Source organism: Malurus melanocephalus, unplaced genomic scaffold (genome assembly GCF_030028575.1).
Source record: "Malurus melanocephalus ecotype Western Australia unplaced genomic scaffold, MMel_1.1 scaffold_817, whole genome shotgun sequence".
NCBI lineage: Eukaryota > Metazoa > Chordata > Aves > Passeriformes > Maluridae > Malurus > Malurus melanocephalus.
Window position 1 is genome coordinate 43,323 of NW_026624049.1, and position 72,089 is coordinate 115,411.

Below are 72,089 nucleotides of genomic sequence, written 5' to 3' on the forward strand. Positions count from 1 at the left end.
AAAAAAATCAGTTTGACTCCTACCACCAGCAGCCTGACTAAAATATAGATACCAAGCATTTGAAACTTTGMAGAATATGCCTATGAGGAAAGAGTGGATGTAAGAGTTTTTTTTAACCTAAAACCCAAACTTAGCTGCTCGTTAAGAATGCCATGGGTGGATAACAGCACATGTCCACCTTAGTGCAGCTGCTTGTGGCCATGTCCAGCTGTATTCCAAGGAGGTCCTGAATCTGCTGGAGCTGGGCAAGCAGGTCCCTGCTGAGGGTGACGGTCAAGGGCTGCCTTGGCAGGGCAGCTGCAGTCATGGAAACTGGGGGAACTCTGCTGTAACACCAGAGGAGTTGCTCTGGGACATGGTTGACTCTGTCTGCCTGACAGGGCGTGGTGTGAGAAGAGATCTAACATCAGCATCTCGTGTAACTACCTATTATACTGTGTAATTAAAAGTAATTGCCTATTGTTTAAAAATGCTCTATGCATGAAGTATTAAAACATTTCTATAATAGCATAGCCCCGTTCGTGCCAGTGTTTCTAGTGTAGGAAGCATTTTCTTTATGTACTAACATGCTGATTTGGACATTAAACTTGTTCTGACATAAACTTTTGGTTGTCATTTCCATCTCTTGGAACAGACAAATCACATAAAYTGAATGCTGAAAACATGAAATATTATACTAAAAATTAAAATTTGGAATAAATATATTTTTACACCACTTAGTCTACAATATGCTCAAATCTCTCTTCATATAGCTCTGACAGGAAAGTTTCAAGAAAAATACCCATGGTCAGGCATGAAAATCAATACCTAGTGCATGCTGGATAAAGTGGAAGTGTTCTCAGTCTGATTCTCAAATTATATAGTATCATAATGTAGCAGATTCTAAATAAGTGATATATCATAAATGATAAAGCAAACCTTAAAACAAATCCAGACATAAAAAAGGGGAAACTTTCTTTTTGTAAATACACCCAAAGACCACCAGATGTCTCTGTAACAAAAGAAATGTATATTAACATACATGGAAAAATATGTAATGTTCAAAACAAACACAGTTAAAAAAAATTCAATCTTCAACACACACAAGCCAAAGCAAAAAACACCAACAACTGCCAAAACCAAACACTCCCCCAAGAAAAACCCCAACAAACAAACAAACAAAAAAAACCTCTCCTGTCCAGTTCAAGCTGTTTCAAAAACTAAGGTGATGCAGAAAGGTGAAGTGTTAATGCAAGACTAGCCAAACCCTACTGTCAGTGTCAGCAGTATTAATGCCATCAAAATTATGCTTTTAATTCAGATTGTGCTTTATATTGAGCCTTGCAAAAACTGAAACTTTTGTAAAGCACATAAAAAAAATACTCAAAGTGTACAAGATCATGGACAATTATCTGTTCTTCTGATCAGACATTAATTTGTCTCCCTACACGTTTATCACTATTTTGAATTTCATTATGATTTATGACAAATGTGTTACTTKTTAGTTCATTTTATGGCACAGACTGAGGTACTGACAGAGTTAAAGTACAAACCTACTATCACAGATAAAATCACTATGGGAAGATGTTACATATAATAGAGCTTATTCTTGTAGTGAAAAAAAATAAAAAGCACTGATATAAACACTTATAGCAGCATAATTTTTCATATTCCTATCAAAATATTCAATACTGGATGATGCATTTACTGATAATTTTGTGACAGTACTGGTATTTCACTGGTATTTCACTTCTGTAGCAGATGCAGTTATACAAGTACATAAAAATATAAAAACACAATAAATATTTGTTCCTAAAAGTGCACTTACCACTTTCAAATTTAAGCACCTATCTTCCTTTTACCTTTGTTGCTGCATCTGATACATGTGAAAAGCTATATGAGTAATATTTATTTAGATTATTGTCCTGCTTAACTTGTATTTGACAGTTCTTAATTGTGAGCATTGTAATCTTAACTGTTTGATACAAGGTAAATACMAAGGAGGTTATTATTCTCAAAGTTCAGAACACCTCTGCCTAATTAAAGAGAAGAAATATATTTTTCTATACTTTCAAAATATCTTTWAATTTAGAAATTACTAAATTAATTCTACTAAAATAGAAATACATATTTTCTATACTTTCTCAGATTTCACATAGCACTAAAAACCTGTGAATAGCTGGAAAACATTTTATATAAAATCTGTGTAAATGTTCAGAAATAGCATTTTGTAAACTTCAATTTCACATGTTTACATCTTTCAGATAATAGTTAATATATTAAGTAAATAAACAATGAAGTAAAAATATACAGTAAAATGTATATAAAACAAATATTAAAATATACCCAAAAATAGTAGAATCATTGAGGGATACTACTGGAGGCAATATTTGAAGATTCCTGGGTTTTTCTTCTTCATTAGACAGCATCTCAGCATCACAGCTTCCTGGCTTTTCATGACTTCTCTTCATCCCTCTCTATCATAAGTTCTCGATGTGCTGTGTTACCAACCAACCACCAAATCTAGCTCCAAAACTTTGTCCTAATCAGAACACTCTCACATTTTCCTCTATGCCTCTTTTTCTTGCCCTAGCTCTCATTTTGCTTTCTTTCCTCTTTTTCCCTTATCTTGGCCCTTCTGACCTTGGACTGGGGTTCCAGAGGCAGGTGTGGAACATTGTCTCCTGTGTGACAGGGATTGGTGGCCACTGCCAAATGCAGGGACCTGGAGTGTGAGGAGCAGGGCATCACCTCGCCAGAGCAATACCTGACCCCCCCCTTTTGAGCAAAGAACCTCCTCCAGTCTCTCACAGTTCATGCCCAGCTGTATTAACATGCATTTATGCAYGTAGGAGTCCTTATTCAATATATCACCAACTGTTCTTGTTTAATTACAGGAAAGGAGTTACTTCTATGCATGAGATCCTGATTTTTGATAATTACCCTTTTTGACACAAGCATAATTTCCTCTCTCACTCTGTTGCTTGCAAAAGTGGCATTTCAGTACCCTTTTTCTTGCACCTTCTATCACCCAGACTTAGTCTGATCCATATGCAATCATTTTGTGTGTGTGTGTGTGTGCGTGTGTGTGTAAAGAAACATTCCTACTGGGTCATAAGAAATCTGGAGAACCTTCTCTCCTTATGGAATACAATCCTGATGGTATTGAAGCATGGACTTGGCAGCAGCTCTACAGATATTTTAGGAAGTCAGATCATTTCAGTCTGRGCAGTGCAGGCAGTCCACTCAGTCTCTTGTGCCACGTGCTGGCAAGAGCCACAAATTACAAGAACAGGGATACTGTTAGCTTGTAGTTGAAATGTGGAACTCAGGTGCTCCAGGTGGTGGAAAAATCCTGACAGCAGAGGCACGGGAGGATGTGCTGACACACTGATGAGCTGTGCTGGGCATCTCACATCCACAGAGCTCACATCTGACACAGATGAAGCATTCCAGTCTCTGCACTGCACTCTGCAGCAGGCTGGCAGGTCATAGTTGCTCATACAAAATACCACAAAATCGTATTTTTCTGTTGGTTTTTGCATACTTTGGCTGATCCCTTGCAAGCCCACAACCACGTCTGCGTGGTGTTCTTTGTTCTGGTGCTGCAAGTGATCATGGCTTACCCTTTCAGGCTGTACAGGCTGTGGAGGGGTGATTACCTTTTCCTGTTCTTCATTTTTCCTTTGAGGCCTTCTATGCATTGTTTCCAAACAGGATCTATCACAAGCTGAAGGAGGCCACCTCTTTTCAAAATCTGTGCAGTACATTGTATTTGTATGTCAGCATCTAAAAAAGATAATTAAACAGTGTTTTATTACCAAGTGCTTGATATGATAGGACTTGGTTCAGAACCTACTGAAACTGGAATTTTTAGCCAGGCATTCAAAATTGTGCAGGCAAAAAGAAAAAAAAAAAAATCAAGATGAAGTGTAACATCTACTCAGCACCTCTGACATGCTGTGTCACTGAACTACTTCCTAACTGATTAGCAACTTCTCAAAACAATGTGAAAAAGACAGACTGAAACCTTCTCTCCCCTCTCCATGCAAGTAAGGAACACAACCTTCTAGTTTGCAGTCTCCTTACCTGAAAGATGGAGTCAGAGGAATTCACTAGAGAATACCCTGACATTTCTTTCCTCACCCTTCTTCTTAAAAGTAATTTTTTGGCAAAGGCATCAGGTCATGAGTGATTACAATGGGACAGGTACCAAGTGCTGTGGGCGAGGAGAGAGGGTCCATTGCACCAAGTTTCCAAGGGTTATAACAAAATGATTTTCAAAAATCCTCATACAAGCCTCTGACATGTTTCCCTTTCTGATACGTGACAGATTGGACTGAGCTTTGAGTTGCACCAAAAGGCAACATGCAGTGTTTCAGGATGTAAGAAAAGGCAATGCCAAAGAAAGGGTATCAGAGTCCTACTTAAATTAAGGGATATGCAGTAGCTGAGAGGTAACAGACGTTCTGGTACAGTGAAGGAACAAGATGCAGTTTCTTTGAGAAGGAATTATGTACAGATAATTTTGTACATTACATTCCTCCCTCCCACATACACACACATTTGTACATAATCTGAACACCCACAGCCCTTTTGGTCCCCAGTTAGATGTCACTAACTAGGGTTAACATCTGTGCATCCTTCTCTTCTGCATTGGGCTTCAATACAGCTCCATCTAAAATACTGTAGGCTGGGACATCACAGCCAGAGTGTTTCTCCTTCTTTACTGTCACGATCTCAAGGCTCCCACAAAAAATCTGGTGGCAAAGARGAGATGAGAGGGAAGAGCAAAATTGTCAGCAATGCACTTCGTTCTTCACCTTGTCTTGCTGCCCATGCCTTCCTTTCCATCTTCTGTTTCCCACCCCCATCTGTTGACAGGCTCTTGAGTGGCTCATGGTGAATGTCCTGTCACACCCAGAGACAGTGCTGAAGGTCAGGGTCCCTTCTGGAGTTGCCCACAATAAAGCAGTTCTATGTGCTAGAGCCCATATGTGCCTTGTGGTTCTTGCTACCCCTCTGCCTGTCTCACAGCAGGACGTCATTTCAGCAAAACCCTGTCAGTCAGCTGGAACAGGGGAAAAATGCTTTGCCTGCAGATTGGAGAGGATGATATGTGTCTGTTCCATCCCAGGTTCCTGGAGGGCTGAGCTGGGCAAGCCTCAGGAGATGMTGGATGGGCAGAGCCAGCACAGGTGTGTCCAGGCTGGAGCTTCATTACTCATCTCTGCCACACAGCTTGGTTTTGCCCTCAYTCCTGAACACTGCCTGGCAATGCAAGGGAAACAAGGGAAACAGCATTGGGAAAGCCAGGAGGGAGGCTTGGGCAGGCTAGTCCCTTCCCTTCCAGAGCCACTAAGGGCCCAGCTAGAGGATGAGCACATTGGAAGGGGCACTAAGGTGCCCTGGCCTTGGGGGAACTTTGGCCAGGCTGTGCAGTGGGGAAGGCTCAGCCAGGGCCTCCAGGGCTCCCATGGGAAAGGCAGGGTGTGAGCCCGGTGKGCCAGGGCCACAGGGAGAGCTGCCATCCCTCGCCACTGGGGTCCTGTACACAGCACCCATGAAGAGGCCACAGGTAGAGGCACATGAAGGTTGGTGCCATGGTACAGGTCACAGAATCATCTCAGCTGGAAGGGACACAGCAAGGTCATCAAGTCCGACTGTTTCAGCAAAATGATCAAAAATACTAGTTTAGTTACTGAAAGATCAAAAATAAAATATGAATTTTAGTAATTTTTTGAGTTCTCTTAAGACTTTGCTGTCTTCATTTCTTTATCATCAATGTGACTTGCTGCTGTTTACTATCAAAAAATGCTGGAACTGGGACTCTCTGGTTCTTCCAGTGCTAGTAAATAAGCCCAGTCTACTCATTGTGCATGMCAGAGTTAGGACTGAAGACATTATTAATTTATGTAATACTCRCACTAAGACAGTCCTCAGTCATGCATGGTATCGTTAGACTTTTCTTATTTTATGTTCCCTACAGTCAAGCACCTCAGCTTTTGCTCTTTTAATTCAGAGGAACAGCATTGAATTGGCCAGAATTTTCTGCCCAAACTAGAAACGGAATGTTTTTCTAAGGCAAAGTAAGAGATAAATGGGTCCGAGATGAATGAAAAACGGTGCATACAGGCGTGCTTGGACCAGTGTCTTAGGACTAGCAGGCTTAATTAATTAACTGCAAAAAGTACACACATGTCCTGAAGTGCTCCTGACTTGCCCATGGAAGGTGGTGGCTGGGAGCATGCTGACACTAACAAATAATTTACTAGACTTAGCCACTGGCTGTTTTCATGCGTCTCAGGAATGAAGGATGGTATCAGGAGTGGGTTATAAGCCCAAATAACTTTTAGGCCACAAAGATGGTTAATGGGCTGGAGCACCTCTTTTGTGGACACAGGCTATGGCAGTTGAGGTTGTTGGAGAATGCTCCAGTGGGACTTTATRGCACYTTCCAGTACCTGAAGAGGACCTACATGAGAGCTGGAGAGAGACTTTTTACAAGAGGATGTGGTGAGAGAAAAAAGGGGAGTGGTTTTAAACTGAAAGAGGGCAGGTTTAGATTAGATATYGGGAAGAAATTCTTTACAGTGKCAGTGGTGAGACACTAGAACAGGCTGCCSAGASAAGTTGTGGATGTCCCATCCCTGGCAGAGYTCCAGGCCAGACTGGATGTGTCTTGTGAGCAACCTGGTTTAGYGRAAGCTGTYCCTGCCCAGAGCAGGGGGGTTGGAACTAGATGATCCTGAAGGTCCCTTCCAAYCCAAACCCTTCTGTGATTCTGTAATTGTTCCAGTGAGTCATACCAAGCCTCCAGCCCCAAGTTTTTAGCATTGTCAGCACAGAGACAGAGGCAGTGTCAAGATATGCTTCCCTCATGTCTCAGTTTCCATCTCAGTACCATTTGCACTGCATTGCCTTTGGTTTTGCTGGGCCCTTCCCCCAGGGAAGTCTCCTTTAGTATGGTGTCATGGACATGTTATCTACTGTATAATAATAAAGATGCATACAAATAATTTTCTAATTCTTTATTTATGCAAATGTGTATTGAAATGAACCTTTATGTTCCATTTACAATGTTAATGAAACTATTTGGAAGAAATTATTCATCTTTAAGAAAACGTACACACATTCTAGTTAAACTAAGTCCACGTCGTATAATTTGGACAGTTACACATCAAGCTTTTTCCCTGCCCTTCATGCAGGACAGGAAGAGTGCACAACTTGCACAAACTGACTGAAAATCCTGCAACAGCAAGATTGCTCTGCAAATCCCCCTTCAAGACAAGGCCACAAGGCAAAGCCTGGCTCCTGTCTTTGTTGAACTTCCCCATATATCAGTTCAAAAATTATGGTACAGCAGGACCACTAAATTGTCTTACAAAATATGGATTGGAAGGAGTCTTTGCACCCTTGTATGTTCAATTTGCAATGTTTCATTGATTGCTAATTTCCTTATAATTCCCACTTTTTCCTGCAGTACCTCCCAGAATTTCAAAAGCATTCTCTGTGCTTTTTGCTTTTTACCCTTYACTGTACATTTTTTCTTTTCACATCTCCTGTTCAATTCATATACCAAATCATCCCTTCTCTACACTAAATTCTCCAGGGAATTTAATAATCTAGTATTAATAATACATTAATTCTGTGGGTTTTTTTTTTTTTTTTCAAACAGAAAGTCCATAGTAGAAATAATAAAAACAGAAAACCCCTTAACATTTATCTAAATGGCATCTATCATTATCGAGCTTATTTGGTTCGCATGTTACATGCTTTTCCCATGATACTTTTACTTGTCTGCAGTGCAAGAACTATCTCTTATACACATTTTACACAGTAAAGTTTCAGCAAAAACTATTTATAGATAAATATAGCAGAGTTGTCTACATGAGTATACATAAATTTAGTTACAAAGCAGTAAATATACAGCAACTCCTCTAATTTCAAGATAAAATAGATCAAGAATAGTGTCCAGGCTTGTACACTACTGCAGGTGACAACTTTGGCTTGGTAAATGCAAAAGTTAGAACTACCATATTCCATTGCTTATAAAGAGAATTAACTACAAAGCTGACAAACAGGACTTAGAGGGTGCACAAAGAGTTTTATTTTATTCAAATCTATAGAAAATTGTATAAAATGTTTTATTTCCTTATTTAAAGCCACTCATGAACTGCCTGAATAAGAGAATAGGATTATACTGATTTAACAGTTACTTGGCTATGCCCATTTTCTGCCGTATGGATTTTCTACTAATGGATTGATGGAGTAAATTGTTTTCATTGTCCCAGTCTAGACAGCATTTAGATTAGGATCACAAAGATRCCATCTCTCATTTGGTCAGGCACACAGACACCACTTAGCTAAGTGGGGTGTATAGAAGGTGAAATGCCGTGGAACAGAAATTCTCTGCATTCAGTGAATAATTGTCACCGTTTATCCAAAACAGATGTCAGGAATGTGTTAGTTCTCCCATCATTGGGAGTTAAGGGGTGAGGGGAAAAAAAGTGAAATTGTCTTAATATTGTATAATCCCTCAGTAAAATGTGAGTAAGAAAAAAATACATCTACCATAGGCCAGAGCCAGATATTTCAGAATTCTATTTCTCTGCAAGTGAACCTATGATATGGAAGTTGGCTTTTCCAAAGGCCTGGGGATTATTTTATGAATTCAACAGGCTATACCCACAGAGCTTTAAGTGAACAGGAGGCTTTCACCACACCAGTTATGGCCAAGTGGGGAAGGTGATGAGTAGCCAAGAGGAGAACATGTTTCTACATCCATGTAAGTACAACCACATGTGCACACACACACATACRCAGAGCAGCCTCAAAATGAGGCAACTTCAATGTTGGCAGCTTGTAGACACTATTAGAGAAGATGGTAGAAACTGTCATTAGAAGAAAAGACTTGAACACTTAATTCAGAGGAACTGCATGGTTGCTGGAAAGAATCTATCCTTTTCYGACAAAGATCTCAAATATTTGCATGTATAGCTGAGCAAAGTAATTTCAGTATAGGGGAAAAGGGGCAAGAATTTACACTAGAGTCAAAATTGAACGGTTCACAGAACCATAGAGTGGTTGAGGTTGGGAAGGATCTCTGGAGGTCGTTTGGTCCAAATGACTCTCAGGCAGGACGAGTTAGAGATGATTGGCTCCGCTCAGGCAGGACCATTTAGAGATGATTGCTCAGGACCATGTCCAGGTGGCTTATAAGYATCTCTTAAGTGGGATTCTGGTGGGCAGTGCTCAGCTACTCGCATAGTGAGGAAGTGTTTCCTCATGTTCTGAGAGAACCTCCTGTGTTTCAGTTTGTGCCCGCTGCCTTTTGCCCTGTCSTGGGCACCACTGGGAAGAGCCCGCCCTTGGTTTGTTTGCAACCCTTTTCAGGTATCTATACACATTCATAAAATTCCCCTGAGCCTTGTGTTTTCCAGGCTGAACCATCCCAGACCTCCTTTAACACAGGTTTTTAAACAAGCAGGATTACTTGCTCTTCCAGGATCTGCAGGACARCACTGACAGAAATAACACTGTAGCTGAAGATAGGAGACTGCAATAGGTTTGAACGAACGAGGGACTCTAAACAGAATGCCAGACATTAAAGTGAGCAAGTTTCGCGCCTACGCTGGAGGAAGGCTGCTGACACAGCAGCAAAGTGGGGATGCGCTCTGCCCACGGCAAACAGCCGGCAACACGACAGGCGGCACACGTGCTTCTGCTGGAGGGAGGACGCGGGTTTTTCTTCCAAAGAAGCGGAGCATCGATTCAACTGAAGGAGAATTTCCCCGCTGAGGAGATGACAAAGTCTACCCACACGCGTCGTGTCACGGTAACACACTGCCCTCCCTCCCCTCGGCGGTGCATACACCCCCGGCCCGGCCCGCAGCCCTCAGCGCCGGCCCCGCCCGCCCGCGCCTCCGCGCCTGCGCCGTGCCCAGAGCTGGCGCTTCCCCTTCCGGCCGTGCCCGGCTCTGTCAACATGGCAGCGGCGCCGGGCGGGCGGCCGGGCTGCCTCCTCTGGGCTGCAGGTGACGGGCGGGCGGCGCCGGCCCCGCCGGGCTGGGCTGCGGGGCAGAGCGGGGGAGAGCGCTGCGGGGGAGGCGGGCAGCGCGGTGGGGAAGCGCTGGGGGCGTGAGGGGCAGGAGGGAAGGGAGCCTGTCAGCTGGCGGGGTGAGCACCCCGTTGGCTCGGGCATCACTCACGGAGCGCTTTTCCTTTGCCTCGCAGTGGTTGCGCATGTGGTGGCGTCAGGTGCGGGATTTGTGGAGGATCTAGATGAGTCGTAAGTACTGGGGTGTCTTGCCTAATTGCCGAGATAATGTTTGTCTTCTTGTGGGGAAAGTGACTGCAGACTTTGAGTGTAGTGTGCTTGTCAAGAAAGCTACCCTGAAAAGGATTGGCTTACTTGTAGCAGGAAGGACAGAAAGATTGCGGCCTAAATCATCATAGAGCATCCTCTCTTGGAAGGGACCCACAAGAATCATTGAAGTCCAGTTCCTGTCCCTGCACGGGACTCCCCGAGAATAACTCCATCTTCCTGAGAGTGTTGTCCAAACTTTACTTGAGCTCTGTCAGGATTGGTGCTGTGACCACTTCCSTGGGAGTCTSTAACAGTGCCCAGCCACCATCTGAGTGAGCAACCTTTTCCTGATATCCAGCATAAACCTCACCAACACAGCTTCATGCCATTCCCTCGGGTCGTGTCACTGGCTGCCAGAGATCAGTGCCTGCCCCTCTGCTTCCTCTCTTGAGAAATTTGTAAGACTTCCATGAGGTCTCTGCTCAGTCTCACCTATTAAGGAGGTTCAGTTAATGAAGCTGAGGAGCAGTTTAACTTTTCAGCTTTTAAAAAAGCTGTTCATTCAGGTGGTGTTGCCAGAAATGTTCTTGGACTTCTTTGCTCGTTCTTTTTCTTTTTAGTAGGGTAAATATATTGGTGTGTTGGTGCCTGCCCCAAATAAAAGCTGATTGCGTTTAACCAAGTTCTTCCCTAGAGTTCGCTGCATGGCTGCCGTGAGGGGTTGAATCTAAGTGCATTCATGCATGGCYAGAAACGGAAGAGAGAATGAGGCCTGCAGGACTAGTTCATGGCTGCTTGAAGTGCCAGTAATATTCCAGTGTGAAAATGTGCCTTTACAACAGAATTAGTTCTGAGACTGTGCGAAAGTTGAAATGGGTGCTCCAGCCATGAACTTGGTTGTGTGGTGTCACTTTTGGTGTACTGCTTTGCTGTAGCAGTTTGCTAGCTACATAGTTGCTGTTTCCCAAAAAAAATTACCACAAATGGTTTGGTTTTTTTTTTCTTTTTGGTCAGATTAGCCAGTTGATATCAAGTGTTACAAAGCGGCATGATTATTGAAATTGAAAGAGAAGGTATGGAAATAAATAGCTGATAAGGGAGGAGAAGGTGGCATTAGATGACTGCTTTAGGATAAATTTCAGCCAGTTAAAGGCAATGTTTTCATGAGGGTTCAATCCACGATAAATTTCTTCATAGAGCTAAACAGTCAGGAAACCACTGCCATTTTTACAATGTTGCTTGTTAATCGTAAGATCAGATGAGGCGTAGTGGATTTATGGGTGAGARGATGAGAACTTATGGAAGGAGTACTTGGGAGACACAGCAGCATCTCTGGTGTTTGTGAAAAAAAACCAACTGAAGCATGGGAACTGTTTGGACTTGATTTTCAAAGCTGGCTTTTAAAACATGTTCGTATTTTCAAGAACTGAAAATACCTTCACTTAGCCTGTCTGTGCTCCTGCATCATGTGCCTGTGTCATGTTTCCACACATGTGAATTTAAATGTATTTGCTGTTTTAGAGTGAAGAAGTATGATCCTGTTCTCACATAACTTATTTAAAATAACTGATAAAAGAAAATCTGGATTTAGAATACTTGAATTTTTCAACTGCAAAGCTATACAGATTGCCTGTATTTGCAGYTGGGAGTAAGAATTGATGAATTGTTCAGGRCAGGTTTTGTGTTSTTATTTTTTTTTWAWWTTTYTYTWTWTWKMKMWWWKKSRMAWRKKGWGARARRKYMAARAAAACAAWTTAAATTTAATTTAAATTAATATTTAATTTAAACAATTTAAATTTTAATTTAACTTTACTCCAAACCAGGAAGCAATGACTGCTGAAGTTTCAAGTTTTCCATTTTAGAGATGCCTAAACRTTATGGATGTTTTGCTGTTGGTGAAAGCTTTGTGTTCTATTTGAATTTTAGTAGTTTCAAACAATGCTGACTAGTACAAGGCGCAGGTCCCTTTTCTAATCTTAGAGGATACTGGAAAACCAGTAGCAGAGCAGAGCTAACAGGTGCCCAGCTGGGGTGTGAAAAGGATACACAAAATGAGCTGTGGTTCCTCTTGATTTGTGCTGCCCTGATAGCAGATCTGCTGCCTCAGATCAGTAATTATCTTGTGATGTGTATGTACTTGCTCTTGTGTGATAAGAAAGTAGATAAGTAACCTGACTGAAAAAGGAAGTATTTTTCTGTCTGGGGGATGCATTGGTGGCTCATACCTGAATCAGAAACATCAGAAAGTGCAAAAGGGGAGTGAAAAGGGAGAGAGATACATCACCTGTGTTGGTTTAAGGCCCTTGGAATTGTGGCTTTGGTGTTCAGTTTTGGTTCGTGCTAGTTTCTTTTAACTGTTCATGRTTTTAAGTGTGGTGCTTGGTTCAAGTGGAGACTGAGAGAAAATTTGATCATGTAGTTGGGAAGATGTATGTGTTTGAGACAAATAATTTTGTTTCGAGGATGTGCAACTTTTACATCATCTTTCCACCAGATTGTGTCTCTGCCAGCTGACASGATTGCACAGGACATTTTAAAAGAGACACTGAAATTTTGTGCTTGGAAAATGTATTCATAGGGCCTAGAAACATCACCTTCAGAAAATGCTTGACTGCTCATTTGCAGAGAGATTTCTGTTTTTCTTCAGCAGTGTGTTGAACTTTCTTAATATGGTCTAGCAGTTTAATCATTGACATTACCAAAACTAAAGTGAGTTTCAATCGCTGGGGTTTTGTTACACTTCAGATTTTAGTTTCTGTGGAAACTGATTAAATAGGTGCTTGTAAATGAGTAGTACATTTAAATTTATTATTGTATAAACGGCAATAGAGTCTTAGGTCAAAGTTATTAAACTCTATTAGAAAGATCAGCTGCCAAATGTTTCCTTTCTTTCCCTCTTTTCCTTCTCTCTGTTGGCAAGATTGCAGTCTATCTTTCTCAATGCTTGAATGCTCTTTGCAATTTGCCATAACAGTTATACTGTGGCAGAGGAAGGAGAACATTTAATTGTAAATTTTTCTTATGCAAAGTGAAAGTGGTAGTCTAAATTGAAGCATGGCCCAGGATCTTATGATTCAGTAACTGCTTTCTGCCTCTTGCATCATAACCAATTATTTGGCATTTTAATTAGAAGTTAGCTGTTGCTCCGTTAGAGTTCTCAAGAGATGCTGGACTCTCACTGGTTCTTTCATTAGCTCTATAGCATTGAGGGTGGTGCAGTAAATTYTTAGTGAGGTTGTCAATTAAACAATTCTTTGGCTTAAAACTGCTGCTTTCCTTTAGCAGTTCCATGTTAGTCTCTGCAAATACCTTTCCTGCTGCTSTACAGGCATTGCAGCCTTGGTATCCCATCAATAAAAGAGGCTGGAATTTACCAGKGAAATGCTGCAATTCTAAGTTTGAARCACTCARTGCTSTAATYTGATTGTATTAATGWTTTCTGAATTAYTTTTTTCAAACACTAAGCCAACATCAGCATTAGTATTTCTTSAAGACCATTATGGACTATTACAGATTCAACTTTAAATGAAATAATATAAATTCTATCTACTGCTTATGAGCCTTTTATAGGCATGCTGCATATTGGGAATTGATGAGTCGGGCTATAACTTCTGTTAATTGGATCTTAGAGTGCACATCACACACTTATTGCATAATTATATATGAATATTCATCTCCTTTTGCAATAAGAGTGGTGTAGTAAGAATGTTGTGTCATGTATGTTGAAGTGTGTCACTTTAGTCCCAGTTCTCATAACTTTTACGAAACCTGTCTTTTGCAAAAATAAACCTTCAGTTAAAATTCTAGCTTATTTAATTCTCTACTAGAACTAGTTGACTAATGCAGTAATTAATATGATCTTTTAGTGACAACAGTGAAATGTGTAAGCAGCATTTTGGAAGGTACCAAAGAACTTTGATTTATCAAGTTTAGTTTTGTATTAGAGCTTTCAGAATTTAGTGACAGATTTGTAGTTGATAAAACCAGTGAGTCAATTTAAATGCTATTTGTCTAGCCTTAAGATAATTCAGTAGTGCCTGTGTATCTCCGGGYTTTATCAATAACTTGATCATTTTTRTTCCRRTAAGTTGGTTTCTTGGTTGTGTGCAACTTCGATAAAAGTATAAACTCCCTGTAGTAGAACCTTAAAGGAGGTTGAACAAAAATTGCTTTGCATGTTAATATTAAAGAAGATAATTTAGTTAGTTTACATTCAGCAAAGCTAAGATTAGCAATTTAAACCAATGGTCTGAGAGTCTGTGTTAATTGGTATATAAAAATACAACAGCAAATATATTTAATACAACTAAGGCAACTGCAAAATACTTCTTCCCTTTAGATTCCGTAAGCTAATCAAATGTGTTCGCTGTGTTTTGGTGTGTATTTTTATTTCTTGCTGTTTTTCTGTTTTGTTGGGTGGTTTTTTTGTCTTAGGAAATAGTTATAGAAACCCAATTAGCACAGCTGTGTATGTCCTGTGCCAAAARTTAACCACTACTGAAAAATAACCATCTCCTCTGTTTCCCCACCCTCAAAGAAAGAAACAAAACAGAAATCTTGTATCTGTGGATTTATACTAACTTATATGTAGACTTTGACTGTTTCACATATGCAGTTCATTGTTTCATTTTCATATATATAATTTGTTGATTTAATTATTTTCGCTTTCTAGGTTTAAAGAAAACCGTAAAGATGATATTTGGCTTGTAGATGTGAGTATATAGGAATAATGGGAACATCTGCTGGTGGAAATCAAAAGGCTAAATTCATAGTGCTATACTCTGTAGTCAGGCTGCTTCATTGTTTGGAAAATTGTACATGATGCAGAAAAATTTCATGACAGTAATTCTGACAGGATAGATAAGCAATCTGTCTATTGTTCAGKGTGAACCAGGAATAGGCTGAATAGACTGCTGAATAGCCTGCTGAATAGGCTTCAATCTATATTTTGCASTCCCTAAAAAAGGAAAGCAGATTACCTAACACACTCAGGAGGTGATAACCTCTGTTGAGAATTTCACTAATTATATCAGCTGRTTTGTGTTCTAGACTTCTATTAGCACTGAAAGATCAAATATATGAGAGTCTTCTTTTAGTTTTCTAAATTATTTGGAAAGGTTCAGTGGCCCTTATTTCAGGGACAAAGTTATTAAAAAGATTTAGCTTATTTGTGAATAAGGTAGCATTATTTTTCTCACCCAAATATGTACTGTAATTCTCAAAACAGTATTACTCAGATTTGTGATTTTTGAATGGGAAAAACTATATGTGCTGATTTGGAGTTATCAGTAGTGTATAGTAAAACAAATTTCAGCTKTGTTAAATTGTGACCTTGTCTTGTTATACCAAAACATTGATTTCTTCTGCCTATTGACAAATTAATATTCCTGGCTAGATTTTTATGTGATCTTTTAACTTTAAAAAAAAAATGTTCCTGCACAGTCTGTCCTTAAAAAAACAAAACCATATAATAATGCAGCAATTTAATGTATTATTTTCAAACTTGTGCCTTCATATTAAAAGTAGGACTAAATCATAAATGCTGTTTGTCATGCTAACMTTGTAACTAACTTGGAATTTTATGAAGACATATGGACTATTGTGACTGAAAAATAAGTTTTGCTAATGATTTGAGGGTTGATTGTAGAATCAATTTCTACTAATTTCTTTTTTTTTTAATGAAATGTTTTTCTTCTCAGTTTTATGCACCTTGGTGTGGCCACTGCAAGAAACTYGAGCCTGTGTGGAATGAAGTAGGCATAGAAATGAGAAACATGGGTTCTCCAGTAAGAGTTGGGAAGATGGATGCAACTTCCTTTTCTAGTAAGTATGGTTTGTTTAGGRTAATTTCATCACAGCCTCTGTTTTGTTACTGTTTTTTTTTTTCTTGAGGGCGTTCTTCTGTGTCACAGCACAAGTATTCAAACAGTCATTGGAAAAAAAATTGCCTGATTATTTTTCTGTCTAAAAGTGACAATTTGCTGTAGTATGTGTTTTTTATCACATTTGTTTCTGGTTGAATAGAGAATTCTTCCTGACAAATGGAAGGTAATAGCTTTTCAAAGATCTGCTTTTGATACACCTTCTAGAGTACTGTTATATAAGCATTTTGATGTGGTGTGTCTCTTGAGAGCATCCAGTTTTAGTTTCTTTGTATTACTRTTGGAGGAGTGCCTGTGTTCTTGCTTGTACTCGTTTCAGGTAATCRGTCCTGAAGCTGTTACACAAAGCTTGCTGAAATCATTGAATTCATTATATCAGTGATCACTCTTTAGCCAATTTTTTTCCCATGTTTCTCTATAAATTTCTCCTCAAAGAGCCAATGTTTGGCTCTTTCAATGTTTTTTTTTTCTTTTTGCTGATGCATTTTATGTGCACTGCTCTTTTCAGAGAAAACCCTAAACCTTTGGTATTCAGAGAAGTGGTTTGGGTAGACGTGAGAGGATTGTTGAATGCGTAACAGTACTTTCTTTGTGTTTGCATGCTTGTTTACTGTAAATTGACTTAAATCTTCGTTGAACCAGGAAGATATTTAAAAAGGAAGGTATACGGAGAAGTGGGGCCCAAGAGAGATCTATGTGTAATGAAATTTTGTAAATACAAGTAACATTTTTAGTTACTATCCATTAAATCTGATTATGATGGTTTGATGTATTTGCCTAAAACGTTATGCAGAATACCTTTTTTAGTGGTATTCCAGTTTTTCCTGTGCTTAGATATAGGAGAGTTTGGTCTTTTGAAATGAAAATTATTTTGTCTCAGAGAYCAATTTATTGTATATATCTTTTTCTGTAAAACAAATTTGACTTCATGTTTCATCTTAAAGATACTTAATTTCTATAGAAAAGTAAGACTGGAGAATTAGAAGTTTCAAGTTTGTGCAACCTGGTAACTTCAAAATTTGAAATAGATTTCATGGTTCTCTAACTTTCCAGTCAAGTACATAAAATTCTAAATCATATAAATTGTATAAACTTCTACATCATATAAATTGTATAAACTTCTACCCTGAAATATTTGCATCTGTCATCCTGCTGCTAAATTCTTGTATTTTATACCTAGAGTGGAATTGTCACTGTGTTTTTGTTATTTAATCCATTTTAACATATGTAAAAGTTACTAAAAGCAGCAAGGGTCTTCTGTGCCCTGGAAAAGCTTTTCTTTTCAGATTTGCTACTGGTTTTATAAAGAATAGTGTCTGATAAATTTTTTTAAATAGTTTTATACTTTCATTTGGAAAGTGCAAATTTTACATCTGGATATGAAAAGCTCAAGTCAACTCTGCTTAATGTCTTTCCAATCTAAAGATTCTCTGAAATGAAAGTTATTCTGTTTTGAAACTATCTGAAGGAAATGCAGCTGTAATGTGTACATGTCACTATGAAGGAACATGAATGGTTTGCTCCTTGTAGTTTGTGTTCATCATAGGAATATGAAGTAGTGTGAAAGAGCTGAACTTTGTGTCGCTTGTTGTCAGAGAGCTGAGATGGTAGGTGAACGTAGAAATCATCCAATAAAGGTTGCCCCTGATAGCTCTGTGTAATGAGGGTACAGCACTTACTTCAGCAGAGCCGTTGCCTGCTGTGATATCAGTTGAATTTTCAGGGGCTTTAGCCTCAGGAGTCCACTGTGTGTGAGCTGAGTAGAAATACATCACACCTGGGGCTTCCACAACTGATGCTGTTTGCCTATACTGCATTCTTCATATCAAGAAGTGGAGGTGATGATGTAAATACATGACTTCCATGGTGTTGAGAGGATTTTGGTAATCCCCATGGCTGGAGTGTTTAATGAAGGTATTTAAAATTGTCTCTTCTAGTTCTCCTAACCATGCACAAGAGTTGTGCAAGGAGAAATAAACTGTCTACTGATAGCTCTTTTGATTGAATGTTCTAATACACCTTTTAATGCATTGTGGTTCTCTGCAGTAGAGCTGTGAGAGAAAASGATCAGAATCAAATTGATCCTCATATGCATATTAGAACAGTTGTCTTTGGTTAAGATGCCTGTAGGTGAGCTGCTAGTTTTGTTTGTAGTGCTGTGCAGTGAAGTACTGATCCAGGTGAACAGCCTCTTGAAGTGGCAGTTGCTGTGTTCGYAAGTGGAAGGGTGGTTGCAAGTTGTACTTCTCCAATTGATGGGAGCAGTGTATGGTTTTAAACAAATCTGAGGTGGGGGAAAATGTGTTTCAGTTGCCTTTCTTTTCACCTCTTTAGTAAGCAGCATGTAAGTATCTGGTTGCTTAGAAAGTGCTTTTTTCTGGTAAGGTTCATGACAGTAGACATTTACTTRTGTGGAATATGATTTAAAAACTTACACCAACTGCAGTATGATATTGCACTTCTCTTGTTAGCCATTACCGTAGCACAAGAGTAGTTAACTCTCTTCTATGTTTCTTTCAAGCATTAGTATTTACAGCTCTACATCCTTGATGCTTAATTCTTGCCTCTTCTATTTTCAGTCAATTGTATGTGCATGTTCAGTGCATGCTACCTTTTCGTCAAAACAGACCAAGCATGTCTGTCCAGAGGATTCTCATGATTTGGGTTGTGATACATGAATTGGGAGCCTATCCTGGGACCCTGCAGCACCTCTGAAAGAAGTCCAAAATTTAATGATGTAGCTTAATAGCAGCAAGCTTTTCCTTGAAAGCTTGAAAGTAAAATAATTCATTTTCAATTTCAATTTCCTTGAAAGTAAAATAATTCATATTGAGCTAAATGTTTTTTTTTTTTTTTTCATTTGTTTGTGTGGCTTGAATGGTAAACCATGTTTAAAGATTAAGGTAGGAGAGAAAAAAGTCTTGGTTCACTTTGGCATTAATGCATTTTTTTCAGGTATTGCATCTGAATTTGGAGTTCGAGGCTATCCAACAATTAAGCTGTAAGTTGATGCTTCCTGTTGAATTTCTATCAATGATTTCATGACAGAAAATTAAAAATAGCCCTGTCCATTTAAAAGTCTCAAACACATGTAATGTATAGTCYAGTGCAATGTTGAATAAAGACCCAGTAATTTTGAGTATTTTTTACTGTGGTTTTTAGCAGGTTAGTATTATATTAATATTATATTATTATATTTTAATATAATATATTAATATATAATTATTATATAATATTATTATATATTATATTAATATTATATATAATGACAGTATTATGAGTACTGTCATTAAGCAGACAGTATTCATAATACGTTACAATAAGTCTTGTCAAGTTAGTTTTCTCAAAAAGTTAGCAGAGATAAGGATAAGGCAGCTTGATAAGGATAAGCTTTAAGGATGAAGAATWTTTTTGGCATATAGAGGCATTGAAAATTTGGGATATCATTAACTTTCTTTSTTCTGAGCTTCTTGCACCTATATAGATTCAAAGAAAGCTGATTAGAATTGGTAAAGCTTGCTTGAATACTCTGCTRATGCAAGCATGCTACTTCCCCTCTCAGCAGAGTACCACAAGCTGAAGAACACTTCACTGAAGTTTAATACATAAATTTAAAAGGTTTTGCAGATGATTTGATACATTTCAGTTATAAAAAGCATTAAGGAAGTTGATTTGCTTGCCTTTTACAAGGATTAGTCCCTGACTAGTATAAATGTTGAATGCCTGGGGTTTGGTTTGAGTGTGGGGTGTTTTGTCATTTTGRGGGGCTTTTTAATCTGGTCATAAACAAGTGTTCTAAATAATCTGTGTGCTTACAAAGTAATTGATTGTTGTGCACTAGAAAAAAAAAAACAATTGTAAAAGAAGGTTAAGTATTTTGACAAGTCAGTGAATCAGAGACAGTGTGAACAAGCTTTGACTCCACAATTTCACTGTTTTGCATTATGGAGTGTTATATTTTGCTGACCACTTCGTTTATCACTTGCTAAAAAGTGACTAGTAGATGTGAGGATTGAGAAATTTTGTATGTCCAGATGTAATTTACGTGGTTGCTACTGTGTTCTTTTTTTTGTGTTTCCTATTCATCTAGCTTAAAAGGGGACTTGGCATACAACTATAGAGGACCTAGAACCAAAGATGAYATAATTGAGTTTGCTAATAGAGTGGCAGGGTAAGTATACTCTTCTCTGAGACTGGTTCTGGTGACTTAAAACTTACATAGGATTTTGAGGGGAGGCATGGGTTAGATCGGTGATTCTGCAACCAATAAAAGGCATGCTTGTTTACATTGTAGCAGCATTTTTTAGTAATTGAATTCAGTAATTCAAGTAACTTGAATTTCAAATTTCAGTGTACTATTTGAGGAATGTAACATGTTATTTGGTGGGGAGAGGGTGGGAGGGGTGTTCTTTTTTGCTATTTCCTTTTAGTTGAAGAGTAATAAATTGAAAAATCAAATTAATTTGTACTGTGGAATTCAATTTTTTGAAAAACATCACATAAAAGGGCATGATATTTTCTAGTGAGTTTTTATTTATTTGAGTCTTTCAGGTTGCGGAAACTGAGATTTTTCTTTGGTTTTTTTTTTTTCCTTCTCAGACCTCTTATAAGGCCACTTCCTAGTCAGCATCTATTTGATCATGTGCAAAAGAGGCATCGTGTGCTTTTTGTATATGTTGGTGGTGAATCGCCTTTAAAGGTTTGAAGCTTGATTAAATAAAGTTACTTCTTTTGGCTATTAAGGGCGTAACTTAAAAAAATCTTCTAAAATACTTAAGTGCATGCATTTGGGGTTTTTTGCATCTGTTGAAGAGTTTTTGCAATCTTATGCCATATCCATATTTTCTAATTGCCCTTTGAAGATAAGGTATGTCACAAAGCTTTTGTTTGATGCATACAAAAAGTTCTGCAATTAAAAAAACATTGTTTGTATTTTTTCAGGAAAAATACATTGAGGTTGCTTCAGAACTAATAGTTTATACATACTTTTTTTCTGCCTCAGAAGATGTACTGCCAGAGGTGAGCTGATTCCATTCTTCCCGTTTCCCCAGAAATGACATTTTTCTCCTCATCTATGTAAATTTGCTATTTTGATGGCACAAATATGGCGTCTTGATAGATATCTAACTAATTACACTGAAACATGTAATTTTAGAGTCTATATGGGGAAAGAATATATCCCAAATTTCAGTCTGTCATTGCTTTGTTTTGRCCAAATTACTTGTTCAGTCATATTAATAAAATTAATCTGAAGATGTGCAGAACTCAAGGTGGGCCATACAGCCTGCTCAAGAAAGTAGATACTTGGACTTTTAGCCAATGCAAAAGTCTTCTTGCTCCCAGCAGTCCTTTCACCAAACACTTTTAGAGCTAATTAAGGGGTCTGTAGCATGGATTATAACTGATACCCTAGTAATCAGAAGCAAGTGAAGAGGTAAGTTATTTTCATCTTGTACAATACAGCTGATCAAAACATTAGTCTTCAAGGGGATCAGCCCATCTAGTCCACTGGCAGCAGGATTTTATGTAGCGCTTTGGAGGATTCTGTAACAAGGAAATTATTTACAGTTCATCACAAGAGTGGAAAAAATTGATACTACTGAAATTAGTCTAACCATTGTTGCTTACTTACTGTAGCAAAATTAAGAGACTTTCATTTATTATCTCCAAGTGGGACCTAAGTGTGCCCCATGCCTACTAACACATGACTTCGAAATTAGCTGGGGTGAGAACTAGCATAATTTGGGGTTTGGGGGTTTTTTGGGTTTTTTTTAGGCAGCTGCATTTTACAACACCATAAATAGAACTGGCTTCATTATAAATAGTATATTGTTAGTTTTCCAAAAGCCTCATATCAAAAGCCACTTTAATTTAAATATTGCTATTTGCACTTCAGCTCCAGCTGAGCAAGAAAAGTAAATTCAGTTGTACAGTGGAATGAGTGTTAAAAAGGCTGGAAGTCTTTGAGGTTCTGTGATCACACTGATCTAAGCAGTGAGCTTTTCTTTMCCACAGAGGTAATTTCTCACCAGTGTAGTTTAAGGTGAAGTAGTGATGGTATGCACTATTCTATGGAGAGAAGCAAAAATGTTAATAAATTGCTGGTTGTAACGAGCCTTTGCATTACACTGTTCATTGTTAGGCTTTGTTTCATCACCTTAGGTAATATTGTACCAAGCTCTAGGCATCTTTTGCAAGATGTAAGCTTTACACAGATTGATTTGTTCTTCAAAGATGTTAAATTATGTTTTGGAAACTAAGAGAACCAACCATCATCTGGGTCTACCCTCTTGCTTATTCATRTTAGCTATTGTATTATGAACCTACTGCTTTTACATTCGTTTCCAGGACAGTTAATGCAGAATGATGACAGAAGGCATGTCATTTGGAAATGATGTTGTTCTTACCTTTCCAAAACATGTCATCTGAATTGTCTGATTTATGAACATTATTAAACCTAAACTTATGATGCTGTTTTTTCTTAACCACAAATGCTGTTAAAATTTTAACTTGGAATGCTAGCARGCAATAAGTAGATGCAGTATTTTTTCTATGGCAGTTCTGTAAAAGCACAAGCTAAATAAAATTCTTTTGAGTTCCAAGGAGAAAGTTTCAACAGCTTGATTTTTTAGTATGTTGCTGACCAAATAATCATTATATAATTAAATACCATATTTATCATGGTAATACAGGCTTTGGTTGTTTGTCTAAATTAGGTTTGTTTGCAGCCTTGTATGCTGAAGCTGTTTTTTTATATTCCTATCAGTCTGAAGCAGGGGAAATAGCCCAGATTTAGTGGGACATGTTACCAGTGGTWCTATTTTACTCTGCAAAATTGACTGTCCATTTAGCAGAAGTAGCAGTATGACAGGTATGMTGACAACAGCACAAATTGGGAACTGAGACCATGATTGATGAAACCCTCAAGTTACAATTTCCTATCTAAAGTTCATGTCCAACCCATAAACTATTCTTCATGTTACTGCAGATACCAGTAAAAATCCTGTTTCTTTTATGCTTTGTGAGATCTACCTCTCAGAGGTATATTTGTGTTGTGTTACTTCTAATATAYAGAAGTTGGTAWATTTATCTCAGTAAATGTWGACATARAATAYKTAAATGTACTTASAGATTTTCCCTACAAACTACAYRTTTTCAGATTTTTTTGTTTGTTTGAAAATCTTTTTACCTTACATGGATTAATTGAAACCTGACTCTTTCAGTATGTGACATTGCCTGAATTGCCTGCTGTTATGGTCTTCAAAGATGGAACTTACTTTGTTTATGATGGTAAGTAAAAGTGGACATTACCTTAAGACAAGATATTTAAAGCATATATGGAGAAATTGGAGGACTTGGGTTTTTTTGTAATTTTTTGGGGCAATGGGAAGTACCCCCATTTTAGGATAAATACCTCCTTCATGAAGGAAAAGAGAAAAAAATTACTAGTCTTGCGCAACAAAATGCGAGGAATTTGGTTTAGCAATACTGAAGCAGAAGTGATGTTGTTTGCTTTGTGTTTTCAGTAWGATATAGTTTCCAATATTACTGTTTTGCTGGCGTTAGTGTACTTCAAAAGGTTACCTCTTCCCTCACTGTATAAATTCATCATATTCATAGACTATTTTACCTGGCTTGTTTAGGGCGTAGACTGTCTACTGGCCACCCAAAACCAGTAGTATTTTTCAAGACTGCCATTTCTACAATGTGTATATGCAGTGCATAATGCCAGTACACCTGCCACGTCTATAAAAAATGTTTATCTGCAGATCCATAAATGAGTGTTACACTGTACTCAGACCCTGCATTTTAGTACCAGGTACACACACACTTAGTTACCTCACATAGCCTTACAAGCACACCACTTACTTGCAAAAATATCTAAGCTTGACTGAGATTGTTTTAAATGCAAGTTCTCACTTTAAATTGTAAACATATCACTCGGAAAATTATTCTGCAGGTTTGATTTCTGAGATTTAAGTAGTACCATGGCAAAGTATTCCAAGTTGGYCACCAAGGATATTCTTTGTGACCTCACAGAATGGATGTACTTGTCTTCCTCTTCAGTGTGTTTTATCTGCCTCCGGATAAAAATTCACTTTACAGCCTCCTTAATCTGTATATAATTTTTTTATTTCTTTTAGCATTTCTAGAGAAGGAAAGCTTGTCAGACAAACACTTCTTTTGCTTTGTGGCCTGCTTTTTTTTTCCACACCTTTTAAAACAAATGCAAAAGCTCTAATAATTCAGGCTTTTAATATACTTTGTAAAAATTTTACTTTTTCKTAATGTACCAGAAACATTCTAAGTCAAACAAATAATGAAGACACAATTAAGGAAACTGAATAAGATTTTGTGTGTAAATTTAATGACTGGGCAGAAATTTGAAGAGCTCATTAGGTGGAAAAAGTTCTAGAAAAGTGCTCTTCAGTGCTCTGACCTTGTCTGGTGTTTTGGTTTGGTTTTTTTTTCCTCCATATAGCAGGGGAAATGGATGCAGATCCATGGAATGCATTATGCTTGGAATTGCTTGCTACTGTCTTATGGCAGATAATTGTTAACCTGAAATTATTGATACTTCAGTCAATAATTTGCTGTAAATAGGATTTACAGCAAATTATTTATTGTGCATTTACACACATAAAATGTAACATATTTAGAGGTTTTGTCTTTTTTACTTGTGATTTTGATCTAATTGATGGGATGTGTTAGAATTTAATTCTTAATCGGTTAAAACAGCATCCGGAACTAGCCTTCAGTATAACTGATTCTCAGTAATACATGATTATTTGTTCATTTTCATTCACTATGCTGTTAATGCATGTGCTTTTTCTTGATGTTTCTGTTACATTTAAGGACTCTCACAAATACTGCTTTCTGTATTTTTATATCTCTACTTTGTTTGAAACTTGACAACTTATGCACATCCACACCTTTTAAAACAGGGTCTCAAACAGTTACTTTCTGCACCAGGTCACAGCTTCTAATATAGTATGTGTAGCATGATTTGGGAAAAGAAAAATCATTAAATCAACTTTTCATGCTTCTCTATTATACACTTTTTGTTCRACATCTGAAAATAGCTTTAGATGTTTTAAAAATAGAGAGATATTTTCAAAAATGTGTGGTAATTTGTCTCACGAGAATAAAAGGGAAAAAAGGAAAAAAAGTAGTGGTTGCCTCAGTAGTACTGAAGTAGTAAATGTGATGGCCCACCTCTAAAAAAATTTAAACTTTCTTTTTTTTCTTTTTTCCCAGAATATGAAGATGGTGATTTGTCATCCTGGATAAATAGAGAAAGATTTCAAGGTTACCTTCAYGTAGATGGCTTTACACTGTATGAACTTGGAGATACAGGTGAGATGATGGTGCTATTAAACTCCATTGACACCATTTATTAAAAAGTAAGAAAAATTAAAAGGGTACCAAGAACATGTTTTAAAACTTCAGAAATTAATTAATAGTGGCAGTCTTCTGTTATGTTAGTCAGACCTGGCTGTGGCTTCATCCACAGCCTACACTAGTCATTTCCTCACAATATAAAACTTAGTATGTCTAATCCTGTAGTAGTCACAAAAATTAGTAGGATTTTTAATTTAAGAGCATCTTAGGTTTTGCATAAGTTGCGTATTAACTCTTGGAACATATTCAAGGAATTTTAGAAATATCATGGAGGGATATGYTCAGATATATCTAGTGGATTTAGATATCTTTCAAATAGATACGGCAAGGAAGGGAGAGGAGCATGTACTGAAGTCAACTTGTTCCACAAAAGTTCAGCTTCTCTCTAGCAAAAGTTCTTCAGGCCAAATGAAAATTTTGCAGCCAGGTGACTTCTGGAATAGGCAAGTGACTTGTACTGCTCTTAAGGTATACACACTCTGAGRTATCAGAAAAAATATGTAAGTGTTGATTTTTCCAGGCCAGAACATCTTTATCATCTGTAGTCCATTTCAAAATACTTGCATTCAGTCAACACTCAKCTTTCTCAGGTTTTCAAGAATATGRAGCATTTATGTTCTTACATGTTTACAAAGCTAATATTGTTACACTTACATTTTAAACGGTTGTTTACAGAAATGCTGTTGCAAGTTGTTTAAATGTAGCATATTTCCTCCTATTACATTTTTTCTAACAATTCCTGAAATTAAAAAAAGAAGAAGACTTTATTACTACAATGAAGAAGTCATCACTTACTTTAAAGAACTTTATGTATAAATACGTAGTACCTGGAATTGATTTGAGTCATCTTTTTCAGTCTAAAAGGTAGTTAGCTGTCTCCAAGTATATTCATTAGGTGGCGTCTTAGGGTGGAAAGAAATGGGGAAAAGTGARAATTGAGGTACGGATGAAGTGGGATGGGGAGAAGCTACTGCTGTGTCACAGGGAAGCCTGGGAATGAATCACAGTTCTTGTCCTGAATACACTTCAGTATTGCTTGAACAAGAGTGCCAGTAAATTTTTCAAATTTTTTTTTCCATAATGCACAACATTCTCAATTGTGTGGAAAAAAAGTCATTACAAAATCCATACAGTAGTGATTTAATAACTTAGAATCAGTTTGTAATTGCTGCTATGTAATAAAGGTCTCCATAGCCTCATATTTAGGTATATACAAACATGCAGCTTGAATAAAATTCTAATTTTTATCTSTGCTTTCTCCCTTTTAACTTCTTTCTATAGACAAGCATTTCATAGAATGCTAATAGTGTGGCATTAAGCCTCATCTTAGTTTATTTTCAGTAGCTTTATGAAAACCACAGCTTGGTCAGCTTGAAGAGGTTCTTTGGCTACGAGGCTGGTTTATACTTAAAAACTAATTCCTGTGCCTGAAGGGTACTTGATTGTCTAAGCTGATGTATTTCCCATCGGAGAATGTGTGTTTCTTTTTAAATGGTTTCAAGAATTTTATTCCTTATTTTAGGAAAGCTTGTGGCTATTGCAGTCATTGATGATAAAAACTCTTCAGTGGAACATACCAGGTACAGAATTGATGTATTGGTAACACTATGGGAGAAAAGTGCTGGTGTGACATRGGGAAGCTTGGAAATTTCTTAAATATTAAGTAATGTAGATTAAATGAGTGGGTTTAACTTGCAAATGCTCTTTTATTTCTGACTTAGTGTACTAAGTTAGAATTTAGTTACTTAAATTATACTCTGTTGAAGCACATGTGAGTTCAGTGAGATTGTGGGAGTTCCTGTATCACACTTCGGCCATTTGTAAATAAGATCACAGGGGCAAATGGTGATCTCATAGCTTTTAAAAGCTACTGTGTCACCTTTTAAACATAAACAAGAGTGCTTGAGTTCAGATGACTTTGAGATGAACTCAGTGAGTTTAAACAAATGACTGTACTTCAGCTCAYTCATATGACAAGTTAGAGATGCTTACATATTAGTCGTCTGTGGAACTTTRAAGAAAGGATGTTTTCGCTGGGGTTGGAGTTTGCTGAAGAGACTGAGAAGAACAAGACATTGCCTTGTCCCTTTCTTGCATACACAGACTAAAAAATACTGTTCAAGTATTGTGTATGCTGTTTTCAACCTTTAGGAATTAAGCAAGATGAACAAGGTGGTTTTTATTAGTCCTTATTGCTGATGAGGAACAAATTACGGTTTACTGGGGAAATCTTAATGTTTATTGTTTGTATTTAGAWAGTTTATGCTGGATTATCAATGCCAATTTTTTTTCCCTTCCAGACTAAAGACTATTATTCAGGAAGTTGCTAGAGATTATCGTGATCATTTTCACAGGTATTCTGATGTCTTAACTGAACCTCTGCATTAATCTTTCTAAAATAGCAGTCACTTGTTTTTTTCTATGTGAATAATATTACAGTGCCTGCTTTTATATTTGTATACTGATATTTAATGGGACCACTAACTAACTGTGTTTCATCATGCTGTCTTCTAGATTATCTCTTTTTTTGAATTACATTGCTGAGTGTGTGCTCACATTTTCAGTTATAGGAAAAACATTTAAGAAAGAACTTTTGGTGAAACCCACTATTGTGTTTTTCAACATTTAATTTTTAACCTCTTCTCTTACAGAGATTTCCAGTTTGGCCATATGGATGGAAATGATTACATTAACAGTTTACTAATGGAGTAAGTAAATTCTTATTGGAATATTCTTTCTTCCATTGTGTTTGTGGCCAGGTATATTTAATTGAAAGTAATCTTATGAAAAACTCTTGGCTTTAATGGCTTAAAAAAAATAATTGCTGTTGTCAGAATTCAGCCTGTAACATAGTATTGGTTGKTCATTAAATTAAACTGTATAAATGTAGAATTTAATGTTAGCTGTTTGTACTGATAATGCTGATTGACAGAACCTTACCTTTTAGGTCTAGTTTGTTAATAAGTGTTAGAACTTTTGTTCTTGATGTATCTTTAAGACAAATATAGAAATGCATTTCTGCAGAGAAGCATAAAATGCTTGGAAGATGCTGACTGCATTTGATATGTACATGGTACATTTTGAAATGTGTAAATGGTTTAACAAGATGCTTGACAKTTGCCCTAATTATCATCCTTTTCTAAAAAATGCATAATTAGAGAGTTGAGTTGCTTGGTATTTGTAGTTAACTACTTGTTCTCCTTTGGCCTTTGGAGTTCTRAAAGAAAGAGAAACCAGGGGTCAGTATGTTAATTCTGTAAATTTTCCAAATCTCTTTCTCAGGGATCAAAATATTAATTAAGCATGTGTTCGTACCTCTAAAAATTCTAGGAGGACCTAGAAGGCACAAAGTCTGTATTTTCTGTAGTGTATCTGTAGATCAGCACCTGAATACAATTAATTTGAAAACAACTGTCAGTTAAAATTAAGTGATGTGATTGAGCTAGTGCTTTAAATTGCTAAAAGTGAGACCTTCTTTACTTCCTTAATTGCTTCTCTTGTGCAGGCTTTKATGTCTGTCTGCTGAGCTGTTTCATCCTGTTTATCTGGCAGAAAAATGTTGGGTTTTTTTGTCTGGGCAAGTAGGAAAGATATTTTGCTGATTGAACAATGTAGTYCCTTTTACTTCTACTGCAAAGAAATAGGGGAGGGAGATGAGATTCCTGGGAGGAAGGAAATGAAGGGAAAGAAGACCGAACTGCCACTTGGAGTGTTAGTAATCTAATGGCAAGGTCTGTTCAGCTGGATTGTTTAACTAAATATGCAAAATGCCTGATTTTATAATTTGTATTATATGGGAAGTTGTTCAAGTACTCATTGGCTTTTAATTATTTTCTAAACCAAGTGTATACATTCCAAGCATAAGTAGGAAGTTGCAAAAGAGAGCAGCAAATTATGTTCAGTGTTAAAAGTAGCAGCTCTTCATGTGGCTATATAAATAATTTCAATAAAAAAAAATTGTTGCAACTGCTTTGGTTTGTCACCAGATGGCAGCAAGTGGAAACAGAAAAAATATGAACAGTGAGAAATTTTATCATAGAACAGATTTTTTTACAGTGCCAGAAGCACATAGGAACAAATCCTGTTTTCTTCACAAAGGACGAAATAGGGTACGATTTCTGGTGATAGAATTAGTAGACCCTGACAGAAGTACATTTACTAACTTGGCTGTAGCTCCACTAGTAGACACTATAACTCTTCTGTCTCTTCAGATGTGTATGAACATGCTTTTGTTGGATTAGAAATGGTATGTTTAAAACCATACACAAAAGCTGTAGAAAATAAGACTATTACATATTCTAATTAAAATACATAATGTTACTTAAAATTTTRCTTTAAAATGTTTTTCATTTTTTTRCTTAAAGCAAAAATACAGCTTTYTGTAAGATAAGGTGTATAGTATCACTGGGAATGTCAATTATAGGTGTATAGGATATACAATCTGTATATGGAGGTTATCATTCAGCTGCTCTACAACCARCTCCAAGAACATCAGTTACTAGAGTGTTAAATGCAATAGAAATACTGGATCTAATTAATTAAAACTTTTTCTGTTTTGGCTGGGATGATATTTTGGCAGAAATCGATAACTTGTTACCAGTTGCTTGCAAAAATCACCTAATTTGGTTTGAGTGCCTTCTACTTAGATTTCTTTTTTGTGTCTAATAAGAAAAGAATAAAAATTTCAAGGGAAAATGTATTTTGAGACTCTTATGTTGCAGGTTGCCTCTGTGTACAAAGTTTTGTTGTTTGGTTGTTTTTTGTGAAGTTTCATTTAAAGGATGYGATTATTTTATTATCCCTGTAACTGCCCTTATGTCTTTTGAAGTGCCACCATGCTTTCAATTTAAATACTGGGCAGAGTCTGCATCTTAAAGTATTCAGCTTTCTAGAAGCTCAGAAAATTGTCATATATAAGTATTAAACTTTTTTCACTTTTAGGTTTGTATTTGAACTAAAATCAAAACCAAAAACTCCACCTAAAATGTGAGAAAAAATTTCAGTGACTTCAGAGAAAAATGGCCATCTTGAGTAAATAAACCAGTATTTTCCATAAATTAATTATTATTAATTAATAACCATAGATAAGACTGAAGTCATCATCAATATTGCATGGATTACAAATGTGCATGGATGGGACACTATTAGACGAAGGTGGAAATGTAGAAAAACAAGGTTTGCAATGCTTCTGCTGTGAAGGCAGTATTTGAATTCATTACTGACAAAATTGTAGAAAATTTGCAAAGTCTACAGGAGATTTTTAGTCTTACTTAAAGTATTTAAATCTTTCTTGTCAAACAGTACTTTTGCAGTATGAAAATTTCCTAAACCTGRTCTAATTTTGAATTTAGTGCTACAATGAACAGAAGATTAAACTGGTTTATGTCCAGAGATAAAAATGTTAGAAATTATATTTTTTTCTTTCCAGTTGTGGAATATTGCACATGTACATGAAGGTAAACTACTGAGTAATAATGCTTTMAAAATTCAGTTGCTTATATGCCGTATCTAAAAGAGCTGTAGAAAAACTTTGCTTGCTATGGGTTATTCTTTTGACTTGACCGGCAGAGGTTGGTTGATAAAGGTGATCAGTTAGACCATGGTTATGAAGGATTAAATTTTTGAGTTGCACTTTTGCCTTTGTGGACTAAAGCACTTGATGCATTTCGTATACAAGGCTACTAGCCGTGATTTCTTACTATTTGGAAAGTCATAAGGTACCTGATTTGCAGTTCCTCTGGGTATGTAAAAATGTTGTAAGTTTCAGTAGTATCACTGACACTGATGTGAAGGAAAGAAATGTTAATGAGAAACATGCCCAGGTGATGCCATACCATTCAGGTGATTATCTTCCCCCTTCTCTCTTGCTTTTAAGGAATTACTATAAAGAGCACACATGAAGAGAAKATTAATGGATTCCCTTTTGAAATWATGTAGGGATTACTTGAATTGCGATATTTTATATGGTTGTTCTTTAAATATATAAACGGTCTGTTTTATGTTTACAGTGACTTGACAATCCCTACTATTGTTGTATTGAATACCTCCAATCAGCAATATTTTCTACCAGATAGGCACATTGAGAGCACTGAAGACATGGTTCAGTTTATTAACAATATCCTGGATGGTACAGCTGAAGTAAGTCTTCATTGTGACTTGGAATATATTGYTTGGTGTTTATTTCCTTAGATGCTAAAGTAAGGAAAAAAATTGGTTACTCTGATTGTTATGCATGTGTTTTATCTTCCTGTTCTATCTGTCTTGGGTGCTGTCACTGAATACGTGATTGTAAATTCTGGAGTCGTGCTGTTGCATGTTGTACAAAGCAAGCTTTCTTTTATTTATAGCATAATGTTTGCTGGCTTCTTTTGATATTTCTTTTACTGGTGCATTGGTAAATTGAGAGATTTTTATTCATTATCTGGTTTACATTAGATGCATTTGTTTAAAATTTTGAATTATAGAGCATAATTCAAGCCCACCCTTTCTTTTGGATGGTAAATTAATAAATCAAATAGTTGGATGAATTTTAAGTTCAGATTCAAAATGCGGTGTTGTACTTGCTTTGAATATTAGAAATGGACACAGGCTTAYTCTGCTCTGCTCTAAAACTAAAAAAGTTTGTTCAAACAACAAAGTTAATAAATCCATCTGAAATTGATGACTTGGATAATTTTTGAGTGTTTATTCCCTCAGTGTACTGTCAATTGCACAGAAGGCTATGTTGTGTGGATGAAGAAAGAGGTCATGGAGCAGAACTCTCATTTGTGCTTTTGCGGAGAGAAGGCTTTGGCACGAAGTGGAGCAGCACTAACAAATAATTTGGCTGCTTCCTGGGAGAARCCTGCTCTTGGTTTAGCCCCAGTTCACTGCATATTGAATGCTTCCTGTGTTAGCTGAATCCCATTTTACATTACACCAGCAGTTTTAGGTCATTGTGTAGTAATGGCAAATAATGTAGAAGATATTTGTCACATGGGGTACTTTGGTTTATTTATTCTGACAGGTTGATGTAGAACATGATATAGAAGGATTTATGTGCTGTTCAGGACTTTACTGGCCATGCTTCCAGTTGCAGTGTGAGGGGGTATTGCTATGACTTCCTTGGTGATTCTTTGTTCTTGAGTTCTCACTTTTTAAATGATTTTTTTAAGTGCATTGATTTATGTTTTCAACATCTCTTAGACCCTGTTTTATGTATCTTTCTGGTTGAAACAACAAATGCAATTGGTCTGATTTTTTTTAATTGGATGAAATTAATTTGTGATTCCTTGTGTTTGTTGCCATGGTGTCACTTAGTTCTATCTTTTGTGTGCAGTGTCTCAGCAAGAATGATTAAAGGTCAGTCTAAATTCACATCTCTGTACAATACAAAAATACAGGATGTGTCTTAATTTCAGTTGTCTTCAGTACAAAATGGTACTGCTTTGGCTACATTCTCTGCCCAAGAAATTGTGCAGCTGTTGAGGAATGAGAGTCTTCAAAGTATGCTGTTAAACAACTAATAGGATGCAGACTTTCTGAAATTCAGAGAAATTTTCAAGAAGYTTGATATTCCCCCTTCTCTTCCTTGAGAAGTGTTCGATTATTCACCTGGACTTTATTGTTACTCTGTAAGACCCTATTACCTTTTGTGTTACCTTTTGTGAATCTTGTCTCATCTTTGTGGACTTTGTTGCTATTTGAGGGGTTTTGGTCAGATCAGGTGGTGATCAGTTGACTTCCAAATACGAGTTTGTTTGTTTCTCTGGCTACTCAAGACAGRTGAAAAGTCATCCTGTTCAGCAGACCGGCTGCCTTCTGATTCATGTAGTTATTTTGAACATGGCTCAGTTAGGGGCCAGTGTACATGGCTCAGTGTAGGCATAGTCTGTCAGTGCTTGACACAAGTGTTACTTGTTGCACCTTCCTTTCTTCTCTGCTTAGTTCTTAGAATTTTTGAACTGTGCTGTCATAATCCATAAATGGATGTTCAGCAGCTTCAGGAAAGTTCAGAAGAGCTCTGCAGTTTCATCATCATTGCATCAGGACAGTTGCTAGTTTTTGTGATTCTTTATGGTAAGAGAGTGAGTGCCAGCCCACTGTGCAAGCTGGCACTGATTGTTTAAAACAATTCTGAGAGATTTTTTTCATGAGATTTTCATGAGAATAATCTTTATCCAAGCTTGGCAAGTTGGAGTGTGTGGGCATCGTGAGATGTAAGAATAAATACTTTTCATTTCCTTCTAAAGGGACTTAAGATTGCAAGGTCTGAAGAATGAACTTTTGGAATCATAACTGAAAAGTGTCAGCAGTTTTGACATGGTTCCATTTGAAATTTCAGGCACAAGGTGGTGATGGACTTCTGCAACGAATCAAGAGAATAATCTATGATGCCAAGTCTACTATAGTGGTAAGTTTTATTTTTCATTGAATTAGATGRTGCCTGTGTCAATCAGGATACAAATACTTTCAGAGGTTTCAAAAAAAATTTTATATGAGTTATTTTATATTGTATATACTGTGTATATGTTATAGGYATATGTGTATTAGTTTTGAGCCAAATGAACTTCTTAATTTAAAATTTTAATAATATATGTGATAAATATTCARTAAGTCTTAGTTTCTTTACTTTCACTGCTTTTCTGTATGCCTGACATGTATTTTATGGGACAGAACAGAGAGAATTCAGAATCCTTTCCTTGACCCTTTGACATCCTTTCCTGAAACTGGTACCACTTCAATGTTCTGATGAATGTTACATTTAATTAAAGTTAGAGCTTAAGGGGGTTAATACCATGCTTTGTGTAGCTTTAAAGCAAACATTTTTATCATCTTTCTCATAGGCTAATTATGCTTAACAAAGTTTTGTTGGGAAGATGTACATAAATCCATTTCTTCACTTGTGCTACACAAGCAAATAAGCCTGTGCTGTGAATTTAAATTAAAACTCATCTGTTTCTCAATTAGTTTCTTCCAAACTTCTGTGAAAGTGCAGTATTTAGAAACCAGTTTCTGAAACAATGAGTCGTTCTTCCTGTGCCATTAAGCTTCTACTCAACAGGAAGCTCTCTAGTAGCAGAATGTTTCTGCAGACTAATTTTTGAGAACGAGACATAAAGTAAGAGATGCAACTTTTTTCTTCAAAATGCATCTTGGAACAATTGTTTCTAAAGCTTCAAAGAAGGAATAGGATATGCAGTTGGCATGCTAGCATTAACTATCCCAATGCAATATTGTAATATTTGAACTTGTATGTAATTTTTAATGAACTTAATAGTACAAATTGTTGAARTTGAGGACTCCTTGTCATTTTTGCAGAAGAAACCAAACGAACCAACCAAATTAAAAAAAAACAAAGCAGCAACAACAATAAAAAAAAACCCAAACCAAACAAGTAGAAAAACCAAAATAACCCATCCATTAGGATGAGAGAACACAGTCTTAAGCTGTGCCAGAAGAAGTTTAGGTTGGGCATTAGAAAGAAGTTCTTGACAGAAGGGGTGATTGTGCATTGGAATGGGCTGCCCAGGGAGGTGSTKGGRTCACCATCCCTGGAGGTTTTCARTAAAARACTGRATGTGGCACTTGATGCCGTRGTSTTGGTGGTGGTGTTATGTCACMGGTTGGACTTGATGATCCCAAAGGTCTTTTCCAACCTAGTTGATTCTGTGATTCCYTYTAAAAAACACTGATTCTCATTTTGGATATTTTTTTGAGTGATAAGAGAAGTAATGCAATATATGTAGTCACTGAAAGTGATTGTTACTTTCTGTTTCAACAGTCTGTGTTCAAGAGTTCACCACTGTTGGGATGCTTTCTCTTTGGGCTGCCTTTGGGGGTCATCAGCATCATGTGTTAYGGAATCTGCACAGCTGATACAGAGGGAGAGGTATTTGAGCATGAGGGAGCTAAAAAGGAAAGTGGTGAACGCGAGCTCACAGATGAAGGCAGTGAGGAAGAGCAAGAGGAGGAAAAGAATGGAAAATACACAGAACTTTCAGATGGAGAGCTTAAACAGAAAGACATAATGGAAAAGAAAAAAGACTAACTTGTTTAGCAAGAGAATTCTCTAGAATTTCCAAATAGACTTATTTATTGGAGGTTGTCATTTATTGATTATCCTCATGAAAGAAGACCGTGTTAYCTGCATTATGGTAATTTTGACTTGCATGTATTTTCTCAGAAATTGGCAGAAAAAAATTGGATGTTCTCTTAATTGTCCTTAAGACAATTAATTGTTAGTAGATTAACAAAGAGCAATTTAAGCTGAAGAAATTGCCAGGTACAGTTCTACATCATTTTTGTAAGAGTTTTGAATTATTAATTTCTAGAACAGTGAAATAATGTTACTTGACCTTACTGTATGTGATAAACTGCTACTAATATAGCCCACCTATGCACTCATTCATACAAAATTAAAGCTGAAAACGAAGAAAGGTTAAGAAAGCTGTAAAGTTTTTCAGAGCCTGAGAGCTAAAGACAACATGCAAGTTTTCTAAGAAGAAGTCACATGTTCTACCTGTTGCACATAATAATGAAAAAAACCACAAAACCAACAAACTTTTTCTATTTTCTCAAATGTAAATTGTTGGCTATTGGAGGATTGTTCTACTRTGTAATAATATAATTATTGGCAGTCAAGAATGTTTACTAGATACAGGATGTGGGAGTTATATGCTAAGTGTTTATTAGTGCTTTAGCAGCTAAAAATATTGGAAAATTATGTTAAAAATATTTTAGAACATGATTGCTTGTTAATTATTTTCTATGAGTGCTTGCACACTTGGAGTGCAAAAGTTCTGTAAGTTTTSTGAATCTGCAGCACAGCTTGATGAAGGAAGACATAAATATGAATACCCTCTGCCTATTTTGTATAACTAATGACAAGCTTTTTGAATKGTGTAAATTTGTTTTACAATGTTTAGTTGAGATTGTTATATATCTTTGAGGTAGGTAGTTTTGTAGGTAGGCTGTTTCCTGCTCCAAAGGAGGGAGTTAATGGAGCTTGATGAACACCGATAGAGATTGATAAGTATAAAGCATTTTTACCTGTTTCATCTTAAAAGCCACTTTTAATACAAGCCCGTGACTGTGAAAAGGACTAATTTTTGTCCAGGGCTAAAATTCTGCTATAGAGCAGCCTTTGGCATCARTGTCATGTAAAGTACCACAAAAACGAAACTTATATTGCTTCTTCTCAAACTATTCATGCTGGGGTTTCTCCTTTTTTCCCTCTTTTTTTTCCTCTTTTTTTTTAAAGGATATATTGCTGTATAATACAAACATGTTGTCCTTATAAGGCAGCTTGCTTACATAAGAAATKGCTATGCTATAGCACTAAATTAAGGAATTTTAAATAAAAACCATGAGTGAGCTTAAATAGATAAATTCTATGTTTGAGTTAATCAGGTGATGCTGTAGAATTGTAACCAGGGAAAATCTATTGCATCTCTTTTCCCTGTGGGAAAGAAACTTKCTTCTTCTGTGTATGTAGCTTGGTAACAGCTGGCTTCATGTTGCCATGCATAGTAACTTAAGTTGATCTCTGACTTGAAAGATTTTGGTTATAAAACAGCATAAACAGCATGTAAAGAGATTAGGAACTTTTTTTAGAAAARTTCACTGTCTGATTATGAATCCAAACTTTTTCCTTTAGGGAGGAGAGAGAAAATATGAGGTCATGAAACACTGAGTAACAGGTATCTGATATGTTTTTTTCCCTTTTTTTGTTTTCTCCATTTACTTTCTATGAATTGCCTTTTTTTCATTGCCTTTTTTTCTGTCATTATAGTCAGTTATACATAGTGACTTGAGTTTTCTTGCTTTTTGTCTATGTTTTATTTTTTGGTAGAATTTTTAAGTGGTATAGTTTTAGCATATACATGAAGAATAGGTGCTTTAAAAAATACCATTTTTTAACTGGTATTGAGCTCCTGAGCTGTTTATTGAGAAAATTTTTTAAAATCACTTAATGAAAAACCTGTAAATTTCTTTGGACTTCAGCACAATTCAGTGCTGGTTGTCAAAATGTAGGACTATTAAGGTAGTAATATGTTTTCTTTGTCTCTTTTCTAAAGATTTCAGTACAGATCAATTGCATATTTAATGTTGGCTCAGGCTGGAAACCTGCAGCTTTTGACTTAATTAAAAAATGAAGTGGTCACTGGAACGGTGCTGTTCCTTCTATGGAGTGTAATGAAAATAAAAAAGACATCTGAGTTCTGCTGCACTGCTAAGAACTGTTTCAACATGGAGCCTTCTTTTTTTTTTTGTAGTTATTTTAGTGTTTATAATCAGTAGTAGCCAGTTAACTTGCTTAGAAATCTTCTGAGATGTGGACCTGAATAATGATAAATACTGTGGAAGAAACAGATCACTCTGAGATCTRTTCAAACTGTAGCACTTAATGGCTRGAATTAGGAGGAAAGCCTGTATGTTGTTCACTTCTGAGCTCTAACGTCCATCAAATGTGTACTGAACTGTTGGAAATTAGACTTGAAATGTGCTGCTGTTTTCACCAAATCCTTCTCTCAGCTACACTGAACAAGTCATGAGGAGAAGAAAAGGGTACAAGTCATACTGGGTRTCAGAAGTGATGTGAAATTAAGGTGTTTGCTATGGTCACACAAGAAATCTAGAATGCTTTCTGAGGAGGGACATTTTCTTTTTTTTCTTCAGTCTCTACAGGTTTCTTAAAGCAACTTCACTGTAATAACTTTGAATTCATAAAATAATGCTGCTTTTTTTAAGTCAAGTGTAAGCCTTTGGTTTTTCTGTAATAAAAAGGATTTAAAAGAGCTTGTTTCCTTTGCTKAATTTACAGTGTTAAGCTTAGATGTTCCATGTTGTGTAGGAGGCTGTTTCCTGGMATGCTTCTTGCAAGCATTTACTTCAGGCCCTGAGTCACGCAGTGCAGAAATGCAGCTGGTATTTTGCAGTATTTTGAAAATAATCTCCAGAGGTAGGAGTTAATATTTGCTTGTCTGTGATWAGTGAGCACTCTAGCAGTGTAACATAAATGCATTTCTGAAAAAGAGATTTTAAAATACCAGCCTTACAGGAGTTTCTGTGTCAAAGGGAAGCTGAGTCAGCCTGTCCTAGCTTAGATTTCCTTTTGGAAGCATTTGAGTAGTTTCGGCACTTGGACGTGCACAGTCTCATGCTGCTTCGTTGTTTTCCTGGGCTGTTTTAACAGCCTTTGTCCACAGTGTGGTGCTTGCTGCTTAAAGGATGGGAGGATGGCTCTCTCAGACATCTGATGTGATGAAGATGGCACAAAAGTGCTTAATTCTCATGAGGTTCTTATGTAAAAGGTTTAGCTTGCTCTGTTGTGGTCCAGAACTAATTTACTGTGTTCCTCTTTTGTCAGCAAGTTTGGGGAAGCGATTATATGTGGAGGAGTGGGAGGGTGGAGAGTCGTTCTGTTGACAGCCAAAAGCTCAGGTCAGTGAAAAGGGTGCAAAACCAGAATGTATTTCCCATAAGCTGTTGAAATCTCCTGAGACTACAGATGTTTCAGGCTGTATTATCCTGTGACAGACTGATACAGGCTCTCAAATCTTCTCAGGGAGCAAAGCCGCTTYCTGCAGTTTTGTTCTCATCACTGAGCACATCTCTAACAGATCGAACCACACGGAGTTGTGGCACCTGATATTGCTGGAACCAACAAAGACAATTTTGACAGTATTGTGCTGAGTGCTTTGTTGGGCTCCTGGGAGGTTTTCCTAAACTGCCTAGGCAGTGTACATGTTTCTGAAAGAATTCTCTGATTTCTGAAATTTTAACCATTTTAAAGGATTACTGTGACTGTCCTGTGTACAGTTTACTGACATAAAGCACCATTTAGCAGCTGATGTGAACTCTCCTGTTGGTAGCAAACATCTTTCCACTTATACACTAAGGAGCAGAAAAATGCAGTTGCTTAGCAAGGATGCATAGACTACAAGTATTTTACATAAAGCATTTTCAAATGGAGAATTGTGGCTTTTAACAATGAAACCTTTGAAGGGAAGCAAGGAAACCTCTAAGGTGATTACTAATAAGAGGAATAGAATTGCTTTATAGCTCGTTTGCAAAGTTGGTGTAGTTTTCATCTGGCTTGATGATTGTCCTGACCAAAATGGTGCKTGGTTTTAGGCTGTCTTGAGTTAAGAGGTGGAAGCTTTTCTAAGCTCTACRGCTGACACATGAAGGGGATGAAAATGCATAGACAGAAGTAATGGGAATGGGAGAAAGGAATGGAGCAGGGCCATACATTTTCATACTAGTCTTGTGCTTTGGATTGATGAGCCATGTTTAACACAAACTCCCACTGGTATACGTGCAAGTCCTTCCAAAAGAAATCTTCTGTTCTCTACTTACAGAGAGCCTTCAGCTGGTAAATTTGCCTGCCATGCTGCAAGTAGCATTATTACTAAATCAAGGTTATTTGTCAAAGTTTTTACTGTTTCTCTATGGAAATGTRCACTCCATGTCACTCAAAATAAGATACTTTAATGCTCATCATTTGTTCAAAACAAAAACCAAAACCCTTTTGTTTTAGGTTGCTACACCACTGCTTTACAGGAATGACAATTTTGTGCGTACTTAAATTTTTGCTAAGATGGCAACTTGTCTTAATTCTTTCAGGAATTAAAGATCGAATCAATAATGTATAAGATGTGTATTTTCATCTTAAAGAAATGCGTTGGGTTTTTTTTTAATTAAAAAAGTCCCAACATATATTGCAATAGTGGTTGCAATTTCATTGTTTTTACTTGAATAGTAAACGTTGACTCTTAATGCAAAATAGACAATGTGCTGTTCATAGACCCTTAAAGCTTGAAGTGTCTCAATACTAAAAGAAAACAAAAAGAGTTTGGGACCTCAGTACCGAAGTTTTTAATCCTCTCCCAAAGTAATTATTTTTTATCGTTGTGTCATTTTGACTTGGAACTGCTTGTAACTTTTCTGTTAATCTTTTTTTTTTTTCTTGGATTGCTTTTATAAAAGCATTTGTTTGAATATTGTGACAGCACAGTGTACTTGAAAAATTGTAATGCAGACTGGTGATTTGGATGGTTACTAGGTAATTTTGTTTATTTCCCCTTTGCTTTTGTAAAATGTCTTTTTTTGATCTTAACTTTGCATGTTGGGCCAGTTGTGCTGCTTCTCCTCAGTGCTTCTTGCAGGAGCAGACAACRCACTAAAGCATACCCTGTTGTCCTCAGGTCTGTATTATGATCTACTAGATAACATTTTCTGAAAGTACACTAAAGTAGAAATAAAATTAAATCCCCAAACAGATACCACTATCAAAATATCAGAGTGGTTTTTTAATACATTTTTGGAGACTATTTTGGCAACAGCTGTTAAATCTTCAAGTAGCAAAATAACTTCCCTGTCCCTGAACAGAACAGAACATYTGGTAGAACAGGTGGAATTTACAGCAAAAGGGTGGTCCTATGGTAGACTGCATCTCAAAAGGTGTAGGTGGTCTGTGTAGAAACATAAAGTTTCTAGGAATAGCATTCCACTGTGAAATAAGAGATCTTCTTTATGTTCAGTGGAAGAAAGCTAAGGCTTCCTTCTTTTCAGTCACTATGAAAATCAAATTTGAGCGTATTTCCTGCAGAAGGGGGAAGAAATACTTGTTGGCCCAGAAAAGTCCTTGACAATGCATTAGTTGCTTCTAAGAYGGAGGAAGAGATGAACTGCCTTCAGCAGATTTAACATGTAAAAGCTGTGTCTGGCTCCCGGTGGACAAAATAATTATAAATTATGCTGTRCCTTCATGCAAAATTGTGCTTTATGCAAATAATACTTGAGAATTGAGCTAAACCTTGAGATGGCATTGCTGTGGTACATATCTTCCCCCTTTCCTTTCCTGCCTTTTAAAAACACATTTTTTAGAAACAAATGYGGAAGGATTGCATATTTTTACTCTTCATGACTCATTTATGAAATCTCAAAATGCTTCAATTCCATCCAAAAAWGCAGTGGGTTGCAAGAGATGGTGCAATAATATATTGTGGTGTAAACTTCTTAAGATTTATCTGATACTGCTGTGAGGTAAGAAGTATCAAAAGTGTTTTGGAGTGGGAAACAGAAGAGGTAGTATTTTCTAAAAGGTAAATAGAAGTATTGTTCTCYGTTGAGTGCCTTTGACAGACAGAAATTCCATAATATGAGAATTTCTCTTACRATCTTTAAGCAGCCAGGAGCTTTTTGTATCACATTGTCATGATTTTAAATAGAAGGATTTTTAACAAAGAGAGGGTAATACTTGATTTTTAGAACAGGATTTAAATGAAGATTATGAATCTGAAACACAGTATATTTCTAATTTTACACATTGTATCATGTGTTGTTACAGTTTAAGTGGTCTRTCTTAGAAAAGCTGTCAGTGCATTCATGTGAATCTGTGTGGGGTTTGAGTTTCCAGGGAGCACCTGGAATTCAAGCATAATTCAGAAGCGCAGGGTTCTTTCTGTGGGCTGTAGCTGCATCAGCTTCAGATGTCAGAAATGTAAATGCCAAGATACACTAAAAATAACACTTTGAGTTGCTCACTTAGCTTTGCAAAGGCTGAAGCCRTGTATGGAAAATTAATCCAACTCGGACAAATTGTGTTAGCTAATGGAAAATTATTATGTGTGACTTAAACAATCTCAGGAAGAGGCATTGCAAGCCTTCTTTTGGTTTTGCAAATGGTGGTTGTGAGGTGGGAGGAATTTTCCACCCTGGCATCGTGTTGCATCTAAAAGTGTGATCTTGGCTAGAAACAYGCAGCAAGGCTGGTAAGGGAATGAAGTTTCCAATTAGGACTAAAGGTATGGTGATCTTAAAGTAAGACTATTGCTCACATTAAGCTGCAGTGGAGGCTAGGAAAGAGTTGTAAGGTAAACGCATAATAAAATAATGAAGCTTGTAATATCCGTGGTCAAATGATACACTGCTCTACCATGCCAGTCTTCTGAAGAGTGGCAATTAGCCRGTGGTTGTGTCAGGATGTGTTGGTAAGAAAAAGGGAAGTTTCCATAGCACTGGCGGCTCTTCTCACTTCTTCCCTTCAGAAGAAGGAATTCCTCAGTGCTGACCCTTGAACTAGCACTGCTGAGCTCCAAACCAGCTGTTTTTCCCACAGGAAAAGCAGGAACTTGACTGCACAGAGCAGCATCTCTGGCAAGCAGTGGCTGTGGTAGCATGTGTCACACATGTGTGGGTCACCCCACAGTTGTTTTTCAGAAAGAAGTTGGTCACAGTGAACATGAGCCAGAAAAGCAGTGGTAGCAAAGACTTTAGGAGCCCCRGCTTTGACAACCAGGGTGTGTGCTGTTGTGGACAGGTTTAATGGCTATCTGAAGGCACGGGAAAGGATGCTCTACACACTTCAAWAAGTCATCATTGCATTCCTGTGATGATGCATTATAAGGTGAGGAAGAACACATGAGGTGCAGAGGCGAGCAGACACAAAAGCCTGTGGGGTATTTCTCTGCTCAGGCCATGCAGGATTGTTTGAAGCTGGGACAAGGACATGCTGTTTTGGGGACAGCAAGTTCATGATCTTAGGCAGGGGTTGGTCTGTGCCTGTTGGTCTTTGGGCAGTGCACTTGCCCTGTCATGTTTAAATTAGAATGTAGACATGCCATGGAGTATTAAGTTCAGTCTCTGGCCATCTTCCTTTGACGTGAAGTGCAGTTTTAAGTGAGTTACTTAGGCCATAGTTTCATTATACTGCAACTTTAATGACAGTGCTGGCTTGAGGAGTTTCTATCCTCATACCTTTGTAGGCTGTCCTTCAAATTATGGCCAGGGAGGCTATTGGAAATGCAGKGCTGTGAGTGGAGCAATGAACTGACGTGGGTGGATACAAGCCCTTTGATAGAACATTGTGCCAGTGTATGAGAGAGCAAGAGTTTGGAGGAAGCAGCAGAGTGGGAAATATTTTAATGGTATTTCATTACAAGCTGGCTATGCTGACTTAAATATTTATTTTGYCCTTTGCTTGCTCCCTTGAGAAAACAAAGGTGATTTGGCCGAGTCCTTRTGGTGAAGAAACTGGGGGTTGTTATCCCAAGATCCTTCTTTCAGCAGTGCAGTAATATTGTTTGTAATGTCTCTTAACACCTCCTTTCCAGGAGACAATTAAAATGGAAGAAGAACAATCTGAAGCCTTGTCATGTTAGGCAAAATGCATCTTGAACAGGATATAACTGGGTAGGAATGGGAAGGRTGCACAGATATAAATGTGGAGAATCACTGTCATAGGGATGACTCACTAGGTTATACATTTGTAGATAAGTTCTGCTGTATAATTCTGCATGTGCATTTCAAACCATAGAAGGCATGAAGTCTGAGTCCAGACTCAGCAATCCTTTTCATTTGTGCATGACTACTTATGCAAATAATTAAGATAAATGAGAGCTACATTACAGGAAGGAACAAGATTTTCAGACTTGCATTTTAGAAGAAAAARTTGTTTCATATATAGAGAAAACAACTAAAGGAATTTTATGCCAATCCATCTGGCAGGTAGCAACTGCAAATTTTTTTGTATAATTTTCTATATGAGAATCAAAGAGCTTTATGAGGTGGATAGATTCAAGAACTGTTGAGAGAGAAGGTCAAACGAAAATCTCAAATGTCTGAAATGCTTTATTTTGGAAACACTTTTCCYAAGTTAGATGAGAACAATGTGGTTGTAACCTTGGAGAAGCAGAGGAGCCAGTACCAAATGCTATACATATATTCCTGGTAACTTGAGAGAAAAGCAAAAGGCCCCTTTAAAAGGCAGTGGCCAGAGATGTGTGCTGACCACTGCTGACTGCACTGACCCTTCCTTGTGACTGAAAAGACCACTTTCTTCAACCAGGTGATCACTTGCCTGTTATGTATAGCAATTTATTAAGGGGTTTTTCACTTCTTTTCCCCATTCCTCTAATATTCATTGTCTCCTTTTGTATTTTGCCCTCTAATTCTTTTACTGTCTCAGTTTCCCTTRCCCTTTCCCAAGKTTTTTGCTTGTTTGTTTGTTTGTTATCCCCTGTTCCTTCACTCCCTATATAATACCAGTGATACATAAAAAAACAGATAATGTAAAAATAAATACTTTGAAATCTTCGTTCAGGCTTCTGTGTGATGTCTCAAGTTGCTTCACAAGGATGTTGCCTTAGTGGCCTAATATGCTCAATATTGAAGTATTTTACATAGGTTTGTTCATTAATTTTAACTGACTGAGTTGAAAATAATGGGCTATTTTATTAAAATAAGATGAAAATTTGTTCCAGGTAATTTACAGATTTGAGATTGAACAGATTTGTATGCAGTATAGAAAACGTCTTTGAGCTTTTTGCTTAGGTAGGAATTGCCACATTTCACTCCTATATTTAGAAAACTGGAGAATTTTAGATTTGCTCCTTTTGAATTTTTGCTACAGTTAATGAACGATTTAAGACTTCSCTTCAGTGATGAAGATACAGATAAGTATTTGCTGATTAGTTTTGTCTTGACCTCGGATGATAAGCATGGTCTTGCAAGCTGCTCTCTCCCTAGGCATTTATTAATTTCCACGATTAKTGTAGAGGCTGCTCTTGTTGGTCACATAGTTAAACTGTGGATCAGCAGTTTATGTCCAGTTAATTTATATGAGAATACAGAGCATTTTTTTTTTCAGATTGAAAAAGCAACGTGGTTAGGTTTTTTGGTTTGTTTTTTTTTTTTTCAGAGTCCTTTTCTTTCCTCCCAGATGATGTAATCTATAAGAGAGTTATTTTAATGGAATGACACAATGTCTGTGGAAAACACCATGGTTACTGCCAAAGAGTTGATGTTTGTTCTCTTGGCAAAACTATTTTAACTGAGCAGAACTAATGTTCTTCATTTCCCCAGGTTGCTGTAAGGGTGCTGTAAGGGTGTTCTGATTCTCATCTAGCCAAGGCATTTTGATAGAGACCTCCTTCTCCTTTTTTGTTAACATAAACAAACTACCTTAGAAACAAACTGTTGTGTCCCATGGAACAGATAAGCCACAAGGGTAATTCTCAGAATGAAAATATCTCATTTTCCTTKTTTGAGATACAACCAGTGCTTATACAGTATTTACAAGAATAATTCCCAATTAGTCCAAACAGTTTATGCTTGAACAGAACTGTAAGATCTCTGAGGATTTTGCAAATGTTTCTACCACTRTAATTTATTACCTTTTTGCAAGGTAATTTTTTTTTTTTGTGAATTGCTTGTTTGACAGTGGTATTATGTTAGCAAGTTTCTAGTTGTGCAAGCCCTAAAGTTTCTGTTCCTACAGAAATGGAATAGGAAAAATGATGATTCAGCAAATGCTCTCTTGTCAATTGCAACCCCCAAACATTACAAAAGTTAATTTGCCAGTGTTCATTAAATCTTAGGATTAAGAGACTGCTAGTTAGTGTAATTTCTAGTATCTGTGTTCTGCTGCAATGAGCTGAAATGTTCAACTTTTATGGTGCTGTTTAGGCTATGCCACATCTCAAGTCTCTCAAAAAAAATTTATTTACTTGGTTCTGCACTGTGGCTTAGGTCTGGTAAAATGTGGTTCCTTGAAATATTTGAGCTGTGATCCTGGGAGATGTAAGACTAAGGTAATATGTAACTTAAACAGAAGTTGATCTACATATTCTTCAAAGCAAAATAACCATTCCCTTTCAACTTTCTAAAACAACTGGGAGAAACAAAGTTCTAAACTAATTTACTTTGCTCTCATTGCTTTTGCATTCCATTTAACAATCACCACCTTAATGCTGTTCCAGAGTAAGTTGCTGCATAGTGGTAAATAAGTTAAACTTATAATTTTATAGACTCCATATAGCTTCACAGTTGCTATGAAATGTCTTTATATGTAAAAAGTGGAAGGATAGAAAAAATTAGACAGTCTCTAAAACTGAAAATCCCAGTGAGAGACAGAATATAAAACTTCAAAGTAAATTCATCATTAATAAAACTTCATACCTAGATCACAGGTGTTACTAGATCACAGGTAAAATGCAAATGTAAAATTTTACAGAGGTAAAAATGATAATATAGAAATTAATATCTATGTYTTTCCAGTTTAATATATTCATATGAGGGCAGTATTAAAGGATTGTTTAATTACCCACTTTGTAAGTCTTCTGGGATTCAGGCAGAAAATCACAGTAACAAATAAAAAGAGAACAAGATTATAACTGCCAGTCATTTGTAAAATTCAATTTTTTTAAATAGCACATGATTGAGTTACTAAGGAGATTAATAGAGAAAATATATATATTTTTTATTCCCCTGAAAAATACATTAATAAATGTATGTAATTTATAATTACATAAATGCCATGGGTGGTATCTTCCACATTAAATTAAAAGAACATCTCTGTAGTTAACCCTTTGCATTTTTAAACAAAAATTTAGACAGTTCCGGAYAATTGCTTGTGAGAGCAGATCACGGAACTTGAGACTTCAAGTCCTAACCTTTCCAGCAGCTGCTGTCTGTTAATATAGAAATATTAGTAAATACCAAGTCTCTGAATCTGTGTGTTAATGTGGGATCTTAATAATTAAGATCATTGGTCAACAGTCTAAATAATTAATATAATTGGTCAACAGGTCAATAKTTTAAAATTCTAATATATATCTGACAGAAAGATGATTGTCAGTTAAAAAAATCCTTTTATTCAAAAGAGGGACTATATTGCCACAAGAATCACAGGTTTGATTCAGCTCAAAAATAGTTCYATGTGTTCAATTTAGGATTGAGTTAAAGCTGTAGTATTATTTGTAGAGCTAAATTATCTGTTGCAAACTGTTTGCATCATTTTTATAAACAAGTTTTCTGAAATGCTTTGATTACTTGAACTGGTTTTTGAGTAATCMAAAAAAATACCTTTCTGTAGAAAGGTTATGCACCTAAAATGGTACATTTGCTTGAAAATTGCTTTGCTGTGCTGTTCCAAGTGGGTTTACAAAATGTCAAGGATCATGATATTTTCAAACCAAAGGGGAAAAAAAAATCAGTCTTTTTTTTCTTTTATTTTTTCCTGAAGCATTTGACTACTGTAACTCCATGCATTTGGAATTGCTGGAGTTTACTGTTGTGACTCATCCATGAATATGCTATTTTTTTCCRTGCTGGGACACTCTTCAATAGTCTGTCTGTAAGACAGAGGCAGCAAAATAAAATGGGTTATATTTAGATGTTTATTAATTCTAGTATCATTCTCCTCATACAAATTCTACCCAACTGTAGTTCATGAATGTAGGCATTTCTAGTATGAAGGTACTCTGTCCTGCTCTAGAAATATTTCTCATGTGGTGCAGTATGGATTTGTCACAGAACTGAATTTTTGGAACTCTTACACTATATTTTTTTCTAAGATGCAACTTTTAGAGCTCTCTGCTATTTTTTTTTTAAATACACTTCAAAATAGTAGAGTGTGAGTTCCTCTTCTGAATACTCAATAGAATAGTATGTGAGATATTTAGGCAGTTCTTCACCAAAAAATGCAGTGCCAGTTTAAAGAAAGCCATCAGCCTCATCCACTTGGGTGCTTGAATGCTTTTTATAATCATGTCTTAGATCTGCATCATGCTTACAATACATAAGTGTTAGCTATTTTGGCAATCTGAACATAATCTCTGTATGACTTTTCTGTAGGAAATCCTGGAAAGACAATAAAAATTATTACTCTCTCTGTGTATTCCCCAATATTTCCTATTTTAATTCTTGTTTTCTGAGTCTGTTTCACTAATAGGAAAAAGGAAAAAAAAACCAAAAAAACAGGGGGCTGATAAATGCACTTGCTGAGATATGATTACACTTTGCCTATTTCTTTTGAAATTAATAGTTAATTAACAAATTAATGGTGGACAAATAAGTCACCAAAAGATTCAACCATGTGCCATATATGCCTTAYTTCTGTTATAACCAATAGTTTGTACTGTATCATGGCATTTTTAAAAAAAGRCATTTTGCTCCACTTGTGTTTAGATTACCTTTTAAGCCATGTTTTATAGTGATTCTTATTAAAAAATGAGAAGTTAGGTTCTAACTTAGAGTGCAGTAAGCACTCATTTTTAAAAATAAAACCACTTTTTTCCATTTAATAGAAAAGCTTGTTTCATTTTTTTAAATTAACTGCTTGATCTGTTTACATTTCTCTTAAGGAAAAGTCATTTGAGTTAATAGTATGTCTAGTACAGAATAAGGCTATTTTTCTTTTATGTTCTGTCATTTTTACCTACTTTTTTTTGCTCCAGAATTGTCTGTATATATATATATTTTTAATGAACTTGAAAGACTGTCAGCTGAGTGTTTCAGGAAGTTAACATGCCATCTATAACCAAACTTTTGTAAATTTTGTATCATACTGATGGATTGTCATAACAGATACTTTTGAAAGTTCAGTACAGGGGCAGAATACAGATTTAAATACTGATTTTTCATTATATAAACATGGATTAATATATAAAAAAGATAAATTTGTATCCATAAACACTGACATAAAGGAAAGGATGATCTAATTTTCAGCAGGTTATAAATGACTCTATAAATAACGTATAAATGACATATAGAAATGAGTATGGTTCATAAATTTGTCATGGTTTCCACCAAATCATAAATACTAATTGAATATGTATGGGGAAAATAATGAGAAGACTACATTTTGGTCAGGGGTACAGAGAAATTTTGAATGATGTTTGAATTTAATTATTTAAAAGTTCTAATAAATCTGATTTTCATTGAGGAAAATCTACTGGAGTTTTTGACACAAAAGGGAAAAAAAATCAAGTAACAGTATGCCTTAGAAAAGACTAGTAAAGTTTATATGTGTCCTAATGTAATATGTAATTTATAATACAGATATGTCTCTTTAAAAAAAAAAATGATTAAGGAAAAATACTGCCATAATGGCAAACCAGCTCTGAGATCCAGATCAGCCCTGATGTTTTCCTAGATTGGAAGCTCTTTGATGTCGTAATGAAAGCAGTGGAATTTCAGTACAAATGCATAACCTGTTCTGCAAGAGTGATTTGTTGACCGTGGTAAATGACAAATGTTAGATAGACGTGCTCTTGAGGCACTGCCAGGCCTGTTCCTTCTGCTCATGAGGCTTTTATAACGTGTTTGCCATTACTTACACACTGCTAAATGGGAATATCCCTATAATTACAGTTTTGCGTGTCCAACGTGTGAAGAAATATATATCTCTGGTTACTGTGTTGGGATTAAACCACAGGCTGTGTTTTATTAGCTTGCTGGTAGYGCTTAATGCAGACTGTAACTAAGTTGTTTGTAAATCTTGCATAATATCCTAAGCCATTATTGTTCTAGTCTTGTGTCCTATCTTTTATCATATTTTACTGGGGTTGTGTTTAAATTATATTGTAGGGGAGGGTTATCAGTTTTAAATGTTTTCATATCACGAGCATGAATAGCAGCCGTGGCACTTGGGGAATTTCTTCAGTGTGGGCAATAACATGCTCCAGGATTATGTACAAACCAACTTCATCACGGTGAGGTTCATGAAATGTAATGTGTTGCTTTGTGTCTTGACATGCCTGTGGTTTGTATGCAGTACATTGGCTTAAGAAATGCAAATCCTGAAACGTATCATTGCTTGGAGCAAGCAAAACAAGTACGTGGAAGGGGAATAATTTTGAATAGATTTGATGACATTTACTTTTTGGGAAAAAAAAAAAAAAAGATTGGTCAGAGTACTTGGAAAAGAGGAAAGCATTATTTAAGTAGTAGTCTCTTAATCCTGCTTTGCTATCATCTTCTTCACAATTTTTGTCAAGTTTTCATTTTGTGCTGATATGTCTTACATTCTAAAAATTATTTTTCTGAACAAGTTCAAAATTAGCAGTAGATGAAAAAAATTATTTTCATTGGAAGGTGTTTGCTCATTRAGGGGAAATTCACCTAAATTTGACATACTTGAGATTAGAGTGAAAAAGCAGACCAAAAAAAAAGGAGGTGCTTATTTAATTAACACTATGATTTTTCACCAAAATTATGCAGAGGATAAAACTTTGCTGTTAGGGCTTTAGGATTAGATCACATATGATTTGAAAGATAAGAGCTAAAGTCACACCTACACCGTGTAGGTTTGAAGCAGCTTTTCCTGTATTTCTGGAGTCTGGTTCTCCAAGCAAATGTTATGGTTACTGGTGCATTGGTCATAAAAAACACTGTGTATCACTCAAAAAACTGCAGAGAAGGTACCACTTGCAATTTGTAGTGTTAATTGCAAAATAAAAAAAAAAATATATACTATCAAGAGTTAGTAATAAATACTTTGTTAAATATTTATTTGAGACTGCAACATTAAACCAAAAACAACYCCAGATTCTTTTTCATTAGGTATTTTGTTACCTGTAAAAGTAACAGGAATAATTCTTGTTCTTAAAAAAAATGGAGCGGCGAGGCAGCCTCGGAGATCTTTTTCATTCTGCCTGGCTATCAGTATGTGAGTAGCAAAAATTGGTCTGACTAGAAAATGAAGCTGGTGGTTATTCTGTGTTTCAGGGAGGTATATGCCTGTGCTCTCAGGTGGTGTTTTAAATTATTGTRGTAGTAAYGGATACACTGCTACTTTTTCTGTGYGATAGTTTTGTCTCTCTCTGCCCCTCAAAACAGGGACAGTCTAATACAGAGATGTTTTCCCAGATCAATAAAGAGGAAGAGGTTTGTTACCAATAAAAAATAACAATAATTAGCTATACTTGTTTTCTTCTCCAAAGAGGCACGAAGAACTTTGGCGTGTTTGGGCTTTCTCTTCTAAAGGAAGATGACAACATTTGGAGCTGGTGAACARGGCTGATGACAGTCACTGCTCACACCCTTTGTCATTTTCCTTTTAATGATTTACTATTTCRCTGATCATTAGCTGGGAAGAAAAAATGTTTCCATAAGCATACAAGACATCCAAGGCTCATATCCCTAATTACAATTCTTTGGAAAGATGACAGCACATTTCAGTGTAATTACTGCTCAGCTGGATGTGTGCTTATGAAAAAGAACTCATTTCAGATTATTGTATGGGATGTTAGGATGGAATTCTCTGAAGTGTGATGTTTGAAACCAGTAAAAAATAGACTTGATATTCTTACTGATTTCTTAGGGTAGCAAAATTATTTGCCATAGAACTTGTGAATATTCAGTTTCTTTGCACAGAAATTGAGAAAGTTAAAGAAAAGCTTTAAAACACAACTGAGCTCAGGATTAGACCAAGACATTACTGAAGGCAGCTGGGTTAGTTTAAAATGCAGSAAATCAAGGTTAAGGCTACCGTAACTTCAGCATGCAGAGAATCCATGCTTGTAGGTAGCAAACTAGCCCAAAGCATTTTAATACGTCCTTAAAATGCAGTCATATTTAAAAGCTGACTAGAAAAACTGGAAGGTGCTGCTTGAAGTATGTGACATCTGGGTGTGTAGGTGTCTCCTTGCTTATTTTTATGATGCAATTAAGTTGTCATTCCACTACTTTCATCATCACAAAATTTTGTTCAGATGCATTAGGAGAAGCTGTCTGTATATAGTGGGGARCAGTACGTAGCAAATAATTTCTGAATTAGTGGTCACCTTGGTACAAAARAATGCATATGCAGTCCTGTGCTGGTTTTTTCAATGTGTGAAGGAATTTCATTAAAAGTTGCRAAAACAAGTTATCCATACCAATTTTCAGGACAAAACAAAGCATGGCAAGATGTAACTAATGCCTTACACTTGTCTTAACCTAGTTCATCAACTTACTTAAAATTCAGTCCAGCGMGCATAACATACACCACATCCTGCTAAAAAAACCTAACCAAACAATGAAAACAGCTGTCTTCCTRTGAATTCTGTAATATCTTTTCATAAGAGAAATTAACCCTGAGTCAAGAATAACTATACAACATTTTGCCAAAACTGTCTACTACAGTATGCACTGTCTACTACAGCCTACTGAAAAACACTTGCCATTTTGAATCTAAATTAAACTAAGACAGTTTCTTAAATCTTAAAAATTGCTTAATCTTGTAAGGTTTCTTATATCTTTCCATTTTGAAGATAGTAGCAACTATATAGCTTAAATAGAACATATTAATGGGTATTTTGCTTAGTAAAACTTAATATAAAATTGAGAGTGTATCAGAAAAAATGTAGAAAAGATAGAAGACTATGAAATGGTTGTATTAAAAAAAATATTGTGGCTACTGTATGTTAAGGTGCTATATGACACATCAAGGACCTTCTTGCCAAAAGGCAGACAYCTCAAAGCAAGCCAAGAATGCTTAGTGGAGTGAAAGAAAGCCTACTGAGTCAGGAACTTCTAGTAAAGGGAGAAAAGGTCCTTCAAAGAAAGGCGTTGGTGTTTATACCTGTGTCTGTACAGCTGGATTTGTAAAAGAGTTGGAAAAATTTGCTGCATCATTCTAAGATCATGTTTGTATGCCATGCTTGTACAGGAGCTGGAAGCATTTGCTGCTTTACACTGAGAGACATCAGCTGTGTTCATGCCTGTTCTGGCTTACGTTTTGACTTCCTTTCATACATTGCCATTAGTGGTTGATGTGGCTTGTCTGTCCCTTGTGACAWAGTGGTGAACTAGAAGTAAAAATCTGTTGCAGAAGCAGAATTTGAGTTGGATGAGCATTCAGAACTGGAGTGGAGCCTAAAACACATATAAAAAATACATAAAAAATATTCCATTGTGGAGGAACAATAGCTATTGCTTTGGCTTTTGCTACTGCCTGTCTCCATCTAAACAAGCTCTTCACCCCTCTGACACTTTTTATTCTGTATCTTGTACTGTATTTATACTGCTAAAAACAGAGCTCCATGTTTCRCTAAAATCAATTGCTACTGTTAAATCCCTACTGAAGTCTGAAAGCTGAGGCAAATACCATTAGAGCAATGTCATTGATTGGTATTCCAGCAAATGTGTTTGTCTGCTGAAACCTGCTAATTATTCCTGAATGAGTAGAGAAAACAACCCGAAAAACTCCAGGTGACACCAGAGCCCACAAGTGAGTTAATATGCTATTTCTCATTGCAGAAAGTGGGTCTGTATAATGTTTAAGAAAACAATAAAAATTGGGATTTGCCTTTCTGAAACAARGCATCTTCCTTTCTCTTCATATCCCTTACTGTCTTCTTTATAAATCATATTGTGTATACGTGTAAGATATCTACTGTGGAGATCTGAAAGGGACAAGAAATTTAAGATTCTGTCCCTGTAAATTTTAACTTATGTATCTTCCACTCCCAACTGCTTAAARGAAAACCAGATGATAACTACATATTTTTAAGTTCAAAATATGCAATTCATGGGAAATTTTAGAAATCTTGAGAAAGTTACATCAGTCAGATATTGAACTCWGTTTGTCGGAAGAAAAATATTCCTCATCTCTACTTTTAACATTAAATAGTTCCCAGGTTAAATCAGGAACTCTTTACATTGTAAATAACAGTACCTGAGACTTACTTTTTTGTTGGGATGGGAGGTCTATGTTTTAGACCWGTGCCCCAAGATGTTAAACTCTACTCCTATATAACAAAATCTTAAATGAACATCTACCAAAAAAAAACATTAGAGGAGAAAAATCTATCTTTTTAAACAAAAAAAACAAGCTTTTTGTTTGAAAAATTGAAAGTTGAAGCTTTAAATTAAAGAACAGAATATGAGCCAATTTGCATTCTTCCAGAGAGCCTCAAATCTCCTATGATCCAATCTGGTAAATGTCTCACCTTGTTTAATTCTTTCAACTCCCACTGCTCAGACTGAGTCTTTTCCAATTAGCATTGCCTGTGCAAGTAACAGATCCATGGTATCTACTGGATTGTTGGGGCAGTTAGACTGGTGGGTTATAATCACAGGCTGGGTGATTTATAGGTTTCTCTGTGTGGGAAAGTTACTGCTCAGTGAGCTGAGGTGTGAATTTACAGTAGTGCTAGCTTATTTCACTTCCGATTTTAAATACAGTTGGAAACCAGCTCATTTGAAAGCAAACTTCCAGTACAGATGAGGTTACCTGGCAAATAACTCAGCTATAAATTCCAGCTTCAGTTTGTGAAAMRARGTTAGGAGATTTGTTTTTTYTTCTTTTGSTTTTTTTTGGTAAACAAAATKTTTCTTCTGACTAAAACCTTCTAATTAAAACTTATGTAATRTTAATGGTTTTATTCTATTCAGCTAACCCGGTCACTGTTGCTACTGTTATTAAAGTACATGGGTTCGCATTTTATCTAGGTTCTGTTCTAAATATGTTRACCATATGCCTTAAGCACAAATGACGTTGCTCGCTGTTTGAGGTACATGTCCTGTAATTGACCTTTCTGCATTCTCCATATACTGCAGTGTTAGAGGTGTGTGTTCCTCATCTGCACTGTAGATATTGAGGAAACATCCTATTACATGGACCACAAAGTGGCTTACAGAATTAATGGAAACCCAGTAAAAAGGCTTAGACAAGAGAGCAAATAGCTCCACCAGAACTCAAAGTGATGGCCCAGCTTGGATAGGATGGGAGCTTCCTTGAAGGAGTTTTTGGTTTCTTTGTATAAAGACTGGTGGTTTCGTTGTGTAAGAAACCACCTGTAATTATTTAATGCTACTAATTTCCTCCAGCTTCTAGAAAGACAAAGCTGCCATGTACATCTTAAAACACACAGGCTTCTTATTTAAGATTTCATTTGSAGCATTTCTTTATCCTAATTCATCTATAAATATGGTATTGTAATACTTGCTTACACTTACCAGAGTACCTGCCTGTGCTTTCAGGCTCTTTAATGAAAGGCAACTTCATTGCGAATTAATTTAGGAATTTTAAGAAACTCTGGGTGTGTTCTGGGACATAGTTCATGTTAGTTTGCCAGCTGGTRGCCCTTGTAATATGAAGCTTCTAARTGCCAGATGTAGATTCCTAACAAATGGGCTTATTTTAGAGTCAACCTGTAGCATCTGATTTTTTTTTTTTCTCTGTCCCCTTTCCATGTTAGACATTAATATTCCTGAACTCTCAGGAGCAGAGAGTGATGCCACTTAATGATTTCAAAGTKACCTGTCTTGACAGGTAACTTTTTATGCTGTCAGTCATTGCTATAAGATCAGYTCCAGATCCAGTGATCAAAGSTATACAATTATATGACCAAGTACAAAAAATTAACTTTAGGGCTGCTTCTTGACACATGCGTRAGTTGAAAAATGTTTTTTAAGAACTGCAGCTACCCCAGCTTTCCAGCAGATGACACTTTCACCAAAACACTTTAAGCTCAGTTCACATAATTTCTGATTCCTTCCTTTCCCCCCTGTTGAGCTGTCATTTTGTGTACCCTTTTCTTGAAAGGATTCCTTGCTTGGTTGCTTGATTACTGCAACCTCTCTATTGTTCCCAAACATATCAGTGCTGCAGTGGAACTGCATCAATGCCATTCACAGGTGCTCTTTCTGTGATTGCAATGCCCTGTTCTTCAATCCTCATCCTTTCCTGGTGGCTTAACGGGCAATTGAAAGCTATGGAGATTTTTTACCCTTGGCGGGCCCACATCTGATTTTTTAAGTGTGCATCATGGGTCTCTCCATTGCAACACAAATAATATTTAAAAAGAACACTAAGGTACAGTCTTACTGTTGGAAGTTCCATAGAGTCCAAAGTCAAGATCTTTAAAGGAACTTAATAACCTAAATGGCTTGAATTCTGGAGGTGCCCAAATCTTCATAATTATGCGATCTTGCCGAATTTTCAAGCCTGAATCGGGCACATAATTTCATATGCCTGATTCATCTGCTTTCATTTCAGAGAACGTTAGATGTGCAAGATACTGTAGGCTTGTGTCTAGGATGAGAAAAGTGTGAGGGAAAAAGATGGAGGCAGAGGGGAAAGCACTCTCAGCTGGGAGYGAAGGATCATCAGCTCAGCTTGGCATGCCTCACTGTCAGGCAGGGAGGGGAACTGCATCTGTCCAGGAGGAGACACTTTGGAGAGATGCCAGCAACCTGCCTTGGAAGTCAGCRACTGGGACACATCAGCAGTTTAGAGGCCATAAACCGAGAGGCAAAACCTTTCTTTGAACAGTGTCTGYGTTTCCTGTTTGTGCTCAGTCTCCCATGGCTCTTTCTTTGGAGTGATGGCCCTGTTGCATGGATAATCTAAATCCAAGGGATATGATACAGGGCTTAGTAGGCAAAAGGARTAAGAGTAGACCGAATGCACCAGGAGAGACAGAATGCTGTGATTTGCTGCCTTGTTAAAGATTCTTATTTCAGCTGCATGAGACTYGTGCTGAGTGAGAGGATGGACCAGTCTGATAGCTGCGAGCTGGCAGCAGCAATTGGATGGCTCTGCAGACACTGATAGGCAGGAACTCAGGTATCTGGGAGGCTTTGCTTTGGGGCTGGGCATYTATATAATGATCCTGCAGAGACAGATAGGCACCAAAGCAGCTTCAAGGATCTAAGCAAGCATAGTTACTAAAGCCAGTGACTCATATCCAAACAGAAAGTGTTCTGCTCCTGATTCAGGTCTTCATTATTTTAAATGCTTAATGAAGTTTCTTTGAACCCACAGGTGCAGCCACTTACTGATGCTTGTTTGTTTTCTTTTATTTGTCACAGGCTTTTATTTACCAAGATATTTTAGTCAGAAGGTTGAACTAGATATATTTGAGGGGATTTTAATATATTCTTGGAAACTGTGACCAACTTTGGTACTTTTCTGCTCTGTTCTCTGGATGCTAATATGAGCATCTTTTTGTAGGCAGGTCTCTGGTGGCTGACTTGACCACTACCATTCCCATTTTGCAGGTTAACTGAAGGTTGATTATGTGTGTATGGCTGCTAAATTATTTCTGAGGAAAGAGAGTTGTTTTTAAATTTTCATTTTTTAGTGAGTTGAATTTTAATWGTCAAATCACAAATACTAAGAAAAATAAATCTTTTGAACAAATGAGATGAATGAAATACTTAGGATTCAGACTTCTTTATGTCTGTCTACTGACTAGCCAGACATTTATAATTTTCAAAATATGAATACATTGAATATTGCATTCACTTTCATATGCATCAGTCATACAAATTTTTTTAACTGTTCTCTTCCAAACCCGCTGTTGATGTGCTGATTTTTTTCTTTGCTTTAATTTCTGTGAAGTTATTTCACAATACCTGAGCTGTTTGGTTATGCTTACTAAGTTATTTCACTGTTAGTTAAGCTTTTTCATTTCATGATTTCTTAAAGCACTGTCTAGAATCCAGGCAGCTATGCAAATCACTGAACTTCAGTCATTATGTCTGAATCTTTCTATATCAATGAACGATTTTTGAGTTTAGGTTTTTTGGTTTGTCTGGGTTTTTTGTTTTGGTTTTTTTTTTGGTTTTGTTTTTTGGGTTTTTTTGGGGTTAGGGTTTTTTAATTCAAAACAGAATAACTTTGAGGGATTCAAAAGATAGCTTATTGATTAAAGCTTGGCACACAGGCATAAGAAGGATAGGAGGAAACTGTAGCAGATGTTCATTCTGGTTTTGCCAGAAGAAATTACAATCCATGTCTCCTATTTGCAGGCTAAAGTCTTCATCACTGAGAGGCAAAGAGAACACTGTTGTGGTTGTTTTGTTTTATTTTATTAAATATGCCTGGAACCTAAATAAAACAGCACAATTTTTTGATAAAGTATTTACATTATTTTTGTTCACAGACATTGTTGGAAATGGTTTTTATAATTTCAGGGGAAGGGAGGTGGAATAAACTAAGAAGCTGCAAAACTGTATGTTAAGAAATAAATACACACAAAGTATAAATAACTTATGTAATTTTTAGGTTAAATTTTATTGTCAACACATTTAGTGCATGACCTCTGTATATTTTACAATTTAMATGGAGAAGTTTGTAACTGATCATATTGCCCTGATCTTCCCTTACAGGGAGTGCTATACTGACTTTCTRAAAGCTGGGCTTTCTGCTTATATTACAATAAAAATGCCCACTGCTTATCATACTCTGTGAGTGTAAATCCAGCTTTAGTCTTGTGTTCCTTATTGTTTTCCTTAGCTGTCTGAAGATGTCTAGCCAGAAGGAAACAGTAGGTGTTGAAGTTATGGCWACTTTGGTGGCTACAAATAATGGCTTACCCTGAAATGTGTTACCATTCATCCTGGCTTTAAAATATTTTTGAGAYAGGGCAAGCTGTAGGACACTGAGAGTTCTGTGCTGTAGGTGAGCTACCAAGATCTCTCCCTCCCTTCAGCCGCAGGACTCTCCCTAATAATGCTGGAAGTTAAAATGAATCATTTATGAGCATCAGTAGACACATGGGTGGGGCCTCTTTTAAAACTGGTATTTTGTTGATGCAACACGTGTGACGGCCTCTTAGTTCTGAATATAAGTGTTACTGAGAGGAAATTAGGTTGGTTCGCAGAGGAGCTCAGCCAGACCTTGCAGTGTGTCTTGCTGAGGAGCTGCTATCTATACCAGTATTGTGCTTCAGATACCAGTATATGTGGAAGAAAAATGGAAGGTAAGTGTCTTGAAACTTWAATATCCCTTAAATCAGGACTGAAAGCAAAAATAATTAAATGATCATGTGTACAGACCTAAAAAATTGCACGTTTTTGTGTATGGCGTCAAGTCTGGGGATTACTTGTATGTTTGGGTGTTCTTTGTGGAACTAGTGAGAAAGAGGAAAAAAGAACACTTTTGACAAAAAAATATTATGAAGGAAAAAGAGAGCTTTGGAGAAGATTTGGTAGAACAACAGCTAATTCTGAGGATAAGAAATAGCATGAAATAGAACATTTTATTTCCAGCATGAAGTACAAAGTGCTAGGTTTCGGTATTCTCATGCTAGAAGCAATTATTTCCCAATGAATCTCTGAAGTATTCTGTCTTGRATGAAGGCAAAATATTAATTGATAGAGAAAATCCCAAGACTGATATTSATGGTTGATTTTCTACCAGAGGCAGAAAATTGGTCAGAAATATGAAACTAAATTGCCTTTCATTTTTTTTTTCTGAGCTGCCGTTGCTTAAGAAAGCAATCATTAGCTCCTTTGTGATCCAGTTGCAATGCTTACATCTGATAAGCAAACTGTGGGCTGGCTTTAGAGAACTCCCCTGGGAAACATAAGATCTCAGCTCCCTGATGTTCCAGTTCAGCTGGATTACTGTGTGGATGAAGAGTAGTTGTCTTGGTTTATAAACGCCTCCAGAGGCCGGGCAAGGATCAGGTTCTTTCAGTGTTCTTGACCACAGGAATTYGCCATGTGTGCTATAAGTGCTTTCTGTTTGACCGGAATACTTTGTGTTACGGTTGACAACTRTCATTAAGACATGAGATTTTCAGTTCAATTCTGTCATTCTTTCTTGTCAGCAGGTATGTTCTGTACATGAGCAATACTGATGTCATGGACTCATGTATTTTTTAATTGTTGATAGTGTGCATATTTTTGACATGGGTAGCACCCAGTTCTGCATTTGTTGCTGATCTCTGTTGAAGATCTGGATGATCAATTCATTACCAAATTTAAAGTAGATGGGAAATGAGATCATTTTTATTCAAGGAAAACAAATTAAAAAAGCTGTGGGTTTTTTTTTTTTTTGCCCCTTCCCTACCTATTCCACACCCCCCCTATCCAATAATTTAAATTATGATTTAAATAATCCTTTCATTCAGGATGTGATCCTGGGAAACTCCACTAGTTTGTGTTAAGTATCCTGATCCCAAGAGCTCAGCTATGAGTCTCCCTTTATGTGGATACACCCTTGATTCTTGAYGGGAAAAAATATTTTCCCTTAAATATTAACTCTGTATTCAACATGGTGCCCTCTAAGTAGTTAGAGAACTTGCATTGTAAACCTTTCCACAGGCTTAGCAGGACCAAACTTAACACTTTATAATAATATACAAGACTTTGTACATCTGTAAACCCAATTTCCAAAACTGCTGAGAATCTGTGACTCCCATCGTCTTCAATTAGAGTGAAGAACTTTTGAAAATAAAAAGTTGTATGCAAATAAGTAAAGATGAATGTTGCCACCCATCCTTCTGGCACCGGTGTCATAATTACTCCTGTGAAACGACTGATATGCAGGCAGGTTGCCTAAGGGGGAATCAGCAAGATTTTTGTCAAGCTAATCACAGYACCTGGGATAGATTGTCAGCATTTTTAAATGTCACAATTCGTGAATATTTCCTTTTCCATTAAGTTCCTCAAAGATATCTGCAAACTTTTTTTATGACTTTTGGAGTGCAGACTGAGACATTTGCATGCATATTTAACATTATTTAAAGTTTAGGGTWGATATTTATATATATAGTTGTTTTCTTTTCATGCATCATTTAAAGTGCCTCTTAAGGCTTTCAAATGCATACAGTTGCTACCAAGTATTTTTATTTATTCTATTTACTTAAGTATTTTATTTCTTTWAAAAAAMAAAYCTAAACAWCTCAAATGATAGCATRTGYRAAACCTTTGCTGTCTAGCAGTTGTTGAAAARTAAGTGTTTGTAGACAGTAAGCTGTAATGTGTGGAGAGAATATTACAATGCAAAGTCAATTTTTCAAGCAGAGAAACTAAAATTGTCCTTCAGCATTGAGTATTAATGTCACAAACTCAGTCTATAGTAAAACTATACAAGACAAGTGAAACTTGTATCACAGCTTCAAAAATCAAAGAGTTAGACAAGTTTCTATTTGCATGCTAGGAAAGTGGTAAACTTTTAAAGAGACTTTTATGTATATATGTCTCAATTTCAGTCTTGCTGACTTTTGAACAAAGTCTTGAATGAATTTTGAAAGCCATCTCTGTCTTTCATCACTGTCTCCTCTTGAACCTAATCTTATCCACAGTCAAAGATGGGAACTTAATTATGTGGGTTTTTTTTCTTTTGTGTTTCTTTCTCTGTCCTGCAGTCATTGAGCTGGGAGAAGTGGACTTGAACTGTCCTTCCAACTGCCAACTACATAACACCCATTTTTTCGGAACTGACAGACAGATAATAAGGAGAGGGCAAGCCTTCAGCATTTATGCTCGCTTCCAAAATCGGGAATGGGATGACTCCKTGGACCAGGCTGTTTTCACCGTGGAGACAGGTAGTCACTCCCAAGCASTCAGTAGTCTTTCCTAGACCTTGGCTGGTTAATAGTATTTCCCACAGTCTTCTGAAGACTTCTTTCATACCCATAATCTACCAAATCATGTTCCATGTGAAGAGACTACCTTACCCTAAATYAGGCAGTTCTAATACGTAAAGTTTTCTCACTTTGCTACAGAAGTGACAAGTGAAAAAGAAATCCACCCTTGGGAGCTTCGCCTTGCAAATGCTGCCTAAGCAAATTACCAGCCTTTTACATGTGCTTTGTTTAGTCTGATGGAAGTGTTTTTTATTTTCCTGAAAAGGTCTCAGACCCTGTGAATCGAATGAGACGAAATGCACCTTCCCAATGGGCAGATGCCTGGATCAAACGTGCTGGAGTGCTTCCTACAAAATTCATCAGCCAAAATGCATCAGTATCAGTGTGTTTCCTCCCTCCGGTGTCTGCATTGGCCGTTATATTCTCAATATGCAAATCACATCTAATGGCCACACATATCAACGATGTCTTGGAGATTTTTATGTCCTTTTTAACCCTTGGTGTGCAGGTAAGAACTCTAGTGATGATCAGTTTTATGAAAAATAGCTAGTGATGAGTAAAAATGTCGAAGATATTTATTATTTAGCTGGTAAGGAAAAGATGTAGTCACAGAAATAATGAGAAACAAGGAGGGATTTACTTTTGTTTTTTTTTGTTTTTTCCTCCAAGTTCAAGAATGTCTCAAGCTAATGTTTTGATTTGTTTTCTTACTGGCAGTAGGGGTGAGGCACAATTTTTTCCCACAACTTTTACAATGTCTTGACAGCATTGGAAAATTTCCTCTGTTGAGCAGGAAGCACATTTTTATAGTGAGAGTGACTGAGCACTAGCATAGGTTGCCCAGAGAGGTGGTGGAGTTTTCATACTTGGGGAAATTCAAAAACTGTTTGAATGTGGCCTAGAAAACTGGCTGGAGGTTGAACCAGATCACTGCCAGAGGTCCCTTCCAACATCAACCATTTTGTAATTCTCTGAATACTGTATTATCACCATAAAATAATATAGTACAAATACAAATTAAATTCTGTAGATCTGGCTCTGGTAGCAAGCAATTCTGAAGTCTGTAGSACCTTGCCAAAATTATTACATGACAAATATTTGCATAGTCTGTGCTGATTTGATCTAAATCAGATACAGAACTCTACGTGCTGAGTGTTTGACTCGCAGAACAGCTTAGTGCAAAGRTAAATTGCAAGCTCTTCCATTCATGTGTTCTACAGCAGGGAGAGTCTTAAAAGGATATTATCTAGCTGTAAGTAGGAATGAATTGTCTGTGAGTGCTTAAAGAGCCCACAACCTTCAACATGCTTAAAAGTATAAATCAAAAATTGGTAAGAGGGAAAGAGGAAAGAGGGATTCAGTGAACGAGAAGATAGASAAGTGCTAGAAAAGTATATTTTGTCTGAATGAAAGCTCTTAATTTTTTCCAGATGACCCTGTATATATGGACAATCAGTCCCATAGAGAAGAATATGTTCTGAATGAACATGGAATACTATATGAAGGAGTTCACAAGCACATCACCTCGCGACCATGGCACTATGGACAGGTACTTTTTGAAGACTTGTTCAGAAATAGATGTCATCCATACACTGACAGATGAAGTGCTATCCATATTTTTTTCAGAAATAAATACTCTATTTGTAGTGCAAAATTTTTAGGATCAGTTCAGACTACACATACACAAACCAAATTGTCTGAGAATTTCACTGTAGCCCAAGCAACTGGAATGAAGTTTTCTCTAGTAAGATGAKGGAAACTGCAGAATGTTCTGGGAACAGGTGAGACAAATATTGTGCTTCTGAATGAAAATTACTCCATTGTCAAACAAAAGTAAAAATGACATGTTTTTGTCTTAGGTTTTCTTCAGGCAGATAGACAACACCATGCAGACCACTAGCAGCTGTTCTTGATTTTAAAAAAGAAAAATAGAAAAAAAAGGGCAGGAGAGGAGAGAGGGCAGCTCATATAAAAGAAAAAGAAAAAGAAAGAAAAGACTCATATAAAAAAAAAAGATATAAAAAAAAAGACTGGATTATTGACAAGGAAGGTACTTTATCCATGTCATCATAACATGATGCCTATGTTATCTTTTTTCCTCAGTTTGAAGATGGAATTCTGGATATCTGCTTGAAGATGTTAGATATGGGTGCAAGTTACCATCATGGCTCTGATCGTGACCACTGTTGGCGCAATGACCCTGTGCATGTCAGCATGGTGGTGAATCACATGGTAAGATCTGTGGGGGTGTGAGACCTCTGAATAGATCAGGTCACGCTTCATTATATTATAGAAGGACAAGCTGCACTGTAATCTAACACAGTAGGGGAGCAGGGAAAATCCTTTCTGTGCTCAGATTCACAGGAAAATATACTTGTAACRCTCATCTCTGATGATTTTCAGATGTATTTGGAATGCCAAGTCATGGTCGGCTATTTGAAAATGTTGTTTTTCTTTTCTCTTCTTAGATAAGCAGCGATACCACTAACAGTATCATGAAGATTCCAGAAAACAATGATTAYCTGAAAGGAACAAAGCCATTTTCCTGGAATGGAAGTGTCCCTATTCTACAGCAGTGGTACAGTGGCAGATGCAGGCCGGTCAGATATGGGTACTGTGGATCTCTTGCTTCAGTAATGTGCACAGGTATGATATTTCATTCTGCCCTTACCTAGTTTATCAAAAAAAGAAGAGAGAAAACAAGGATCAAAAACCTCTGACCMTAAAAACTACTTGAAGAATTTTACTCATAAGCATTTTACTAGAAAAAAAAAAATTGAATATTTTACTCATGCGCCTAATATAGTGTTTATTACCAATCTATTGCTTTCCTATACAGGCTGAAGAGCAAGAAAAGCAGTTCTGTCTTTTCTGTGACCTTTATACTATGCAGTTATCAATACTGGAACTTTTAATAAAACACAGAGCAAGTGTAGCACCATTGAATCATAGAATAGTTTGATTTGGAAGGGACCTTTAAAGGATCTAACCATTGTGGAGCCAAAATTTATGCTTTGGGTGATGTTTGAAGGATGAGAGAAACCAMTAAGTTATGAACAGAAATATCTCTAGCAATGCCTCCTCCAAAACACAAAAGCATCAGGCTATATTCTCCTTTTAATGAAAGAGATGAGATAATAGGGCACTAAAATCTACAGACAGAAGGTTTGAGATCCAACTTTATATCATTTATTAATTGAACCTGCTTCTACATTGAAGACAGTCAAATTGAAGTCCAATAGATAAATCTATACCTATCATACTGTTCATCCTTTTTGAAATAGTGTTTTATTAATGCAGAATCAGGTTAATGATTTCTGAACTTAAAACAGATCTGGTTTTGTGGTTTTGGGGTTTTTTTTAAGTCTGAAGAGTAACAAACCATTCATTCCTGCTAGGCATTTTTTCAGACTGCTTTTCGAGAACTAAAATGAAATTTTGAAGACAGAATCACTGCATCCCAAATATTGCCTCCTATCCATTGTGTTTCTATAATTGCAAATTAGAATAGAAGATAGTTATTTATAAAATAAGTAAATTATATGCCCGATTAATTATGATTTGTAGTGACTCATTCATATTTTTTTTCTTACAGTGATGAGATGTCTGGGAATTCCAAGCCGTGTTGTCACAAACTTCTGTTTTCCATGCTCACTTGAGAATCCCCTTGGTATCAATGAGCTTTTTGACTCTACGGGTAAAAACCTGTGTGGCAAAGACAAGCTTTGGTAAATAAGAAAAATATAAAACTCTTTTGCTCTTTTAAAAATTAAATTATAGAAAGACTGCCAAAAATCTAGCAGATCACTGTCTCTCTTTGGTATATTTCTTTCTCTGGTGGGGTAATGCTCTTCATCATAGTTTCCTAATAATGCATTTCAAAACCATGAAATTACTAAAAAGGCAGCCTGMTCACTGTAGATTTTAAAAAAATGAAACAGTCAAAACCTCTTGTGAGAATCCATACTGCCTGTTTATCCTTCTCAGCTGAAAAAATATAAGGYCATCAAACTTTGTAGGTGTAAAGGAATTAACAAAATACCATTAAACACCATGGGAAATTTATCATGGACGGTAATCTTTGGTCATAATCATTTAGTTGATAACTAGGTTGTCCTCCTGTTGTTCCTTATAAYGGATGGCTTCATTCTTATAAACCTTTCAATTCCTATTAAACAAAAGAACCTTGCTGGTATGTTATCAACTAAAAGCAGCATGTTTTGCAATCAGGTCTGTGGGGCTCTGGAAAAAGTTTCCAGTCTGAGTGATGTAAACCAAACAAATCCACTCCTGTCACAACCATAATTAACTGTGTTAAGACGTACAAAATCTTCAGCTGATGAAAAAATTATCTCTGACATGGTTTTCCTCTGTGATAAGCATTAAACTTGATAATCCAAGAGACATCTTTAATTGTATATTCCTTCATCCTACAGGCGATACCACTGCTGGAATGAATCTTGGATGGCTCGCAGAGACATAAATCAGTGCTGTGGTGATTGGCAGTGTCTGGATCCAACACCTCTGGAAACAGGCAGAGGTAACTTATCACTGTAGTTGGAATAATTTTCCCCAGATTAAACTGCTGAGTTTCCCTACTACTGAGGTTACAACTGTAATAACATTTTTGTTCTCTGCTTTAGGTTTAGCTTGCAGTGGGCCTACATGGGTTCGAAGCATCAGGGAAGGGGAACTGGACTTGGATTATGATGGTCATCATATGTTTTCTCGAGTAAATTCAAACTATGTTGGTTGGCTTTCCCAAAACAATGCCAAAAGAACAAAATTTTTCTGTGACACGTGGCCATGTGGACAAYGTATAATCACCAAGAAGGTTGGCAGTGAGCAATTCGAAGATATCACTGGAGCTTATAAATATGAACTAGGTAAGGAGAAAACATATTAAATGGGTTAGAGGAAATTTTACAGGCTGATCATATAAAAGCACCAAAGTAGTCTCTCCTTCGTTAAAATATGAAGAACAATGTGAAATTGTCTTATCTTTTTGAGAGAGAGGCCATTGCTTTTTTGTTCAAAGCTTTTTTAAAACTTCTAAATAGACTTAGATGATTCAAAGTGCATATTAATTAGATCTATTTAGCATAGGATGGGACAGGACAGGGTAGGACAGGACAGGACAGGACAGGACAGGATAGGATAGGATAGGATAGGATAGGATAGGATAGGATAGGATAGGATAGGATAGGATAGGATAGGATAGGATAGGATAGGATAGGATAGAATAGGATAAGATATTATCTCATCCGGCTGCCTCACACATCAGGACTGACTGAAAGTTGAAACATACCACTAAATACTTCTTTTTAAGACACTGACAACCATGGCACATCAACCATATCTCTAGGAAGCCTGTTCTAGTGTTTGACCAGCCTCACAAKAAAGAAATAGTTCCTAATGTCTGGTCTAAACCTTCCCTGGCACGGCTTTGAACCATTCCTATGCTTCTCATCACTGACACTATGTATTATTAGCATATTGTGCTATCTTACTTTGGGTCATGGAGTACTGATTTTCATATTCCAGTAGAAGAGAGGAATTCAACCAGAAAAACTGCATAAAGGAATGAATAGTAGATCACAGCTGATTGTACACTTGCAAGCCCCATGGGTTTTTTTTTTGGTTTATTTTTTGTTGGTTGGTTGGAAAACAATTGATAGTTTCTTTGTTTTAATAGYGTATTTTGTCTTTTGAGAGCACTGTTAGCATCTCATATTCACCCTTATCCTTACAAAGAGTTATATTTTGAGTTTTGTACTAACTATACACTTTGAGATTTGCATGACCACTTTTGAATTTAACTACTTAAAAGTAAAATAAGGTTTTAATTTTTTTTTTTCCCCTGAGATGTTTATTTTCTTCTGTGCATTCAGACTGCTGAATCTCATATTTCATTGTCTGGTGCATTTGTTCTACAGTAACCTGCTACTTTAGGTYCCAGGAAGGAGAGGCAATAAATTTCGTTATCTTTATTATTTGGGTGGAATAATAATAGGGCTCTTGTGCCTCCAGCAGATTCATTATCATGTATCTTCTTCAACAGGTTCTGTGAAAAACAAAGAAGCCTATTACCGGGCTTACAGGAGAATTCACCCAGGGTATTGCAAYGCTTCCAACTGTCACATCGACATAGAGTTAGCTTCTCTGAAAAACCCATTTCTGAGTGATTCTGGAATTAACATGAGGTTAAAGATGACCAACTGCCCAATGTATGGTGAAGATGTCCAACTGCTTTGGCTGCTTGAAAATTTACGTAATGAGAACAAAACCCTGAAGTTCAATTTGAGTGCACAAATTATAACCTACAGCGGTTGCCCAATGGATCAGTTTTGGAAAGACAGTGTGAACGTCACACTGGGTCCAAGGGAAGGTAAGAGGGAAACATTGTTTAATACCCTGTTCTTTTCAGGAGATAGTTGGTTTTTAGAATTTGTGGAGACTTCCTAATATTGGTGGGAAGTGCYGTGTGCAGTGTTGAATATCGACAGCTGAATTCCCTTTAGGGTGATCACGCAAAAATCAACAGTGTCAATGTGCAAATACTTCATACATAGTGACACACAAATTGTAGTCTTTCCCTAATTTCTCAAGGTTTAGAGATTCTTATGATAGTTTAAAAAATTGTTTCCAAAAAAAAATCAGTTCTGGACTCTATACTCAATACAAAGATACTGTTTCTCAGAAGAGTAGTGTTTTCTTTGGCTAGAAGGTATCAGCCAGTGTATAACACTTGCTTAGAGCACCTAGACACACCATATGCTGGGAAGTACAAAGGTGTAGCAGAGCATAAACACCTGTTTCCATGGTTAATATATTTTCCTGGAAGAAAGAAGATCCCTTTAACTAAACACATCAATATAAGACAAGCTTTCAYACGGATATTAAAATTCCTTTTTTACCAGGCTTTCATTTGCCGATATTTGAATATATTTGAATTACTGCTTTAAAAATTGCACTGGGATGAAAGTTTCCAGGTTTTGCTTATTACTACTACTACTACTAATAAAACAACTAATCTTGCAAATCCACTGATAGATGAATTGAACACTGTGAAACTGATTGCTGAASATAGCAATGTATCATCCTAACTCAGGAAAAATCCTGTCTATTTTCAAAGATGTTGTGATAATATTTAATTAAGTCATTGCGGCACTTAAACTTTAGGAGGAAGGAAGGTGGAAATATTAATCAAAAATTCAGAAAAAAAAATCTAAATAAATTTGTTTTACAGTGAAAAAAATCCCAGTGTGTATATCGTATAATCAGTATGGACCTTATCTCTGTGACCACAACATTATGAAAGTAGTTGCTGTCTCAGACCCAGAGTGTGAAGATGTTCTGATGGTGAACAGGGATATTGTGGTCAACAGACCACCTGTTATTGTAAAGGTAAGGAACTTTTAATTATGGGATTTTTGATCCAAGAAACAGACTTGGGGACTCTAATTGGCCACTTCTTAAGTAGAGTGCCAACAAACTTGAAATATTTTACTTTTATCTTATTGCCAATTTTCGTATTTTAGCAAGATCAGTGTCACTTTTAAAGTAAAAAGTAGACTTAGTAATGTATAGAGATCATAGAAGTGAATCAGAAATTGGTATGAACAATCCATTAAAAATTTTAGGTGCATTTATTTACCTCRTAATTTATTAAGATTATAATTTATAAAGATTAAAAAAACCATAAAATATGTTTGTGTCTTTTCTAACTAGCTACTGAGCCAACCCAGACTGAAAGTACCATGCACTGCAGAGATCTCCTTCTGTAATCCTCTCCAGGAAGATATGAAGAACTGTGTAATGACATTAGAAGGCTGTGGTTTATTCAAAGAGCCAATGACCATTGAGTAAGTTTATTAATTCTTTGAACGGGGATAATATTGRGGGGTTAAAAAGGCATGCAAGATCAGAACAGATTTTGAGAGACACAATAGTTTTGATATTTTTGGTGTTTATCACATGAACAGGACTTTTTGCCTCTTATAACTTTGAGATTCCATTAAGAGCCTCACTTCTCTTGAAACTGATGATCATTTAAACCTGGAAAGATATTGCTTCATTTTTCTCAAGACTTAATTTAAGTGGATGCATCAAATGTCTGTCTGCACTCTTGTCTTTACAAGAAGTACTAGCTGGGTCCTCCATTCCTTACAATCCTATTGAGTTTATAATAAAATTCCTCTAAATATTCATGAACCGSCACTAACCACATAGAGGAACAATTAGAGAATGACAGTGAGAAATAGCAATATGCATTCTAAGCTCATAGCACGTTAATCACAGGAAACTGAAAACTTCCAGGATGCTGTAACATTCTAGGAAAAGTAGYTGTTCATTAATATGCATTGCTTCTCTTCATGACAAGAAGAACTGACAAAGTATGACTAGTTTTGAGGGGAAGAAATTAGGAATTGTTCTCGCTGAATTATAATGAACTGGATTCCACAAAGCTGCCCTATCGAACTGCTGGAAATGGTAAGCAATAAACACACTTTTGAGGCAGAAGGGTGCCACATTTTTTAAGAATTCAAGACAGTACCACAAATTATTTTCCAACTCCAGTTACAGAATTAACTGTGAGTCTTCCAAATCTTCTCTTGGGACAGAAGTTTTTATCATGCTTTTCACAATAGAGAAAATATTTTCTTGGAAGAAGACCGGAATTTGTCATAACAGTTTGTCTCCAAAATGTGTCATTGCAAATCAAATTTAATTTCATGCGCTCATCTTGTGGCGCTCAAGTCTCTGAACTACCCAGGGTGCTAATTCTTTTCCTTCTCTCGCTCCAGTTTGGGAACRCTGGCATCCAACCAACAGGCACGAACCATCGTGGAGTTCACACCTTATAGGCTTGGCAGGCACCGGCTCCTGGCCAACCTTGGGTGCCACAAGTTTGCCTTCTGCAAGGGCTGTGCCAARGCTGAAGTGTACTGCTCCGCAGACCAGAACGGTGTCCTGCCTGTCGGCCAGAATGGTGTCTTGCCTGTCAGCCAGAACGGTGCCCTGCCCGTCGGTCAGAACGGTGTCCTGACTGTCAGCCAGAACTGTGCCCTGCCCGTCAGCCAGAACGGGTCCCTCCCAATGTGTGAGAACGTCTCCCACCCCATGAATGGCTCTGGGCCTGTCCCCGTGGCAGACCCCGCATCGAATTCCATGTGTGAATACATATGTATCCCAGTGTGCAACCCAAACTGCAATGCAGGGGGGCAGCCTGTGTACGACTTCGTGTACCTCCCTGCGGGCCATCCCTTGTGCAACTCCATCTGCAACCAAGGCTTCAATCCGAGCGTCAATCCTGGGTTTGAGATGGGATGCGATCCTGGCTTCCGTGTCATATACGAGACTGTGCCTCCTGCTACGTGTGCTCCAATGCCTCCAGCCGTGTAYGGCTCCATGCCAGCCCCAGCGTCCAACCCCGTTTGCACCCCTATGCCTCACATGGTGTTTGAGACAGGTGCTGCTGCCACACAGCCRTCTGGAGGCGGAGGGGGCCCCATGTCCTATTCCGTCTCTGTCCCCGCGAATAATGCGGTGAGTGCGTTGCTGACCCACATCATGGCTGGCCCCAGTCCCAGCGGGGCAGTCCAGGCAGTCCCTATGTCTGCYCCTGCATCCCATTTCATGGCTGGCCCCAATCCCAGCGGGGCAGCCCAGGCAGTCCCTATGTCTGCCCCTCCATCCTACGCCATGTGCTGCTCTCCGGCAGTCCACACCATCGGTAACCCCATGCAACCTCCCACTCCCCTTTCGGTGCCCGGCGCCTCCATCTCGCACGTGGTTTGCGGCTCCACCCCGTCTGCCACCACGCAGCCTCCATGCGGCCCTGCGGCCCCGCTGTCCTGCCAGCCCCTSAGTGCGGCGGTAGTCCGCGGCGTGAGCTCACCAGCGGCCTCCCCGGCGCCCCGCGCTGCCGAGCGCAGCGGCACMCCGACGGTGCTGCAGGTGGCCGGCGCCTCGGCATCCCGCTCGCTGTCCTCGCCAGCCSCCCGGCCCGTGGGGCCCCCGGCGTCCCACTCGCTGTGCTCGCCAACCCCCCGCCCCGCGGCCCCCTCGCTGTGCTCGCCCACCTCCACCTCGCTGGTGGCCCTGGGGGCCCGCCCTGCCAGCTCGCCGGCCGCTCAGCCCTCGGACTCGTCAGCTGCCGCCTGCCTGCCGCGGTCCCCGTCCCCGCGGCCCCTGGCCGGAGCCACGGCCCGCTCCCTCTGTGCCCCCACTCCCCGCCCCATCTCCCAGCTGGTGGGCACCTTTGGGGCTCGCTCGCTGAGCGGCTCTCAGTGGAGCCCTTCCTACGACACCACCAGTCGCTTTGCTTCTCGATCGTTGTGGAGCCCCGAGGGGCGCTCGGCCTTCTCCTCGACCCGTGCCACCTACGGCACACTCACACGCCCTCCGTACAGCGCCCTGAACCGCTCTTCCTAC

General features: G+C 37.3%; 2 protein-coding genes across 2 annotated transcripts in view; both read left to right on the top strand.

Moving 5' to 3' along the window:
* The first annotated feature begins 9,930 nt into the window (after positions 1-9,930).
* TMX3 (thioredoxin related transmembrane protein 3) lies at positions 9,931-35,773 on the top strand. Its single transcript, XM_057385363.1, has 16 exons — positions 9,931-10,016; positions 10,216-10,270; positions 14,961-15,000; positions 15,988-16,111; positions 19,126-19,171; positions 20,261-20,341; positions 20,770-20,869; positions 21,112-21,189; positions 23,394-23,460; positions 25,429-25,527; positions 27,095-27,152; positions 27,873-27,926; positions 28,224-28,280; positions 31,581-31,710; positions 33,896-33,964; positions 35,336-35,773. The coding sequence occupies exons 1-16, from the start codon at positions 9,968-9,970 to the stop codon at positions 35,600-35,602; spliced, it is 1,374 nt and encodes a 457-aa protein (XP_057241346.1). The 5' UTR covers positions 9,931-9,967; the 3' UTR covers positions 35,603-35,773.
* A 23,095-nt stretch (positions 35,774-58,868) lies between these two features.
* LOC130585039 (protein-glutamine gamma-glutamyltransferase 5-like) overlaps positions 58,869-72,089 on the top strand; it is a 15,184-nt gene continuing 1,963 nt past the window's right edge. The window contains exons 1-13 of the mRNA XM_057385362.1: positions 58,869-59,036; positions 61,431-61,610; positions 61,918-62,160; positions 63,083-63,201; positions 63,756-63,884; positions 64,121-64,298; positions 65,248-65,380; positions 66,089-66,192; positions 66,296-66,538; positions 67,714-68,040; positions 68,902-69,059; positions 69,384-69,517; positions 70,460-72,089. The exon at positions 70,460-72,089 is cut by the window's right edge and continues 1,963 nt beyond it. Of these exons, the coding sequence (XP_057241345.1) occupies positions 59,030-59,036; positions 61,431-61,610; positions 61,918-62,160; positions 63,083-63,201; positions 63,756-63,884; positions 64,121-64,298; positions 65,248-65,380; positions 66,089-66,192; positions 66,296-66,538; positions 67,714-68,040; positions 68,902-69,059; positions 69,384-69,517; positions 70,460-72,089 (3,585 nt within the window). The 5' untranslated portion in view covers positions 58,869-59,029. The remainder of the gene's footprint in view (positions 59,037-61,430; positions 61,611-61,917; positions 62,161-63,082; positions 63,202-63,755; positions 63,885-64,120; positions 64,299-65,247; positions 65,381-66,088; positions 66,193-66,295; positions 66,539-67,713; positions 68,041-68,901; positions 69,060-69,383; positions 69,518-70,459) is intronic.